We start from the raw sequence: 72,089 nt of genomic DNA on the forward strand, positions 1-72,089 counted from the left end.
ATGAACCAGTACAGCAAAACTCACATAAAAACATATTGCAAGCATTATAAGACTCTACACTGTCTTCCTTGTTGTTCAAACACCTTTACCAGAAAATATCTAGACCTTAGAGAGACCGATCATGCAAACCAAATTTTAGCAAGCTCTATGTATTTCTTCACTAATAGGTACAAAGTATATGATGCAAGAGCTTAAACATGATCTATATGAGCACAACAATTGCCAAGTATCAAGTTATTCAAGACATCATACCAATTACCACATGTAGCATTTTCTGTTTCGAACCATATAACAATTAACGAAGCAGTTCAACCTTCGCCATGAACATTATGAGTAAAGCCTAAGGACATATTTGTCCATATGCAACAGCGGAGCGTGTCTCTCTCCCACACAATGAATTCTAGGATCCATCTTTATTCAAACAAAACAAAACAAAAACATACAGACGCTCCAAGTAAAGCACATAAGATGTGATGGAATAAAAATATAGTTTCACCAGAGGAACCTGATAATGTTGTCGATGAAGAAGGGGATGCCTTGGGCATCCCCAAGCTTAGATGCTTGAGTCTTCTTGAAATATGCAGGGATGAACCACCGGGGCATCCCCAAGCTTAGAGCTTTCACTCTCCTTGATCATATTGTATCATCCTCCTCTCTTGATCCTTGAAAACTTCCTCCACACCAAACTCAAAACAACTCATTAGAGGGTTAGTGCATAATCAAAATTCACATGTTCAGAGGTGACATAATCATTCTTAACACTTCTGGACATTGCACAAAGCTACTGAAAGTTAATGGAATAAAGAAATCCATCAAGCATAACAAAACAGGCAATGTGAAATAAAAAGGCAGAATCTGTCAAAACAGAATAGTCCGTAAAGACGAATTTTTACAAGGCACCAGACTTGCTCAAATGAAAATTCTCAAATTGAATTAAAGTTGCGTACATATCTTAGGATCACTCACGTAAATTGGCAGAATTTTCTGAGTTACCTACAGAGAATTCAACCCAGATTCGTGACAGTAAGAAATCTGTTTCTGCGCAGTAATCCAAATCTAGTATGAACCTTACTATCAAAGACTTTACTTGGCACAATAATGCAACAAAATTAAGATAAGGAGAGGTTGCTACAGTAATAACAACTTCCAAGACTCAAATATAAAACAAAAGTGCTGTAGCAAAATAACACATGGGTTATCTCCCAAGAAGTGCTTTCTTTATAGCCATTAAGATGGGCTCAGTAATTTTAATGATGCACTCCCAAGAAATAAGAGTTGAAGCAAAAGAGAGCATCAAGAAGAAAATTCAAAACACATTTAAGTCTAACCCACTTCCTATGCATAGGAATCTGATACGTCTCCGACGTATCGATAATTTCTTATGTTCCATGCCACATTATTGATGTTATCTACATGTTTTATGCACACTTTATGTCATATTCGTGCATTTTCTTGAACTAACCTATTAACAAGATGCCGAAGTGCCGATTCTTTGTTTTATTGCTGTTTTTGGTTTCAGAAATCCTAGTAAGGAAATATTCTCGGAATTGGATGAAATCAACGCCCAGGGTCCTATTTTGCCACGAAGCTTCCAGAAGACCGAAGAGGAGACGAAGTGGGGCCACGAGGTGGCCAAACCACAGGGCGGCGCGGCCCAAGCCCTGGCCGCGCCGACCTATGGTGTGGGCCCCTCGTGACGCCCCTTGACCTGCCCTTCCGCCTACAAATAGCCTTCATCGCGAAACCCCCAGTACCGAGAGCCGCGATACGGAAAACCTTCCAGAGACGCCGCCGCCAATCCCATCTCGGGGGATTCAGGAGATCGCCTCCGGCACCCTGCCGGAGAGGGGAATCATCTCCCTGAGGACTCTACGCCGCCATGGTCGCCTCCGGAGTGATGTGTGAGTAGTCTACCCCTGGACTATGGGTCCATAGCAGTAGCTAGATGGTTGTCTTCTCCTCATTGTGCTTAATTGTCGGGTCTTGTGAGCTGCCGAACATGATCAAGATCATCTATCTGTAATTCTATATGTTGCGTTTGTTGGGATCCGATGAATAGAGAATACTTTTTATGTTGATTATCAATTTATATCTATGTGTTGTTTATGATCTTGCATGCTCTCCGTTACTAGTAGATGCTCTGGCCAAGTAGATGCTTGTAACTCCAAGAGGGAGTATTTATGCTCGATAGTGGGTTCATGTCTCCGTGAATCTGGGGAAGTGACAGAAATCTCTAAGATTATGGATGTGATGTTGCCACTAGGGATAAAACATTGGTGCTATGTTCGAGGATGTAGTTACTGATTACATTACGCGCAATACTTAATGCAATTGTCTGTTGTTAGCAACTTAATACTGGAGGGGGTTCGGATGATAACCTGAAGGTGGACTTTTTAGGCATAGATGCATGCTGGATAGCGGTCTATGTACTTTGTCGTAATGCCCAATTAAATCTCACAATACTCATCATAATATGTATGTGCATGGTCATGCCCTCTTTATTTGTCAATTGCCCAACTGTAATTTGTTCACCCAACATGCTGTTTATCTTATGGGAGAGACACCTCTAGTGAACTGTGGACCCCGGTCCAATTCTCTTTACTGAAATACAATCCACTGCAATACTGTTCTACTGTTTTCTGCAAACAATCATCATCCACACTATACATCTAATCCTTTGTTACAGCAAGCCGGTGAGATTGACAACCTCGCTGTTTTGTTGGGGCAAAGTACTTGGTTTGTGTTGTGCAGGTTCCACGTTGGCGCCGGAATCCCTGGTGTTGCGCCGCACTACATCTCGCCGCCATCAACCTTCAATGTGCTTCTTGACTCCTACTGGTTCGATAAACCTTGGTTTCTAACTGAGGGAAACTTACTGCTGTACGCATCACACCTTCCACTTGGGGTTCCCAACGGTCGCGTGTTGTACGCGTGTCAAGCTCTTTTTCTGGCACCGTTGCCGGGGAGATCAAGACACGCTGCAAGGGGAGTCTCCACATCCCAATCTCTTTACTTTGTTTTTGTCTTGCTTAGTTTTATTTACTACTTTGTTTGCTGCACTAAATCAAAATACAAAAAAATTAGTTGCTAGTTTTACTCTATTTACTATCTTGTTTGCTATATCAAAAACACAAAAAAAATAAGTTACTTGCATTTATTTTTTCTAGTTTGCTTTATTTACTATTGCTAAAATGAGTAATCCTGAAGTTGAAGTTCGTTCGTTTAAGCAACAAGGGGGAGAATGTTTAAGAGATGCTTGGTATAGAATTAGTAATACCCATAATAGGTGCACTAAGAAACACTCCACCACTATTTTACTCAGGAATTTTTATGTTGGTATCTCTAGCTGGAATAGGTATGTTCTTGATTGTCTCGCGGGAGGTAACTTCCTAAGTACTCCTGCATTATAAGCTAGCTGCATTATTGAGAGTCTATTTGGAATACCCCATGTTGATGAAGTTAAAATTGAAATCTCTCTTGAAGATGTTATGAAAAAATTGGAAACCATAGAGAAAATTTTTCCAAGTATGGAAACTAAATTGGAAATGTTACTTGATAAAACTGATGAACTTGATAAATCCTTAGGAGGAATGGATGAAAGAATTAGTGTCCTAGGAACTTGTGTTGTCCATGATAATCAAACCAATAGGATTGGCGAACTTGAAAAAGCTATGGGAACCTTGAGTTCAACTTTTTCTTCTCTTAAATACAAGGAGAAAGCTTATGTGGGTAAGGAGCAAAAGTTTATGTATGTCTCTAAAGTGCCTAAACCAAAGAAATATTATTATAGGCCTAAAATTGACAAAGCCCTTAGTACCACCACAGATGGGGGAGTTTGTGATAACGATGCACCATCCTTTGATAATACTTGATACACACTTTCTGCGCCTAGCTGAAAGGCGTTAAAGAAAAGCGCTTATGGGAGACAACCCATGGTTTTTACTACAGTACCTTGTTTTTATTTTGTGTCTTGGAAGTTGTTTACTACTGTAGAAACCTCTCCTTATCTTAGTTTAGTGTTTTGTTGTGCCAAGTAAAGTCGTTGATAGTAAAGTTCATACTAGATTTGGATTACTGCGCAGAAACAGATTTCTTTGCTGTCACGAATCTGGGCAAAATTCTCTGTAGGTAACTCAGAAAATTATGCCAATTTACGTGAGTGATCCTCAGATATGTACGCAACTTTTATTTAATTTGAGCATTTTCATTTGAGCAAGTATGGTGCCTCAATAAAATTCGTCAATACGAACTGTTCTGTTTTGACAGATTCTGCCTTTTATTTCGCATTGCCAGTTTTGTTATGTTCGATGGATATTTCTATTCCATTGACTTTCAGTAGCTTTGTGCAATGTCCAGAAGTGTTAAGAATGATTATGTCACCTCTGAACATGTATATTTTGATTGTGCACTAACCCTCTAATGAGTTGTTCTAAGTTTGGTGTGGAGGAAGTTTTCAAGGATCAAGAGAGGGAGATGATACAACATGATCAAGGAGAGTGAAAACTCTAAGCTTGGGGATGCCCCGGTGGTTCACCCCTGCATATATCAAGAAGACTCAAGCGTCTAAGCTTGGGGATGCCCAAGGCATCCCCTTCTTCATCGACAACATTATCAGGTTCCTCCCCTGAAACTATATTTTTATTCCATCACATCTTATGTGTTTTTCTTGGAGCGTCGGTTTGTTTTTGTTTTTTGTTTTGTTTGAATAAAATGGATCCTAGCATTCATTGTGTGGGAGAGAGACACGCTCCGCTGTTGCATATGGACAAGTATGTCCTTAGGCTTTACTCATAGTATTCATGGCGAAGTTTCTTCTTCGTTAAATTGTTATATGGTTGGAATTGGAAAATGATACATGTAGTAATTTGCTATAATGTCTTGGATAATGTGATACTTGGCAATTGTTGTGCTCATGTTTAAGCTCTTGCATCATATACTTTGCACCCATTAATGAAGAAATACATAGAGCATGCTAAAATTTGGTTTGCATATTTGGTCTCTCTAAGGTCTAGATAATTTCTAGTATTGAGTTTGAACAACAAGGAAGACGGTGTAGAGTCTTATAATGTTTTCAATATGTCTTTTATGTGAGTTTTGCTGCACCGGTTTATCCTTGTGTTTGTTTCAAATAACCTTGCTAGCCTAAACCTTGTATCGAGAGGGAACACTTCTCATGCATCCAAAATACTTGAGCCAACCACTATGCCATTTGTGTCCACCATACCTACCTACTACATGGTATTTCTCCGCCATTCCAAAGTAAATTGCTTGAGTGCGACCTTTAAATTTCCATTCTCCACCTTTACAATATATAGCTCATGGGACAAATAGCTTAAAAACTATTGTGGTATTGAATATGTACTTATGCACTTTATCTCTTATTAAGTTGCTCGTTGTGCGATAACCATGTTCCCGGGGACGCCATCAACTACTCTTTGTTGAATATCATGTGAGTTGCTATGCATGTTCGTCTTGTCTGAAGTAAGAGCAATCTACCACCTTATGGTTAGAGCATGCATATTGTTAGAGAAGAACATTGGGCCGCTAACTAAAGCCATGATCCATGGTGGAAGTTTCAGTTTTGGACAATATCCTCAATCTCATATGAGAAAATTAATTGTTGCTACATGCTTATTATGCATAAAAGAGGAGTCCATTATCTGTTGTCTATGTTGTCCCGGTATGGATGTCTAAGTTGAGAATAATCAATAGCGAGAAATCCAATGCGAGCTTTCTCCTTAGACCTTTGTACAGGCGGCATAGAGGTACCCCTTTGTGACACTTGGTTAAAACATGTGCATTGCGATGATCCCGGTAGTCCAAGCTAATTAGGACAAGGTGCGGGCACTATTAGTATACTATACATGAGGCTTGCAACTTGTAAGATATAATTTACATGATACATATGCTTTATTACTACCGTTGACAAAATTGTTTCTTGTTTTCAAAATCAAAGCTCTAGCACAAATATAGCAATCGATGCTTTCCTCTTTGAAGGACATTTCTTTTACTTTTATTGTTGAGTCAGTTCACCTATTTCTCTCCACCTCAAGAAACAAACACTTGTGTGAACTGTGCATTGATTCCTACATACTTGCATATTGCACTTGTTATATTACTCTATGTTGACAATATCCATGAGATATACATGTTACAAGTTGAAAGCAACCGCTGAAACTTAATCTTCCTTTGTGTTGCTTCAATGCTTTTACTATGAATTATTGCTTTATGAGTTAACTCTTATGCAAGACTTATTGATGCTTGTCTTGAAGTACTATTCATGAAAAGTCTTTTCTATATGATTCACTTGTTTACTCATGTCATATACATTGTTTTGATCGCTGCATTCACTACATATGCTTTACAAATAGTATGATCAAGGTTATGATGGCATGTCACTCCAGAAATTATCTTTGTTTATCGTTTACCTGCTCGGGATGAGCAGGAACTAAGCTTGGGGATGCTGATACGTCTCCGACTTATCGATAATTTCTTATGTTCCATGCCACATTATTGATGTTATCTACATGTTTTATGCACACTTTATGTCATATTCGTGCATTTTCTTGAACTAACCTATTAACAAGATGCCGAAGTGCCAGTTGCTGTTTTCTGCTGTTTTTGGTTTCAGAAATCCTAGTAAGGAAATATTCTCGGAATTGGACGAAATCAACGCCCAGGGTCCTATTTTGCCACGAAGCTTCCAGAAGACCGAAGAGGAGACGAAGTGGGGCCACGAGGTGGCCAAACCACAGGGCGGCGCGGCCCAAGCCCTGGCCGCGCCGACCTATGGTGTGGGCCCCTCGTGACGCCCCTTGACCTGCCCTTCCGCCTACAAATAGCCTTCGTCGCGAAACCCCCAGTACCGAGATCCACGATACGGAAAACCTTCCAGAGACGCGCCGCCGCCAATCCCATCTCGGGGGATTCAGGAGATCGCTTCCGGCACCCTGCCGGAGAGGGGAATCATCTCCCGGAGGACTCTACGCCGCCATGGTCGCCTCCGGAGTGATGTGTGAGTAGTCTACCCCTGGACTATGGGTCCATAGCAGTAGCTAGATGGTTGTCTTCTCCTCATTGTGCTTAATTGTCGGGTCTTGTGAGCTGCCGAACATGATCAAGATCATCTATCTGTAATTCTATATGTTGCGTTTGTTGGGATCCGATGAATAGAGAATACTTGTTATGTTGATTATCAATTTATATCTATGTGTTGTTTATGATCTTGCATGCTCTCCGTTACTAGTAGATGCTCTGGCCAAGTAGATGCTTGTAACTCCAAGAGGGAGTATTTATGCTCGATAGTGGGTTCATGTCTCCGTGAATCTGGGAAGTGAGAAATCTCTAAGATTATGGATGTGTTGTTGCCACTAGGGATAAAACATTGGTGCTATGTTCGAGGATGTAGTTACTGATTACATTACGCGCAATACTTAATGCAATTGTCTGTTGTTAGCAACTTAATACTGGAGGGGGTTCGGATGATAACACGAAGGTGGACTTTTAGGCATAGATGCATCTTTGGATAGCGGTCTATGTACTTTGTCGTAATGCCCAATTAAATCTCACAATACTCATCATAATATGTATGTGCATGGTCATGCCCTCTTTATTTGTCAATTGCCCAACTGTAATTTGTTCACCCAACATGCTGTTTATCTTATGGGAGAGACACCTCTAGTGAACTGTGGACCCCGGTCCAATTCTCTTTACTGAAATACAATCCACTGCAATACTGTTCTACTGTTTTCTGCAAACAATCATCATCCACACTATACATCTAATCCTTTGTTACAGCAAGCCGGTGAGATTGACAACCTCGTTGTTTCGTTGGGGCAAAGTACTTGGTTTGTGTTATGCAGGTTCCACGTTGGCGCCGGAATCCCTGGTGTTGCGCCGCACTACATCTCGCCGCCATCAACCTTCAACGTGCTTCTTGACTCCTACTGGTTCGATAAACCTTGGTTTCTAACTGAGGGAAACTTACTGCTGTACGCATCACACCTTCCACTTGGGGTTCCCAACGGTCGCGTGCTGTACGCGTGTTAGAATCTTGTAAATAAACAAATTCATGAAGCATAATGCAACAAGCATAGAAAGATAAAACAATTGCAGCTTCAAGATTTTCAGCAAAAAGAGAGGTGTTTTAGCAACATGAAAATTTCTACAACCATATTTTCCTCTCTCATAAAGATTTTCAGTAGCATCATGAGCAAACTCAACAATATAACTATCAAATGAAACATTCTTATTATGAGTGTCATGCATAGAATAATTACTCTCCACATAAGCATAGTCATTCTTATTAATTGTAGTGAGAGCAAATTCAACAAGGTAGCTATCATTACTATTCTCATCAAGTGTAGGAGGCATAGTATAATCATAATTAAATTATCCTCCATAGTAGGTGGCACCAAGAGACCACTATCATTATAATCATCATAAATAGGAGGCAAAGTATCACCAAAGAAAATTTTCTCCTCAATGCTTGGGGGACTAAAAATATCATGCTCATCAAAACCAGCTTCCCCAAGCTTAGAATTTTCCATATCATTAGCAACAACGGTGTTCAAAGCGTTCATACTAATATGTTCCATAGGTTTTTTAATTTTCGTATCAAACCATCCATGTCTTAACTCAGGAAATAGATTAAAAAGCTCCATGTTGCTTTCCATTATGCCTAACTAGTGAAATAAAAACAAGAAACAAAAAGATGCAATTGCATGATCTAAAGGAAATAGCTTCGAGCACTTACAACGGCAACAGAAAATAACTTAGTTACCTGGGACCAGAGTGTGAGTGCCTTTTACCTTTCCTCCCCGGCAACGGCGCCAGAAAATAGCTTGATGTCTACTCACGCTTCTTTTCCTGTAGACAGTGTTGGGCCTTCAAGAGCAGAGGTTTGTAGAACAACAGCAAGTTTTCCCTTAAGTGGATCACCCAAGGTTTATCGAACTCAGGGAGGAAGAGGTCAAAGATATCCATCTCAAGCAACCCTGCGATCACAATGCAAGAAGTCTCTTGTGTCCCCAACACACCTAATACACTTGTCAGATGTATAGGTGCACTAGTTCGGCGAAGATATAGTGAAATGCAAGTAATATGGATGAGTATGAGTGGTAATAGCAATCTGAATAAAATATGGCAGCGAGTAAACATGCAACAAAACAGTAAACAAACGGAGATTCGATGTTTGGAAACAAGGCCTAGGGATCCTGCTTTCACTAGTGGACACTCTCAACATTGATCACATAATAAAACTACTCTACACTCTCTTGTTGGATGACAAACACCATTAATTGTGTAGGGCTACAAGAGCACCTCAATGCCGGAGTTAACAAGCTCCACAATATTCGATGTTCATATTTAAGTAACCTTAGAGTGCATGATAGACCAACGCAATTACATCGAGTACTAACATAGCATGCACACCGTCACCGACAGACTATGAAAGGGGAAATAGATTGCATCAATACCACCATAGTAATAGTTAACTTCATAATCTACAAGAGATCACAATCATAGCTTATACCAAGTACTACATGATGCACACACTGTCAACATTACATCATGGAGGAGGAATAGACCACTTTAATAACATCACTAGAGTAGCATATAGATGATATTCAACTAGATCACAAAGAGAGAGAGATGAACCACATAGCTACAGCGGAGCCCTTATCCCCGGGGGTGAATTACTCCCTCCTCATCATGGAGACAGCGATGGCGGTGAAGATGGCGGTGGAGACGGCGGTGGAGATGACTCCGGGGGCAATTCCCCATCCCGGCGGCGTGCCGGAACAGAGACTTCTGTCCCCCAGATCTTGGCTTCGCGATGGCGGCGGCTCTGGAAGGTTTCTCGTACCGTGGCTTATTCGTATCGAAGATTTAGGTCAGGGACCTTTAAATAGGCGAAGAGGCGGAGTCGGAAGGCTGACGGGGTCGCCACACTATAGGGGGGCGCAGCCCCCCCCTCTGGCCGCGCCGGGCACACGTGTGGGCCCCCTGTGGCTCTCCTCTGGTGGCTCTCGGGTGTTCTGGAAGCTTCGTGGAATTATAAGATGCTAGGCGTTGATTTCGTCCAATTCCGAGAATATTTCCTTACTAGGATTTCTGAAACCAAAAACAGCAGAAAACAGGAACTGGCACTTCGGCATCTCGTCAATAGGTTAGTTCTGGAAAATGCATCAAAACGATGTAAAGTATGAACGAAACATGTAGGCATTGTCATAAAACAAGCATGGAACATCAAAAATTATAGATACGTTGGAGACGTATCATCTACATACATGTTTTGTTTCATCCAGGTGCTTTGCGTTTCTGCGTACTACTGTAGTGTATTTAGTTATCTTAGTTGAGCAGCAAGTTTCACACTGATACAACATGTTGATACTAATTATAGATAGCATGTTCGTACTAATTATAGACGGCAAACGTATTAATTTTCTTTACATTTCGATGAAATATGTACACAGGTTATTTTTTTGGTTATCCATTTGATTACTGCTATGTGCCATTAATCTGCCTATGCACTATCTATGCTTGGGCTTTATAATTAATCCATGTTCACTTCATTTTTCTGTCCTCTATATTCAAACATAGATATTGAGTTGTGAACATATGTGCACGCCGTTTGAGAATCTATGCTTCGGATTATTCGAGTTACACAATCGATGACAAACAAAAGCAAAATTAATTGTAACTTCTATTGCACTTGCTTAGGGCATGCGTTATAAGATATCTGTCAAAATCACCGAGTTTCATTTCGAAGATGGATGGTTCTACATAGGTTGCACAGCATGTTGGAAGAAATTAACACTGCAAGACGGGACATATATATGTCCTAACTGTTCTACTATTGTCCCTCTGCCAAGGTACCACCACCTATTATGTTCTTCTATTTTTTTCTTTATTCGTACTATATTATTTATTCTCTTTCTTCAATACATTTTAACACAAGTTTTTTTACTTGTGCTCACTGATGTCTACTTCCCCCTCCTTTTCCTGTAGACAGTGTTGGGCCTCCAAGAGCAGAGGTTTGTAGAACAGCAGCAAGTTTTCCCTTAAGTGGATCACCCAAGGTTTATCGAACTCAGGGAGGAAGAGGTCAAAGATATCCCTCTCATGCAACCCTGCAACCACAAAGCAAGAAGTCTCTTGTGTCCCCAACACACCAAATAGGTGCACTAGTTCGGCGAAGAGATAGTGAAATACAGGTGGTATGAATATATATGAGCAGTAGCAACGGTGCCAGAAAATAGCTTGCGGGCGTGTAGTTGATGGTGGTGGTATTGCAGCAGTAGTAACACAGTGAAACAGTAAACAAGCAGTAGTAACGCAGCAGTATTTAGGAACAAGGCCTAGGGATTACACTTTCACTAGTGGACACTCTCAACATTGATCACATAACAGAATAGATAAATGCATACTCTACACTTTTGTTGGATGATGAACGCATTGCGTAGGATTACACGAACCCTCAATGCCGGAGTTAACAAGCTCCACAATTTGTTCATATTTTAGTAACCTTATAGTGTAAGATAGATCAAAAGACTAAACCAAGTACTAACATAGCATGCACACTGTCACCTTCATGCATATGTAGGAGGAATAGATCACATCAATATTATCATAGCAATAGTTAACTTCGCAATCTACAAGAGATCATGATCATAGCATAAACCAAGTACTAACACGGTGCACACACTGTCACCTTTACACACGTGCAGGAGGAATAGAACTACTTTAATAACATTGCTAGAGTAGCACATAGATGAATAGTGATACAAAACTCATATGAATCTCAATCATGTAAAGCAGCTCATGAGATTATTGTATTGAGGTACATGGGAGAGATGAACCACATAGCTACCGGTACAGCCCCGAGCCTCGATGGAGAACTACTCCCTCCTCATGGGAGCAGCAGCGGTGATGAAGATGGCGGTGGAGATGGCAGCGGTGTCGATGGAGAAGCCTTCCGGGGGCACTTCCCCGCTCTGGCAGCGTGCCGGAACAGAGATCCTGTCCCCCAGATCTTGGCGTCGCGATGGCGGTGGCTCTGGAAGGTTTCTGTGGGTTTCGTCAAGTGTATCAGGGTTTTCGATCCAGGGGCTTTATATAGGCGAAGAGGCGGCGCAGGAGGGTCGAAGGGGCGACGACACCATAGGGCGGCGCGGCCAGGGCCTGGGCCACGCCGGCCTATGGTCTGGGGGCCCATTGCCCCCTCTGGTCCTTCCCGGGTGTTCTGGATGCTTCCGGTGAAAATAGGAACTTGGGCGTTGATTTCGTCCGATTCCGAGAATATTTCGTTACTAGGATTTCTGAAACCAAAAACAGCAGAAAACAGGAACTGGCACTTCGGCATCTTGTTAATAGGTTAGTTCCAGAAAATGCACGAATATGACATAAAGTGTGCATAAAACATGTAGATAACATCAATAATGTGACATGGAACACAAGAAATTATCGATACGTCGGAGACGTATCAGCATCCCCAAGCTTAGTTCTGCTCGTCCCGAGCAGGTAAAACGATAACACAGATAATTTCTGGAGTGACATGCCATCATAATCTTGATCATACTATTTGTAAAGCATATGTAGTGAATGCAGCGATCAAAACAATGTATATGACATGAGTAAACAAGTGAATCATATAGCAAAGACTTTTCATGAATAGCACTTCAAGACAAGCATCAATAAGTCTTGCATAAGAGTTAACTCATAAAGCAATAATTCAAAGTAAAGGCATTGAAGCAACACAAAGGAAGATGAAGTTTCAGCGGTTGCTTTCAACTTGTAACATGTATATCTCATGGATATTGTCAACATAGAGTAATATAACAAATGCAATATGCAAATATGTAGGAATCAATGCACAGTTCACACAAGTGTTTGCTTCTTGAGATGGAGAGAAATAGGTGAACTGACTCAACAATAAAAGTAAAAGAATGGTCCTCCATAGAGGAAAAGCATCGATTGCTATATTTGTGCTAGAGCTTTGATTTTGAAAACATAAAGAGAGCATGAAAATAAAGTTTTGAGAGGTGTATGTTGTTGTCAACGAATGGTAGCGGGTACTCTAACCCCCTTGCCAGGCAAACCTTCAAAGAGTGGCTCCCATTTTATTTTATTTTTGGATGGCACTCCTTCCAACCTTTCTTTCACAAACCATGGCTAACCGAATCCTCGGGTGCCTGCCAACAATCTCATACCATGAAGGAGTGCCTTTTTATTTTATTTTTATTATGATGACACTCCTCCCAACCTTTGCTTACACAAGCCATGGCTAACCGAATCCTTTGGGTGCCGTCCAACAATCACATACCATGGAGGAGTGTCTATTTTTGTTAATTAATTTGGGACTGGGAATCCCATTGCCAGCTCTTTTTGCAAAATTATTGGATAAGCGGATGAAGCCACTAGTCCATTGGTGAAAGTTGCCCAACAAGATTGAAAGATAAACACCACATACTTCCTCATGAGCTATAAAATATTGACACAAATCAGAGGTGATAAATTTTGAATTGTTTAAAGGTAGCACTCAAGCAATTTACTTTGGAATGGCAGGAAATACCATGTAGTAGGTAGGTATGGTGGACACAGATGGCATAGTGTTGTTTGGCTCAAGGATTTGGATGCATGAGAAGTATTCCCTCTCGATACAAGGTTTAGGCTAGCAAGGTTGTTTGAAGCAAACACAAGCACGAACTAATACAGCAAAACTCACATAAAATACATATTACACGCATTATAAAACTATACATCGTCTTCCTTGTTGTTCAAACATCTTACTAGAAAATATCTAGACTCTAGAGAAACCACTCATGCAAACCAAATTTTAACAAGCTCTATGTATTTCTTCACTAATAGGTGCAAAGTATATGATGCAAGAGCTTAAACAAGAGCACAACAATTGCCAAATATCAAGTTATTCAAGACATCATACCAATTACTACATGTAGCATTTTCCAATTCCAACCATATAACAATTTAACGAAGAGGAAACTTCGCCATGAATATTAAAAGCTAAGAACACATGTGTTCATATGCAACAGCGGAGCGTGTCTCTCTCCCACGCAAGCATGATGTAATCCAATTTATTCAAACACAAACAAAAATAAGAAACATACAGACGCTCCAAGTAAAGCACATAAGATGTGACCGAATAAAAATATAGTTTCAAGAGAAGGAACCTGATAATTTGTCGATGAAGAAGGGGATGCCTTGGGCATCCCCAAGCTTAGACGCTTGAGTCTTCTTGATATATGCAGGGGTGAACCACCGGGGCATCCCCAAGCTTAGACTTTTCACTCTTCTTGATCATAGTATATCATCCTCCTCTCTTGACCCTTGAAAACTTCCTTCACACCAAACTTCTCATAAACTTCATTAGAGGGGTTAGTACATAATCAAAAACTCACATGTTCAGGGGTGACACAATCATTCTTAACACTTCTGGACATTGCTCAAAGCTACTGAAAGGTAATGGAACAAAGAAATCCACCCAACACAGCGAAAGAAGCAATGCGAAATAAAAGGCAGAATCTGTCAAAACAGAACAGTCCGTAAAGACGAATTTTTAATAAATACTTCCGTTGCTCAGATCAGAAAACTCAAAACTAATGAAAGTTGCGTACATATCTGAGGAACACGCACGTAAATTGGCATATTTTTCTGATTTTTCTACAGAGAAAACAGCCCAGATTCGTGACAGATAGAAATCTGTTTCTGCGCAGAAATCCAAATCTAGTATCAACCTTCGATTAGAGGCTTCACTTGGCACAACAAAACACAAAACTAAGATAAGGAGAGGTTGCTACAGTAGTAAACAACTTCCAAGACACAAATATAAAACAAAGTACTGTAGCAAAATAACACATGGGTTATCTGCCAAGAAGTTCTTTCTTTATAGCCATTAAGATGAGCTCAGCAGTTTTAATGATGCACTCGCAAGAAATAGTATTTGAAGCAAAAGAGAGCATCAAGAGGCAAATCCAAAACACATTTAAGTCTAACATGCTTCCTATGCATAGGAATCTTGTAAGTAAACAAGTTCATGAATAGCAAAGTAACAAGCATAGGAAGATAAAACAAGTGTAGCTTCAAAAATTTCAGCACATAGAGAGGCATTTTAGTAACATGAAAATTTCTACAACCATATTTTCCTCTCTCATAATAACTTTCAGTAGCATCATGAGCAAACTCAACAATATAACTATCACATAAAGCATTCTTATCATGAGTCTCATGCATAAAATTATTACTCTCCACATAAGCATAATCAATTTTATTAGTTGTAGTGGGAGCAAATTCAACAAAGTAGCTATCATTATTATTCTCATCAAGTGTTGGAGGCATAGTATAATCACAACAAAATTTACTCTCCATAGTAGGTGGCACCAAAAGACCACTATCATTATAATCATCATATATGGGAGGCAAAGTATCATCAAAGAAAATTTTCTCCTCAATGCTTGGGGAACTAAAAAGATCATGAAAACCAGCTTCCCCAAGCTTAGAACTTTCTATATCATTATCAACAATGGTGTTCAAAGCGTTCATACTAATATTACTACCAGCATGCAAATAAGATTCCATAGGTTTTTTAATTTTCGCATCAAACAATCCATGTTTTAAATCAGGAAATAGCAATAGAAGCTCATTTTTGTCCATTATGCCAAACTAGTGTAAACAAGAAACAAAAAGATGCAATTGCAGGATCTAAAGGAAATAGCTTCGAGTACTTACAACAGCGGAAAATAGCTTGGTAGCCGAGGTCCGGAGTGTGAGTACCTTTTACCTTTCCTCCCCGGCAACGGCGCCAGAAAATAGCTTGATGTCTACTTCCCCCTCCTTTTCCTGTAGACAGTGTTGGGCCTCCAAGAGCAGAGGTTTGTAGAACAGCAGCAAGTTTTCCCTTAAGTGGATCACCCAAGGTTTATCGAACTCAGGGAGGAAGAGGTCAAAGATATCCCTCTCATGCAACCCTGCAACCACAAAGCAAGAAGTCTCTTGTGTCCCCAACACACTAAATAGGTGCACTAGTTCGGCGAAGAGATAGTGAAATACAGGTGGTATGAATATATATGAGCAGTAGCAACGGTGCCAGAAAATAGCTTGCGGGCGTGTAGTTGATGGTGGTGGTATTGCAGCAGTAGTAACACAGTGAAACAGTAAACAAGCAGTAGTAACGCAGCAGTATTTAGGAACAAGGCCTAGGGATTACACTTTCACTAGTGGACACTCTCAACATTGATCACATAACAGAATAGATAAATGCATACTCTACACTTTTGTTGGATGATGAACGCATTGCGTAGGATTACACGAACCCTCAATGCCGGAGTTAACAAGCTCCACAATTTGTTCATATTTTAGTAACCTTATAGTGTAAGATAGATCAAAAGACTAAACCAAGTACTAACATAGCATGCACACTGTCACCTTCATGCATATGTAGGAGGAATAGATCACATCAATATTATCATAGCAATAGTTAACTTCGCAATCTACAAGAGATCATGATCATAGCATAAACCAAGTACTAACACGGTGCACACACTGTCACCTTTACACACGTGCAGGAGGAATAGAACTACTTTAATAACATTGCTAGAGTAGCACATAGATGAATAGTGATACAAAACTCATATGAATCTCAATCATGTAAAGCAGCTCATGAGATTATTGTATTGAGGTACATGGGAGAGATGAACCACATAGCTACCGGTACAGCCCCGAGTCTCGATGGAGAACTACTCCCTCCTCATGGGAGCATCAGCGGTGATGAAGATGGCGGTGGAGATGGCAGCGGTGTCGATGGAGAAGCCTTCCGGGGGCACTTCCCCGCTCCGGCAGCGTGCCGGAACAGAGATCCTGTCCCCCAGATCTTGCCGTCGCGATGGCGGCGGCTCTGGAAGGTTTCTGTGGGTTTCGTCAAGCGTATCAGGGTTTTCGATCCAGGGGCTTTATATAGGCGAAGAGGCAGCGCAGGAGGGTCGAAGGGGCGACGACACCATAGGGCGGCGCGGCCAGGGCCTGGGCCGCGCCGGCCTATGGTATGGGGGCCCATTGCCCCCCCTCTGGTCCTTCCCGGGTGTTCTGGATGCTTCCGGTGAAAATAGGAACTTGGGCGTTGATTTCGTCCGATTCCGAGAATATTTCGTTACTAGTATTTCTGAAACCAAAAACAGCAGAAAACAGGAACTGGCACTTCGGCATCTTGTTAGTAGGTTAGTTCCAGAAAATGCACGAATATGACATAAAGTGTGCATAAAACATGTAGATAACATCAATAATGTGACATGGAACACAAGAAATTATCGATACGTCGGAGACGTATCACTCACCATATCTCAGACACAGATTCAGTGTGCAAGCAATTGACACTGGTGTATCTGATGTGCAATCAGTGAAATTTGCCTACCTACATTTCTTTGGTCCTAGAGGAGATGCTATTGTTGGAAAGGATGCATCAGCGCTTGTGGCAGCTACTAGAGGACAGTCCACTTCAGTCCCACCTGAGTTGCTTGCTATATTGGGAAAAGAATACGCTGTTGTCGTTACCCCCAGACGTGAATCTTTAGATTCATTATACAGTCATCTTCAGGTGCAAATTGTTGACCCTATTATTGGAGCAACTTCACCCTTGCATCTGCCCACAATCGATCCCGCATCAGACAAGGACAATCAGGCTTCCTCCTCACCTCAACTCCCAGAACAGATGGAACCTGTAGGCCAGACTTCAACTCCGCCACCTTTTGCTGATCTTACGCCTAATAAAGCTGCTTCACCGGATTGTGCGGTCGATAAGGTAACTTCGGTTTCTTACACTGCCTTTCTCTTTTCCATTCACTGTGTAGTTCTGCAAAGTAGAATGTTCTGAGCTCATTCACCTGTAAAATTTACTCTTGTGCTCACAGGTTGTTTCTACCTCATCGGCAAGAGAGAAACGTAAGAATGGAGGCGCCGCCACTGCCCCAAAGCCAAAAAAGGCACTACATTTCCTAGGAACTAACCAAAAGTGAAGTCTGCTTATCTATGCCAAAAAAACCAGCTATCAATAGCCCTATCATGCCTGCTGTTAGCTAGGTTGTTCTTAGATCATCTCTCCATCTACGTATTAAGCAGTCTACTGAGTGCACTTTGTTTCACCTGTTAAAAGTCTCTTCTCTGAGACTGTAAGCGCTGCTAGATACCTCTATCTCTATGACTATCGTATTCCTCCAAAAGTGAACTCCCGTGTGCGATTCATTTTGATCGTTGGAGGTTCCTCCTCTGGGACTTTAAGTGGTTCTAAGGTCCTCTGTAACTGCACCTCTTATGTATTTCAGACAGCTATTTAGTATGTAAAATATAACATCTGCTATGGACTCTACTTTCGTTGGTAGTCCTTTGTTGTCTTCAACTATGGTTATCTCTACACGCCTATAATATCCACATTAGTTGTACAAACCCGCTCACTAATCGGGCAGACATCATACACCGAGGCATAGCTGCAGCTAACCTACAACAGTATAGTTCCACACAACTTAATTAGTACTACAGCAGTCTGAATCAACCATATTATGCTAATTTATTGAGTCAAGTGCAGTACCTCACGTAGCAAAAAAGGCCACACACATCTATCTCTGAGACGATAGCACTTACAGGCCGTATTCACTGAAACAGAGCAGCCATACACAGCCTCTAACTTGCCAAAAGCTGGCACCATATAACTCCAAACAAACAATCAACCAGAATAACTGCACTGTTCGGCCAACATCAAAAATCGATGCAGTGCTAATACAAAACTGCTAATTAACCGCTGGTGAAAGACGAGCTTACTTAAATTATTTTTGCAAAATTTATACCACCTCTTAGTAAAGAAGTCTCGCGCCCCCCGTCGGCGACAGACAGAAAAGGGGCTTTATACCAGTACCGTCTCCCGCTGTCTGGAGATCGCACCCAAATTTCTAATTTCCTTATCACTTCGAAATTTTTTAGCATCATTCTGTACACACACAGCCCACTCAAACGTCCGGAGATCTCCGTCATTATCATCACTATCACACTTCCGTTGCCAGTGAACAGAGGGGTAGACTTAGTTCTGTTGCCGCCTCCCATCCTTCTAACGATCGTCCCCGAAGTCATCGTCATCCCGCTATGCGGCAGGGACGATGCCCTACACCATGAATACTTTTTCCATGTCTACTCACAACAACAAGTTAATGTTACGCATTTATACGAAAAGCAACGAATACAAATAGATATCTGCACGTAACAAAATAAACAGATCTTCTTCAGAGTACATAAAAAAACACATTACACCACAAACACTTTATTATTCAACTAACCATTTCCACACAAACACACCAATAAACACACATGGCCGTCTATGCGTTGACAATACATTCCAAACATACATAAAATATTTTTACCAAACAGATGAACGAACGACCTAAGAAAATAAAACATCTTAGTACTTTCCAGCGGTCTCTTCAAACTCAACTATATCATAGTTAACAGCCGCAAATGAAGAGTTAGAGATCTCTTCATATGACTGTTCAATGGTTTCAGGTTCGCAATCTTGAAGAGCTGTTGACCAAGCAAAACCGATTTCATCATGCATTCGATCAACCCGCTCCAGTGTGCGGCGCCACCCCTTTGTTAATTCATCCACTTTCATTCTCAGCTGCTGATTTTCTTCCTTCTCGCGCCTCCATCCACTGCAAGAGTTATAACTATCTCGATTGAAGCGTCTCATGTTCCACCAGTTAAGATCTTTTGTCTCAAAATTAAACGTTCTTTCAAGCGAACGAATCATGGATTCAGCGGCCTTTTCTTCTGCAGCCTGGAAAGTGTTATACTCTAATCCACTTGAGGTAAACACATGATGGATTTCCACTGGAATGTTCATGTCAGGCACAGAACCATACACATTGCTAAAAAATCCCATATATCTATAGAATGTCTCAAATCTGAGATCAATAATTGGGAGTTTTTTTGCCACCTCATCCAGTATGACTCTGTGCGAAACTTCAAGCGTTTGCACACTGCATGCAAATAAAAAACAGAATAAAAACTCAAGAACAAGGCAACAGCAACGAAAGAAGATAAAAAAAACCTACCAGCTGGAGGATACACAGGACAAGGCATGACGTCTAGGCGAGCTGCGTCTTCCTCTATGTCTGAAGCATGAAACTTGAGCAGGTCATAAATGTCCATTGATTCCTCCATGCAAGCTAGCAAGCTCATACTACTACGAAGCAAGCAAACACTCGACTGATGGTACTGCACACAAAAACAAACTGGCAAATGTTGTGCTCCTCGCAGCATGTATACATGCTTAAAATAAATAAGTTACCACGGTCAACAGCTGTATCCACGCGTCGCCGTAACTCCATGCAGCGCTACAAATGTCAAGGGCACCAACGTGTCACCATGCATGCAAAAAAAAATATTACCAGTGTTGGACCTTCTGAATAAGAGCTGTCACGTCTTTGCATGCGTGTCTCACATGCATGAACTTCTCATTACCTATATATAAGTGCTAACACTTCGCTTAGGAACATACTTAGCCACGGCCAGATTAGCATGAACTTCTCATTACCTTTATCTAGCTCCGCCACCTCATGGAAGGATTTTTTTAAGGCATACTTATTGGTTTTGCTTTTCTAATACCAAAATTTCTTATTCAATTAATTAAATTTTCTGTGCCTACTGTAATGTGTTCACCACAAACAACACTTACCTACAATCAGAAGCATTTTAAGAAGAACATAAATTACTACGGATGAAATGATCGTCTGGAAAAAAAATAGCAACAAACTATTTCATAGACAGATATATGAACCCCTTCTAATCTGATAAAAAAGATATCAAAAAATATAATTTCTACTCTTTGCACCCACGATTCCTCCCTGTGTGATTAAATGAGAATAGAAAAATAAGTAGAAATATCAAAAATAATGTTACCCTGTAAACAAAAAGTATGAGAGCAAGCGCAACATAATTCCCAACTTTTTTTTGAACGGATAGCCAATCATTTTTTTTAGCCAAAATATTATCAACTCATCTACAACGATTGATTAGCATAAGAGGCATAGAAATCTTCCGGCTGCTATCATCGTATGGTTTAGTCATCTTCGAAATTCCGAAACCTTCATTTCTTGTATACAATTCAGATTTAGACTACTTATATATATTTTGTGGAATAGAATTTACTATATTATCCTTCGTTGCCAATATAGTCTCCCTTTCTTTTTTTTCCTTACAGATCTTTTACAGATGTGTACAAACTGTTCTCTGCGCTAACTTTTAGTTTTGAACTTTGCTTTTTCACCATGCAATATATGGTGCAACATATAGAAAGAGCACACATCGATTTTATTTCATTTACTGCATACTGCCTCACTCACTAATCGCCCTAGCAACGCATGCACAGCCATAGCCATATTTCACCTACATCGGTATCGTTGCGCAGAGCTGAATCAATACCCCCCATCCCCACTATAAAATAATTGTACACCCTGTCAGCAGACTGAATCAACCATATAATACCAACTTATTGAGTCAGGTACACACTACCTCACGTACCAAAAAAACCATACACCTATCTCTGAGACGATGGACCTAAAAGCCCTATTCAATGAAACAATGCAACCATGCACGGCCCAGTCTACAACCTGCCAAAGGCTGACAACACATAGCTCCAAACAAGCAATCAACTAAGACTAGCTTACCACCACACCACTCAGCCAAGATGAAAACTCGATTCACTCAGACACAAGTAGGCAAGTAACCCCAAATAGTAATAATAGAGAGCTGCTAATTAACCAGTGGTGAAAAGCGCAACTACTTAAGTTTCTTGATCGAAATTTACACCATCTCTTAGCATACAAAATGTTATTTTTTATTTCCTTATCAATCGGAACATTTTGACACCATTCTATATATATAAAGTTCACTTACCTAAATTTCTTGATCGAAATTTGTACCATCTCTTAACATAGAAAAAGTTCTTTCTAATTTCTTTATCGATCGGAAAATTACCAACCAAGCACACACTCAAATGATCATGATGCACACAAAAACAAACCACCTAACGCTCTGCTCCTCGGAATCTGCATGCTTAAAATAGATAGATCACCACACTCGACTGTTGCATCCACGCGTCTCCGCAACTACATGCAAAGCCACAGATGGCAAAGCCACCAACACGTCACCATGCATGTATAACCACCCGCTGTACCTTTCCAATAAGAGCTGCCACGTTTTTGCGTGCGTGTCTCACATGCATAAACTCCTCATTACCTATATATAAATGCTAACGATCCGCTTGACAACATACTCAGCCACGACCGGATCAACGCTATCACACCCACATTACATTCACAATGAATACTGATCAGTTGGTATAATACTAACCATTGCACCTTCTTCTTCAATTTATAGACAGCTATATTCAAAACACTCAGCATGTTTACTGATGAAAATTTATTTTTCTTCCCAACAGCTCATCACCTTGAACCGCAGGAGGATTATACAAGACATGTCCGAGGGAGCCAACATAACCATCCACTCCCAAGGATCAGCTACACCAACCCCAGGGAGGCATACCGCATGGATCAATCTTGACATACCGATCCCGGGATAGCATTCTCAAGTAGCACCAACAATGATCACCGCCGAATCATTCACAAGTGAAGAAGACGCGCTTGAAAGAGCGGCGGACAGAGCCATCAGGGTACTTACAAAAGGCGGAAATATTGTTGTCTATGATTCCATGCACACCAACAGAACAAGGCTTCGTTGTTCAGGTTTAACTGCATGCCAAAGCAACCAACAGCTCGCTAAAACGGCCTGTGAAAATACACAGCTCCGCCGTGCCAAAGATGAACTTCTTACATACTTAGCTTATGCTTGCACCAACTTTGACGATGTCTTACCTATAGAAGTTGTCCAACCACCAACCAACCCAGCAGATCTTTCCACCGGAGTGCTCAAATACACTGGTTCCACACCACCAACAACACGTCTAGAACAGTTAGCTTCCTTTATTCTCCACAACATCGTTGGCCCAGAGTATACAAAGATAAAACCAAGACCTGGAATGGACGAACTGGACTAAAACATGCACCCAAATAGCTGCAGCACGGTATGTATATACAATATATATTTTCTATGCTAATAACAGCCTATATACTATGCTGTGCTTACATATTCTGTTACCTGCTGCAGGCATATTTTACGAATTCAATAAATCTAAGCATCGCGTCCAACTGGTAAACCAAAAGATACAGTTGAAGCAGCCACTGGACAATCTACCCCTATGATTTACTTTGCTTCGTGTATCGTTTTTTTTATGTACTGCACTCACGCCTGTGCCACTTGTTGTATTAATAAATAAACTTGCCGTGTCTCCCATCATGCATTACATACTATCGCCGTTCAGTTAGGGTCATCCGAAAATCCTGAAATAATAACATATAATTAATTCTCTTAATACAAATTTAGTTGTATCTTTAATTTCAATTTTACTTGACGGTCGACATATCGACACCACACAACAGAACTGACCGCACCTCTTACCAATTTTCCTCTTCAAAGATTGGTGCTGCATACCTCAAAACTATTATTTCCAAAAAAGGACAACAGCACTATGATAATTAGATAATAAGTATTTCACAAAGATACCCAGCCTACAGCTCAGTATTTTATCAAAATAAGAAATTCAGATTTATACCAGATTTTTCCGCACCCTTCAGTTTATTAGTTCGACCAAAAGAAAAAATAACAGGCAAAATTGGAAATAGAAATGATATACCAACATTTCAGTTTGGAAAAGGATACTCCCACCCCAGATGAACAACTCGCCTCAGATAAATCACTAAGTATATGGACTACTCTTTGTTTCTCGCTACAAAACTACAATGTGTCTTTTTAAATTAAGATCTTTTTTTCCTTTGCCGTACACTGCAAATCCATCTTACTTTTTCTCTAGACCCCTTCTATTTGGGCATAAATTAGGTCCCACCCTATCATCTATAACGTGAAAAAACGCTCACAACGCTCAAAATCGATTTGGACCATAAGCTAGGCCATTATATCATAATATTTTAACGCAACAACGCTTGCTAATCAGTATGGCAACGCATCTGCAAGTAAATCAACTCACAGAGGGGAGATGCAAAATAGAGAGAAACTACTTACTTCTTTTCCTTATGACTTGCTCATACCAATAAGACCGACTTTAAAAATTATTCTTTTACAACCGACTCCATTTCGAGAGTGACTACACATACGACGATGCCTTTCTAGACAGTAGTTATCTACTCAACTACTGCACCCATGGCAAGCAACAAACCGATTCAGGTAAGCAAGCAAAAAAACAACCAAGTATAGCAACACACATAGCCAAACCTCTTGCATCCAGTCAGCTCGCCCATAAAGAGTACTTTAAAGAACCACTCACATCCAAAGTTTGCGATTTCTGCTAGAACATGCACACAACCCGCATCTTTACTACTCCACATACATGTTACCTCTCCAACAGCCATATGAAAAAAAAATCAGTTTCTCACCAGTCCACCACCTTCACATATCGACCTATATAAACACATCCACAGCCAGTTTCAGTCTATCCAATCTCTATGCATCCACTGATCATTTTTACCAATCTTGCTTCCTATAGTCTCATCCAAAAAAAATTCAATAGCCAAGACCTCCGACCATTTTTTTCCTCTACACAGTTCTGTAGCTACAACTCAAAACATATCCGATGGAATCAGGACGTCTTGACGCAGCTACTGTTTTCCTTGGTGATGTCCAACATTCAACTAGGTTATGTGCACCTCTACACTGCTGCTTTGTTCTCGAACCACTTCCCCCGTTTGATCGTCGATCCATTTCTATGGTTGTTGATGCTGTCAGAGATAGGTTTAGTCCTACGTCACATGTCACCATCCACCCATCCACAGAGGAGAAAATCATTGTCTCTTTTGAAAATCACCAATCAGCTATGCCAGCCATCAGAATCGCCAACGAACAAAGAAATGTGTATGTTGATGGAATTCCATATGATTTCCAGCTTGACCATACTATTTACCACCTCTACACAACACTTTCTGACAGACGTGCCATCCTGACAATAAAAATGCTACCTCTGCACCTACGATCACACCCCGTCGTAGAACAAATCCTATGCCAGTTTTGTGTCTTAGATTATGTACCATCTCAAACAGATTCGATGGAAGACGAATCTTTCTTCACATGCTATGTTCGCTCCCAGTGAGACATACCCTTTCCAACAGAAATAATTATCTGGGTTGAAGAGCCAACTGCCAATGTTTCTCCTTCCACAAATCATGAGCCTGCAATTTTCCTAAATTCCTACACCGTGACCTTAATCACCGAGGAGTACAGTTCTCAGCACGGTGATATAACCTATGACGTGCCAGCTTCAAACCACTACAACCAGGTCTCAGAAAGTTACATTCCTTACTCTCTCCTAGATAAACCTCTCATGCAATCTTTATCAGGTTCCGTCATGTTGTTCCCCCGGCAAGGATCCTCACTCACAAAAATTGAGAACATACATGCCCTATTCTTAGACAATCCTTTCAGCCGTATCGACGTGCAAAAAATGTACAACGAAGCGTTCCTCCTTTCCGTTTATCGAGAATTAGATTCTTCTTCCCTATTTAACATACTTGACACTTTTCTTAGACGCAAGGTCCAGTCTGGTGCCATTACCCTACAACCTTGGACACCTTCATATGGCTCGACAGGGAGCGCTATATCAACCACGTCTAACATCCGTGTAACAGGGCTACCTTGCAACCTCTTTACTCCGCCCGTCATACAACATCTGCTCAGTCCTTTTTGCATGGTAAAAAAACATGCCCACTGTATTGCTGAAGCAGAGAACAGCGTCGGCAATACTGTGTCCTCCTACAAGTGCTCCGTGTGGTGCCGAGACCCACGCAAAATTCCTCAGCGTATCCAAGCGAAGCTTCTACCGTTAACTTTCTGCAACCCATCATCGATGACTGTAACAGACCACATATTTCTTAGGAAGATAGAGATTAGTGTCGGTATGCAAATCAACTAGCCTTTTTAATGTTTCCCTCTACATTTTACCTATGTACTTTCATTAGTTCCCATGTTATGAATAAATCACCAAATTTGGATGCCTTCATTCCAATCTTTTTTTTTCTGCCTGTGTATTGACATTCTGTTCAGCTTCTCAACTACATTACCCATCTCCATGCTTTCACACTGACGTGTAGAACAACAAAGAGACTTATAAAAACAACAACTGTTCTCCCAATGCAATACCCACCGTGTGCTTACCGTCTGCTAAATTCATATATCCCAGCTCACCTGCTATTGTTACGGCTCTATACATACGATTCTATATATAATACTCTCTAGCAGCAAAGGAAAATTAAGCTTCACCTGGCTAGCCTTACTTATTTATCATATATCCCAACTCACCAGCAATTCCATCAAATTTTGTGTACGAATCTATATATAATACTCTCTAACAATAATCGAAAATTAAACTGCACTTCCTAAGTTAGAATCCAGCTAATTTCACTATCAACTTCTTCTAGGTTTTTTCTAACTTCAGTCTCATATCTACTTAACACTCGACGTACCAACATCCAGCTCTCAGTACACTTTAATCTTAGTGAGAGAAAAAACGAAGATACCTAACGAAAGAAGCTACAGCTGCACGCATGCAACAAACCAATAGTTCATGTAAACACTGTGTGACACAAATGACGCAATTACCTGCGTCAATTAGGACGCATAAACTACTCCGGCTGTACTGACGTCGACACATAGACTAGATCATCACAGAAAGCCAGCTCATGCAGAGGGTCTGACCCCTGCTCGCCTCCCCCTCTGTCCACCCCTGCCCTCATCAGAATACAATAACTATCCAACAAAGCTAGCACCAGACTAAGCAAGAGCTGTATCAATCCACGTAACAACGAAGGGCACACAGCTCAATACAGAACCACTCCCAGCCCTCAACTAAAATCACACAACGACAATACTGCCACATCAGAGGACACGCGTACCACATACTACAGAAACAGCCAACGCAAATGCATGTATAAAAACCCATGCAGCCCAAACCAAGAAAACAAACCTCATCACAAACCACATACACAAGGACCTGCAAGAAAAACAACAACACCAACGGCCGATCATCCAAAGGTTTGCTCTTGCACAGACCGCTTCTCGCCAGCGAATTTTTAGCACTCTCTTACCATATTTTTCCTTCGTACATAAATATTGCAGGTACCATGACGTCACGGCCACGCGTAAAAGATATATTCTTCAGCAATATCTAACAAAACTCTAGACAATGTGCACCACTACACTGTGCATACATAATTAGACCCCTCTCTCCACTCTAAATAGTAGCCGCAGATGACGTTGTAGCCCAGCTAACAAATAGACTCAATATCCGCAAAGCCATGCAAGTACACACAAGCACAAACGAAGGAATCATGGTTTCCTTCGCGCACCATAGAGAAGCACTCCGAGCCCTAGAACTATCCAGGGAGAACACAGTACTAAATATCCATGGCTGCCCATACCAATTTATTCAAAGTGACTCCTTAGTTCACTTTAGAAAATGCAGTGTCGACCAACGAGTCTACATCACTCTAAAAGAGATGCCCTTGCACATGTGGACACCAACAGTTGCTGAAGAACTATTAGCTCCATATTCTGCGTTAGAATACATAGATTTGGAAACAAGAACACAGGAAGACCCATCTGGATTCAAGTGCTTGGTACGCGCACAAAGGCTACTCCACATACCAGATATCATCATAATCAAAACACCAGCTTCTCTGCTCCTAGACACATATAGAGTTCACATCGATAAAACAGAAGACCTGCACGGCATAACAAGAACATATGAATACGACAGTGCACCAACCACAAACACATCCCACATCGTCTACCCTCACCAGTGCTACATATCTCCCAAACTTCACGACATAGCTGCCATCGAAAAATATTCAGCAACAGTCGTTATACACGCTGAACCAGACAACCACTTTGCAACTATGAGCAACCTATGCGACTACCTTCGCGGATACATACATCCCCGAATCAGAATCAAACTGCTAAAAGAAGGCACATACATCATATACTTCGACCAACACCAAGAAACAACTTCCCTTCACAGTCTTCTAGAAAATCACCTGCGCTATTGGATAAACCGAGGCGGACTATACCTAACACAATGGACACCATCTAACGGCTCCATCCCAGAAACAATCTCTGAAAAAGTTCATCTAAAGATAAGAGGAATACCATGCAACTTGAACGTGCCACCAGTGATCGAGTACACCATGAGCCCATTTGCATACGTCGATGCGCATTTCACTGAGACAGGCGACAGCTACACAAGTCTCGGAAAAAAACTATCACCCTCTATGAGTGTTCAGCATGGTGTTCCCAGAGCAACAGAATACCAGCTACCATCAGAATCAAAGTGATTCCAGAGCATATCACTGATTTAACACATGTCTCACATGATGAAACCTTCCGCTGTCCAGAAGTACAGATATCAGTGCTACCAAAGACCATCGCTGAAGAATAAGAGCGTGTTTCTCGCAAAATAAGTTGTATTTTTCTTTTTTACTTAGTCCTCTCTCCCAAATAATGTTGCAATTTTATTGCGTGTCTCACTGTAATAACCCCCAATGTATCTTCCTCTACAAGCTCCGTTTGTACGCACGTTGCATATCAAAATAAAACCAGATATGCACATTTCCCATCACCTTATCTCTTCCTACAATTCATACAGTAAAAGAAACACACCTCCATTTTATTCAATCCGCCATACAACCATCACAGACAACAAACCACACAATAACACGAGCCTGAGACACCTCCACCCATCACATTAACAACTAAAGCAACCAACCAAAACGCCATCAACGGACAAAACGAATAACTGGAACAAACAATGATGCACGAGCATCATACAACATGCTCGGATCCACCTTCGCACAACAGAGAATAGTATTGCCCACCCAAACTGCCCTGCCATGCAAATCAAACGCATCGCGACGATTCCAAAGCCGTCCGAAAACACATCCACGAGCAGCCATGATTACCTAACACAAGAACAGATAAAGAATGGCAACCAATAAATAGAGGCAGCCACCTCCTAGAACCACGCTAAAAAACAGACCCATCCCACCTACCACTAACTCACAACACTGATCGATTCTCTTACAAAAAACAACAACATTGCGCAATGTATTCCTATTAAAATTGTACCAGCTACAATACACAACAGCACCAGGCTTATTTATCCCTTGTTTTCCTACACCTCTGCATGCACACAGACACGTGAGCTAGGTTTGAACACATGCCACTATTATGCTATTTTATGTAACTCCATCGGCTCCAGCTAAACACTTTGCTTTATTATTAGTACATACAACAAATATGATACGACTGTCATTCTAAGTTAAACACTTTACCATTCTTTTGAAAATAAAAACAGGCACCTATTTCGTTCACAAGCTGTATTGGCCTATTTGCAATTCAGTGGTTTAACACCGCTAACCTACTCACTATCGCAGCCCGAGGTTCCCAGCAAACAAACATGGACTTCCGTTTCATCTCATTTCTACTTCATAAAGATGAAAAACATCAATAAGAAATACCACTTGCCTCACTATTACCAAACTCCAGCGCGGCGTGCCGCCGCGCCTCAGTTTGCTAGTATATATATATATACCATAGGTCAACAAAAATGTTTTGATATGACTAGCTTTCTTTAGGGGATTAATTTATTGTTCTTATCAAAATTTATTTATTTTCAATGCTAGTGTAAGATGGTGTGAAATCACCTATTGATCTGTGGAAATAACATTATAATTAGGTCAACCATTTTATATTTTATCGAAACACATCGATAGTTTTGAAGACCAAAAATAAACGCCCATGTGTCACTCTCGGCACGGTGACATATGTGGCTCCTAAAACCCACGCTGCCGGAGTCCCCTCAATTCATCGCCCCCTCGCTACTGCTGGAGGAGGTCGTCGGGTAAAGCCCACATAAAGGACGAAGACATGGGGGTTCTCTCTATTCTTTTTCGTTGTGGTTGGAGGTGAAGTTCCACATGGCTATGGTTGTTTGCGGGGCATGCCATGGACGGGAGGTGTGGCTTGGCAGCATGGCCTATTGAGCGTAGTGGTGCCTATGGGAGCTCCCCTGGTGCACTTGGCACAATGTTAGGCGATAGGCTCCACGAGCAGTCCACAGTACGGGCAGGCTCAACGTGTGGGGCTCGGCTCGGCACGTGCACATGCATAAGCTCCATGTCACTTGGAGAGTTGCAAGGAGGTAGGTGGCAGACATCCAGGTGCACGCAGCGGGCCACTGGATCTGGGCTTGGTGGGCATTTGGCGATGCTCATCTCTCTATATCTGCCGTAGGAGCCATGTGGTGGATGCGGGTTAAAACATAGCTACGATTCTTATAGAATTACCGATGTCTGCATCCTAGAACGTTTTCTTCTTCATAGAAGCGTTGATGTGCAATACCCATGCCTCTTCCACCCCACAATTGTGGTTCTCGAAATGGAAATCTTAGATCTGCTTCGACGTCATCCCTACTTAGAGGCATCATCTTGGGGACCACAACTGGGGTAAGAGGATAGCCGTCCATCTGGCAGTGTTGGGAAAGGAAGCTGTCATTGTTTTCTTGGTGTTCGGAAAGATATAGATATGCCTTCTATGGCATGAGGATCTAGCTTTTTTCTCTTCAGCATGGTGCTCTGATGGAGCTTTGCTTTGCCGGTGCGGCTTTTTGGTCCGGCGATGCTCTGAGCATAGGTTTCTATGAATCTTTCTCGGAGCTCTTACATGGTTTTGCTTGAATAAACTCCTTTTTTTAAGGTTCTCGATTAGCTTACCTCATAGACTGGGTCAATCTCCTCCTCTCAAATGAATTGGAGGTGCACCTTGTCCTCTCTTGATGCATTCCATCAAAACATAACCCAACAAAACTATTATGACTAAAAGTCTGCCGATTGTGATTTTATTTTGCCTACCTTTAAGTTGAGAGTGACTCATCCTTTCTTTCTAATGGACCACAGTGAGCATGTCATGGGTTCTGTTTATAATTGTATATAACTAGCACCTTAAGCATCAACACTTAATATACGATGCAAGAAATATTGTTCCAACCTATGCTCAATGTTTTTTACAACAATTTACACTCAATCTTATTCAGTAGGTTTGTCACAAAATTCATCCCAAAAGAACAATTTGTCCATCATCACCTCCCATTTTCCCCATATGGATCAATCAATGAACCATGCGTTGTGAAACTGAAAATTCTGTACTCCTACTGTTGAGACAGCTTATAAACTCGTATACAATAATGGCCCATTAGAATAGGGAAAATTCCTACCAAAATCGTACCTTTCGTACAGAGAAACCACCTGCAGTTAATTAAACCGACACGAAGATCTGCGGGAGGCAAAGCCCTCCAATGGCGAAACCGAAGAAGTCCCAAAGCCCCGCCCCAGATCCGCCCGCCGCCGCCCAGCTCCCATGGCGCCCCCCAGCGCCGCCGCTCGCCACCGCCCTCCTTATCTCCTTCGCCGCCCTCCTCGTCCGCGCGCTTGTCTCCGTCGGCCCCTACTCTGGCCAGGGTACGGCGCCCAAATTCGGCGACTACGAGGCTCAGCGGCACTGGATGGAGCTCACCCTCCACCTCCCCTCCTCCGACTGGTACCGCAACACCTCCGCCAACGACCTCGCCTACTGGGGGCTCGACTACCCTCCCCTCTCCGCCTACCAGAGCTGGATCCACGCCCGCCTCATCAACGCCTCCCTTCCCGACGCCGTTGCTCTCCGGTCCTCTCGCGGGTTCGAGTCTCATGAATCGTACGCTCCAACTGGTCTAACATTTACTAGTACATTTTAATGTGCAGAATTGTGTGCTTGTTTTAAGTATTTGCGGTATGTTTCGTATAGGAAGTTGCTTATGCGGTGGACGGTGCTCTCGTCGGATCTGATGGTGTTCTTCCCCGCGGCGCTATGGTTCGTGTGGACATACATGAAGGATGGGCTTGGCGATGGGGTGAGGCGAGATGGATGGATGTGGCTGCTCGCCATGGTTCTTATCAACCCGTGTTTAGTATTAATCGACCACGGCCATTTTCAGGTGGGGATTATAATAGTGGTTTATGTGCATTGGAGCAGGGAAATAGCGCTAACTGCATTGTTCATTGCCTGATATATACTTTTGTTTCAGTATAACTGCATCAGCCTTGGGCTGACACTCGGAGCAATCGCTGGTGTCTTGTCGAGGAACGAGCTTGTTGCTGCTGCTCTCTTTAGTCTTGCCATCAACCATAAGCAGGTTCTCCCTTGTCCGGCATATATATACTTTTTGATTTCCAGGGAGGTGAAACTGTCTTGACTCGAAAATTATTCCGTACTCTTAAGCTTTGTCAACAAACATGTTGTAAATTCATACATAGTAGACATGCTTCGCCTTTTCGAATCCACAAATTCCTGAGGTGTATTAGTGGATGCTTAGTTAGCCTAAGCAACTGCTAAGATAAATGTCTAAGCCAGCGCTCATTGTCCAAGTGGCAATTGCATCAACAGTCAACAAAATTGTCAATTTATCACTGTTGTATGGGATGCTCGGGTCCCGTAGTTGCAGACCTGAGAGAGATACACAATACCAAAATTAATGCAATAGGGTAGGCTATCATCAGGTGTGCACCTATCGCTGGTGCAGTATTAGTACTTAAGTTTTGATGGTTACGGGTTTAATTTCCAACTAGCCCAAGCTGGCGGTAGAATGGGTTGCTAGAAACAGAAGTTGGGAAGGAATTCATTGATCGCGCGACTTTCATTGATGGGAAATAGAGTAAAATCCGTTGAGTCAGTTACAAATCTTGGATAAATTTTAACCTGCGGCAACTTCTTGCTCTACTTCCATAAACAAATATGCACCATTTTCATCCTATTTATGTATGGAGCTTTTCAAATATAATGTGATTCTATAAATTAATGGGCCATATTTGATATCTTGCAGATGAGCATGTACTTTGCACCGGCTTTTTTCGGGCATCTTCTTGGGAAATGCATGAAGCGAAAGTATCCAATTGTTGAGATCATGAAACTTGGTTTTGTTGTACTGGGAACTTTTGCTATTGTTTGGTGGCCATATTTGCAGTCTTATGAGGCTGCCATACAGGTAATGAATACACATAATGTCTGGTTATTTACTGTTCAAGCAACCATAATCTATATTGAAGAAATGTTGTTATTTGTCAATCTTTGCTAAACGTGTGAAATCTACTGTCAGGTAATCTCTCGATTAGCTCCATTTGAGAGAGGCATATATGAGGATTATGTTGCAAATTTCTGGTGTAGCACCTCAGTTCTTATCAAGTGGAAGAGATTGTTTGCAATAAAGCCGCTGAAACTCATGAGTCTTTCTGCTACCATCATGGCTTTCTTACCTTCATTTATTCAGCAAGTCAAGTCACCGAGCAATCTTGGCTTCCTATATTCTCTGTTGAACAGTTCATTCTCTTTCTATCTATTCTCGTACCAAGGTATGTTCAACTGCTAAGTTGATTTCTTTTTGCAAGTTTATGCAATGCTTCTTCGATTTCATGTTTGCTTTTTTCTATTTGCAGTGCACGAGAAATCAATTTTGCTTCCTCTGTTACCTGCAAGCCTTTTAGCATTACATGAACCTCATCTGTATGGATGGCTCACATACTATGCACTTTTTTCGATGTACCCACTTATCTGCCGTGATCAGCTTCTTCTACAATATATAGCTGTTCTTGGCTTATTCTTTCTTATTTACTACTCACCCGGTGCAAGTTATGGAAAGGAGGTGAAAATTTCATCTAGAACAAAGGCAGTTCTGAGCCTGCCATTGTTATGCTCGATCTTACTTCACATTGTATACCTGCAAATAGAGCCTCCAAAGAGGTATCCCTTCCTCTTTGATGCACTGATAATGTTCATCTGTTTCTCTCAATTTGTTATTTTGAGCCTGTACACAAATTATAAGCAATGGATGTTGGACGTCCAACCTAGATCAGTAGGTAGGAAGAAGGACCTATGATTGGAAATTTTGACAGCTAATTTTATAGAAAATAGTCATTGTACCATTGTAACCTTGAGTGTGTTCCCCTGTAACGAAAATGGTTCATTTTTTATGAAATGGATGAAATCTTTCCATGTGGAGCAGATGCAATAAATTTCTGTATGATCAGAAACTTTTTTTTAAGAATTTTCTTGTGTTCTGTAATTCTGGTGTATGATAACTTGAAACTAAAATGTAAGCTCTGTGGGCTCGGTATCATTCTTTGCACCAAATATGACAGTATTAGCCGTCAGGAGATACAGCATAGATAAATGTCTTGCTATCTTACTGCTTGAAATTACATATGCTGGTGGCTGGTTTAAATTCTTGTATTGCCAATTATCAGGGGAAGAACTAGGGGTTGCTAGTTGGATACTAAATTCATAACATTGGGTTGGACTACTGTTGAAACATGAAAATTGTGCGGCTGCAACATCATTTCTGTTAATTCCAACATAGAAACTGTTGTGTATCACTGGTGTGATGGAAACATTCTTTTTGTGTGATAGAAACATGTTAGGGCGCAATTAGCTAGTCCTGCCAAAAGTTATGATCAAACTACCCATAAATAACTTTTTCTAACACATCATCAGCGGAAGTAGCCAAAACTGTTTGTTTTGGTTGTGCCTCAGCGGTGCAGGCGTAAATAACAACAGTTAGTAGAGACACTGGAGTATGGAGTTAGTTTGGTTTGTTCTCCCTATTTGCCGTATCGCAACGAGAATTGACATTGTTCTTGTTCCCTTGATGCTTCTTCTAGCCATACATTAGAACATCGCCATACAAAATCACTAAGGGAATGCTAGTGGTAAATCACATAGAATAAAAGTTGTTCACAATCTCTACATATTCAGCAAGCTGCTACTTGCTCAGGAGGAAGAAATGGCCCAACCAAAATAGAATCCTGATCCACAAATCAGCTACTTTGGTTCGACCTTTGACTGGAAGGAATATCCTCCGCTGTAGTCGTCGAATGAGTCCGTGCTCATCTCCTTGTCCTTCTTCGGAAGAGGGTCGTCATAAGGGTGGCGGGGAGGAGCGCCTTTAGTGACGCCAAAATCCGTCGCTGACGTGGAGGCGGACGTCGAGGCACTGCTGAGCCCCTCGCTCTGCAGCATCATCTCGATCTCCTTGACCACATCGCTCATCGATGGTCGGGCCGCAGCGCCCTCCTCTGCACACCGGAGGGCCAGCTGCACGAACTTGGTGAATGCAGCGAGATGGTTGGTGTTCATGATCCTGGGGTCTATCATGGCCCTGAGCCCGCAGAACTCGGGGTCGGTTGCGTCGAAAACCCTCTTCGCCTCCCGAACAATGTACTTCCCCTTCTCGATCGGCTGCCTCGCGATGATCAGCTCGAGCATGACAACGCCGAAGCTGTAGACATCGCTCTTCTCCGTCAGTTGCTGAGACATGTAATACTCAGGATCCAGATAACCCTGCAGGTGAAGAACACAAACACCAAGCCACATAAATGGAAGGGTCATCTGCAGCAGGACATTATTCAGTGTGCGAGCCTTACCAGCGTCCCTTTCACTTGGGTGCTGACGTGCCCCCTCTCGCTGTCGGACACTAATTTCGAGAGGCCGAAGTCGGCGACCTTAGCGGTGAGGTGCTCGTCCATGAGGATGTTGCTGGACTTGACGTCCCGGTGGATGATGGGCGGGTCAGCGAGCTCGTGCAGGTAGGCAAGCCCACGCGCGGCGCCCAGCGCCACCCGGAGCCGCTTCTTCCAGTCGAGGTGCAGGCCGCTCTTGCCGGCGAGGCTGTCGCGCAGCGTGCCGGCAGACATGTACTCGTAGACGAGCATCTGCTCGCCCTGCTCGAAGCAGAAGCCGACGAGGCCGACGAGGTTCTTGTGGTGCACCCGGGAGAGCAGCTCGATCTCGGTCTTGAACTCCTGCCCGCCCTGCATGGACCCCTGCTGCGCCCTCTTGATGGCGATGAACTGTCCGTTGGGGAGCATGCCCCTGTACACCTTGCCGTACCCTCCGTAGCCCAGCTCGTTCGCCTCCGCGAAGTTGTTGGTGCTCCGCTTGAGCTCCTCGTGGGAGAACCACCTCGCCCCTTTCAGCCGCGGCGCGCCGCCCTTCTCCTCGCTCCGAGCCCACGACGCTGCAGCAGCAGTTTCAGGTCTCTCACTCGTCAGGCCGTGGCATTGCCAGGTGCACATGGAAACTGTTCTGTTTTCTGAGAGAGATTGCGTACCGAATGGCCCGCCCAGCTCTTCTGTGGCCTTCTGCGCGCGCCGCCTCTGCACCAGCGCGTAGACGGCCGCTCCGACAAGCGCGATGACCAGGACGCCGCAGCCAACCGCGATCCCGATGATGGCGCCCTTGCTCCTCGACACCGGTCCGTTTCGATCTGCAGCCATCCATCCCACATAGTATCTCAGAAGAGTCAAGAACAATGTAAATTCTCGTTGCAATATGAGAAATAGGGAGAACATCGGCACTTCAGTGACAAGTAATTCCGTTTTTGAGGCAAGACCTGGGAAGGGATATGGGGATGCGATGAAGTAGTAGGGACCGAACTCCTTGGGGGGCTTGAAGGTCTGGTTGCTGAGGTCGAAGCCGATGCGCATAACCTCGGAGCGGTTGAAGTAGGGGCCGCCGGAGGGGAAGAGCTTCACCTGGACCTGCATGTAGGAGTCGCTGTTGAAGAAGGGGTCCTGCAGGGCGACGGAGCCCGGCGTGAGGTCCAGCTTCGTCCACAGCTTGCTCTCAAGCTCCTGGAACGCCGTGCCGTTGCCCACGTCGCCGAACAAGGGCGCGCGGAAGTACATCACTCCCTGGTACGGGTAGGCGCACCCGCAGCTCTGCGGGCTCATGCTCTGCTCCGGCGGGCACGACCCCGAGAAACATTTCAGGAGGCTCGTCGTGTACGCCGGCGACGGCTCGTGCTGCGTCAAGTTGCAGTACGCCGTGTTCGGCAGGTGGTCGCACACCGGGTTCCCCGCCAGCCTGAATAATGCCATTGAGTAAGATCAAAACAGTGTACGAAGCAGCACTACCATTGTTTGTAAACTGGAATTGGGCACTACTCACGTGAGGGTGCCGTTGTAGCTGGAGGTCACAGTGACGGAGGAGAAGTCGTTGTCCTTGAAGCTCACCATGCTCAGCTCGCTGCTGATGCTCCTTCCCAGGTCGAGGGTGCCATTGAACGCGTTACCGTCGAGGATTCTGCAAAGAAGCATTGTCAGATCTGCTACTGCACTTTAAAGATCATCAGTTTCATCAGATTTTGGTGAGATTCAAAAAACGGATGGCGTGTGAGCTTACACTTGCTGCAGCTGCGGGCTACTGAACAGCCTCGTCGGCACCGTGCCGTAGAGTCTTCCGGACTGTATGATCCTTGATTTGGCATCACAAGACAATGTCAGATCTAGCTATCCGAGAGCATATGTACTCTGAAGTTGCAAAGGTTTTCAGTGTTAACTTACAAGGCTGAGAGCTGTGGCAACTTCCAAAACCACTGTGGGCTCGGTGAAGGATCAAACGTGTTGTTGCTCAGATCACTGTGGTGTAAGTAGACCAGAAGATCAAATTGATCAGATCAAGCATTGCACTTGTGGCGGTTGAACAATTTACAGCATAAATCTTGTGGTGCGAATTGCTTGGTGCTTACACATAATTGAGAAGAGTCATCCCAGATAGATCGGGCAACCGTCCGGTAAGCTGGTTGTTGGCTAAGTTGCTGAAACATATGACAACAATGTGCTTACAATGGCTATTGATTTGTACTTGCACAGTGTATTCAGCAGCTCTTGAACAACTTACAGCTCGTTTACGTTGGTGAGGTTATTCAGGTTCGCTGGAACTGGGCCGGAGAGGGAATTTCTGTCCAGCCGGCTGTCCAGACATAGCATATAGAATGTGACCAATGATTCATATATTGATCTGAGCAGAGTTTCATCTGAAAAGGACACTTACACAACTTCAAGTGTAGCAACAAACCCAAGAGAGTCCGGGATATCCCCGGTGAATTTATTTCCATCGAAAAGCCTGCACCAAATATCTCAAGTGTCAGTACATCTTGCCAGAAAAGATTGTTTTTATTCTAGTAACAGGGCTTGAAGAACTCACAGATGAATCAATGTCATCTCAGGGCTGAAGAGAGCATCTGGGATTGGACCGGACAGCTGGTTCTTGTTGAAGTGGCTGCATAGAACCAGAAAAAAGTATGGCTATAGATACATTCTGGTTTTATATTTCTGCTTCAGGAATGGTGATGGATAAATTTTGTACTAGAACGCATACAAATGTTTTGTTTTGGTAAGCTTGTCTAGACCCATTCCGCCGTTTGATGAGATTGGTAAGGAACCGGTCAGCTGATTGTCGGCGATGTCAAACCAATAGAGGCTGGAGAGATTGCCCAGAGAAGCTGGTATTTTTCCCGAGAACTGATTTGAGTTCAGAGCCCTGAAAAAGAGTTAGATGTCATCTTAATTTATCTGCAGACTGTACTACAGAGGCGCAAATGCGCAGTAGTATCATCTTAGCCGATGGTTGATTCCTTACATGTAAGACAGTTTGGGAAGGCTCCCCAGCTCATCTGGGATGTTGCCATGAAAGCTGCAACCGGCTAAGATCCTTCAAAGCAAGCGGTGCAAGACGTGAGCATAGTGACATCTGTGGAGGCGGAAACTTAACACGGATCACATTCAGAAAACTTACAAAGTGGTGAGCTGCTTTAAGTTGCCGATGGTTGGAGTGAGCACACCACCAAGGTCTTTATTGAACGAAAGGTCCCTGCAGAGGCAACATAACTGCTGGTTCAGCGATGCAAAGCAGAGCTTCAAGAACAGAGATGGTTGAGAAAAGATTTAGCTTGGCACTAGCTGTAGCGCTGTGCTGCGACGTACAGTGATTGCAGGTCGGTCAGCTGCCCGATGTCTGCAGGTAGAACTCCTTTGATGCCCATGGTTGACACTTTGCTGAAGGGCATGGTTGCATAATAATGGTAAGTAGAGTGTGCAGTGAAGATTTTGTTGATCGAGCTCTGCGGACACTTACATGGAGATCACTTTGTTGTTGCTGCATGTCACTCCGTCCCACGGCGTATCGCCGCAGGGATCATCAGACTGCCCCCACGTCGGCGGCGCGTTCTGCCACTGATCCATCAACGCCCGTAGAACAGAAGCTGCAATTAATCAACTCCACGGTTCATTTCTTACTTCATCACGTAGTGAAGTTATGGAGCAAAGAGAGCATGGTACTAGGTACTCACTGTCCTGGCTATCTGTCACGCCATGGCTTCCTCGCACCCACACCGTGAGCACCAAGGCCACAAGGAGGAGCACCTCTCTCAGTGTCGCCATCCTGGCAGAGCGTGATCCAGGCGCTGCAGCCTCCTCCATGCTTAACTGAACTGCGTCGAGCTCTCAGGTGTGGTGAGGTGCGGTTTTAGGTCGCTGAGCCAGTGGGCAAAAGCTCGTGAGCGCGAGGCAACCACCGGCACCACAACCGCAGGCCCATGATGCGCCTCATGATGGGACGTGCATTCGCCAAACCAAAATGATACTCCTACTAGTAGAATTGGAAGTTTTGGAGAGAAAGATACAGGCATACAGTGGGAGGGAGAGGAGAGGGGGTGGTGCCAACGACTTGACTTGAAAGCAAGCCAAGCTAGCGAAGCTCGCTCGAGAGCTCTCACTGTCCCACTCCCAGAAAAATCCCTCCGTGGATTGCTGTAGCTGAGCACGCCTAGCTAAGTGGCCGTACGTCTCGCTGCCCGCGGAAGGCACCGCGCGAGTGGTCAAAAGGGTGGATGGATATACGACGATACGGCCTCATGAACATACATGCCCCTCGCTCTACGGCAACTCCTCCCGTCCTCAGCATCGAGTTTAGTCGGTAGTAGTGCACCGGTGTGCTGGTGTTTCATGTCATGGTGCTTCTTAATTAAAAGTTTGATTGCATGGGGTATAAAAGGGAGATGATAGAGGAGATTAGTGATGATTAGGGGTGCGATTCAAGGCACGTAAAGAGGGAAATTTGGTGGGGATTAAACAAATGATGCCTATGATTGGCCTTCTTTTTTCAGGAACTTTTCCACGGAAGATTTTTTTCAGGAACTTTTTGCACCGGAAGAAATTTTCTTTGAGTTTGTACTCTCTCGGTCTCTCCGCTCCAAAATAAGCGCCACGGGTTTATTTTAATACGGATGTACACAAATCTAGACAAAACTATTACACTTATTTTGAAACAGTGGCAGAACCTAGTCCGCGTTCATCAAAGTCCGCGTTCATCAAAGGCCGACACATTCACGAGGGAATCGTCTCACTTGAGGAGATCATCCATGAGACAAAATTCAAGAAACTTAGGGGAGTCTTCTTAAAACTTGACTTCGAGAAAACATATGATCGAGTCAATTGGGCCTCTCTCCGGGAGGTGCTCCTCCGGAAAGGTTTCGACCCAGGGTGGGTCCACCGGGTGATCAGTTTGGTCTCGGGGGGGGCCAAACGGCGGTTACCATTAACGGTGAGGTGGGAAACTACTTTAGGAACGGGAGGGTGTGCGACAAGGGGATCCACTCTCCCCCCTCCTGTTTGACTTCGTGGGTGAAGCTCTAGTTGCGATCTTGGACAAAGCACAGGTGGCGGGACACATTGAGGGTGTGATCCCGCACATTATCCTAGGAGGGGTATCCCATCTGCAATATGCAGACGACACAATCATCATGATCCAACCCGAGGATCTGGAAATTGCCAACTTGAAGTTCCTCCTCCTGTGCTTTGAAAACATGTCGGGACTTCGCATTAACTTCCACAAGAGCGAGGTCATGGTCATGGGGACCTCCGACTTGGAAAAACAGCGGATCGCCAACATGCTTAATTGTAAACTGGGATCCTTCCCATTCACATATTTAGGCCTCCCTATTTCTGACCACGCCATCACGGCAGCGGATTGGGGTTCGTTGACAACCAAAGTGGCTAAACGGGCAGACCCGTAAATTTATGTCCTCCGCAGCAAGGCTCATCTTGGTAAACGTGTACCCGTCCAACCTCCCACTGCATGCCATGGGGGTATGCATGCTAGGGGATGGCGTCCATAACACCCTACGCAAACATCGAGCGAGATTCTTCTGGGAGGAAAATGGCCCGAGGAAGAAATATCACTGGGTCAGGTGGGAGGCGGTCCGTATGCCTAGGTCCATGGGGGGACTAGGACTCATGGACCCCAAAATCATGAACACATGTTGAATGTACAAGGATGTCGCCTAGAGGGGGGTGAATAGGCGGGTTGTAAAAACTTCCAATTGAGGGCTTAACAAGGCGGAATAAAACTACTAAGGTTTACTTGTTAAGCACAAAGCCTATCAACTAGGGTTTGCCTATGTGCATCAATAACCTATGCTAAGCATGATGAGCAACAAGGTGATAGCAAACTAGATATAGAACATCAAGCACGAAGGCTATCACAATGTAAAGCGCATAGGTAAAGGAGCTCGGGTTAAGAAGTAACCGGTGCACGAGGAGACGATAATGTATCCCGAAGTTCACACCCTTGGGTGCTACGTCTCCGTTGGAGCGGTGTGGAGGCACGAGGCACTCCAATGAGTCGCTAGGGCCACCGTATTCTCCTCGAGCCTTTCCACCAAAGGGAAAGCCTCGATCCACTAACGGACCCTTGCGAGTGGTCACCGAACCCGTACAAGCTTGGGGCAAACACCCAAGTATCAAGCTTGAGGCAAACTCCACAACATGGAGGCTCTCAAGTACAAGGCCACGAAGACTACAAAACGCCACACACGGCAACAAGGCCACGAAGGCTCCAACACGCCACAACCGGCTCCAAAACCACAAAGGCTACCACACTCCACAGAGGCAACAACGCCACAAAGGCAACACGATCACAAAGGCAAGAAGGCCACAAAGGCTACCACGTCACAAAGGCGAAAAGGCCATGAAGGCAACAACACCACTAAGGTCAACAAGCCCTCTAGGGTTCCAAGAAACCCTAGAGGGAACTCACATGAACTCACACGAGACCGAAACCCCGGAGAGAACCCAAACTGATGCACCTAATGCAATTTCTAAGAACACCACTAAGATGCCCAAGTTCTTCTCTCCCAAATTCCAACAAAGCTACAAAAGCTATTGGGGGAATAAGGGAGGAAGAACAAAATAGGAGGAGGAACACCAAATTACTCCAAGATCTAGATCTAGCAAGATCCCCTCACTAGGAAGGGGATTCACTTGGTGGAGCACTAGATCTAGATCTCCTCTCTCATTTTCCCTAAAAATATGCAAGAAATAGTAGGAGGATCAAGAGGAGGATCAAGCTCTTCAAAGTCAACAATGGAGGAGAGAGAATGGATGGGAAGAACTTTCTTGGATGAAGGTGGGAGAGAGGTATAAATAGGGGCCCAAAAATATGACTGTTGGGGCTGGAAAACGGTTAGATTCGCGACCCAAACCGGTACTACCGTTTGTCAAAGCGATACTACCGCTTGCGTCAAAACTGTGCAGAAAATAGGCAGAAAACGACCCAAACCGGTACTACATCTTGTGAAAGCGGTACTACCTCTCGAACCGGTACTACCGGGTAGGTACCGGCCCAATACCAGTCCGGATCCAGTGGCTCACAGAGACCAAGCCGGTACTAGACCGTTAGGTACTACCGCACTTTTTCTTTTTCCCTCTAAACCGCGATACGTAAAAGGCAATAACTCGAGCTAGGAAAATCCGATTAAGGTGAAACCAATTTTGCCGGAAAGAGGATGACGAGAGCTACCTCCACACATGGTGGAAATATGGAAAATAGTGGAGGATGATTTCCTTATGAATTTAGAGGTGTAACCTCTCAATGCGGTAAACCGGGAAAATCATCCAACTCGAACACGCAACATGAGATGCATCTGGAATCCGTTTCCGATGAGCTAGAGCTTCTCATGAGAATGAACACAAGCTCTAGAACATCTCATGGATTAAGAACCAACAACAACCAAGAAACACGATGCAATGCATGTAAGGTTTGAGCTCTCTCCGATGATGCGACCATCTATCCTACCTAGCACAAACCTTGTCCTTGCGCATTCCACTCGAGTCGGCAAGCTCCGTCTTCATCCCTCTTCAACCTTGTACATGCCACCATCTTCATCCAACATACTGTAGGGATTCGTTACATAGAAAACAAAAAATTTCCTACCGCGAGAACGCAATCCAAGCCAAGATGCAATCTAGAAGACGGGAGCAACGAGGGGATGACCGAGACTCACCCTTGAAGATTTCCAAAGCCTACAAGATGAGGCTCTTGTTGCTGCGGTAGACGATCAGTTGCCGCTTTCAAAAGCGCGTAGAAGATCTTGACGGTGCCACAATCGGGCAACACCTCCGTACTCGGTCACACGTTCGGTGTTGATGAAGACGACGTCCTTCTCCCCGTTCCAGCGGGCAGCGGAAGTAGTAGCTCCTCCTTGAATCCGGCAGCACGACGGCGTGGTGGCGGTGGCGATGGAGATCTCCGGCAGAGCTTCGCTAAGCGTATGCGGGAGAGGTGGAGGAGGTGGGGCGGCTAGGGTTTGGGAGAGGGGGTGGTGGCCGGCCACTATGAGGGGTGCGGCCAGCTATGGCTTTGGTGTGGCCGGCCCCCTCCCCTTGGCCCTCATTATATAGGTGGAACCCCCAAGTGTTGGACTACAAGTCTTCGAATAAGACTCCAACCCAAAACTTCCATGTTGTAGGGAAACCTACTCAAGGTGGGATTCCCACCTCAGGCCTTGTTTACTTCTAGAGTATTTTAGGGGATCGGAGGGGATTATCCCCAATCCCGAAATCTCCCAAGTAGCATGTTTACTTCTCCAGGTTTGGGGAGGATAATCCCCACATATCCCCACAATTCCCCTCATTTTTGCCTAGATTTAAAACTCTACCTCATACTAGTGTATTTTTGGGGAGGGGTATTTGAGGGGATGGTAGGGGATTGGGTGAACACCAAATCCCCTCTTATCCCCAAACTTTTGGGGGTGAAAATACAAGAGAAGTAAATAAGGCCTCAAGTGGGACTCCCACCCTTTCCATGAGGGGGTGGCCGGCCACCCTTGGTGGAGTCCACCTGGGACTCCACCCCTCTAGGGTTGGCCGGCCATGGGAGGTGGAGTCCCTTCGGGACTCTGCCTTCCAAAGTGATTTCTTCCGGACTTTTCTAGAACCTTCTAGAACCTTCCATAAATACACCGGATCATTTCCAAACTTGGAATATGACTTCCTATATATGAATCTTATTCTCCGGACCATTCCGGAACTCCTCGTGATGTCCGGGATCCCATCCGAGACTCCGAACAAAAATTTGAACTCCATTCCATATTCAAGTTCTACTAAGACAACATCAAACCTTAAGTGTGTCACCCTACGGTTCGCGAACTATGTAGACATGGTTGAGAACTCTCTCCGACCAATAACCAATAGCGGGATCTGGAGATCCATAATGGCTCCCACATATTCAACAATGACTTTAGTGATCGAATGAACCATTCACATACGATACCAGTTCCTTTTGTCACGCGATATTTTACTTGTCCGAGGTTTGATCATCGGTATCTCTCTATACCTTGTTCAACCTCGTCTCCTGACAAGTACTCTTTACTCGTACCTGGTATGTGGTCTCTTATGAACTATTCATGTGCTTGCAAGCTATTTAGACGACATTCCACCGAGAGGGCCCAGAGTATATCTATCCGTCATCGGGATGGACAATTCCCACTGTTGATCCAAATGCCTCAACTCATACTTTCCGGATACTTAATCCCACCTTTATAACCACCCATTTACGCAGTGGCGTTTGATGTAATCAAAGTACCTTTCCGGTATAAGTGATTTACATGATCTCATGGTCGAAAGGACTAGGTAACTATGTATCGAAAGCTTATAGCAAATAACTTAATGACGTGATCTTATGCTACGCTTAATTGGGTGTGTCCATTACATAATTCATATAATGACATAACCTTGTTATTAATAACATCCAATGTTCATGATCATGAAACAATGATCATCTATTAATCAACAAGCTAGTTAAGAGGCTTACTAGGGACTCATTGTTGTTTACATAACACACATGTATCAATGTTTCGGTTAATACAATTATAGCATGATATATAAACATTTATCATAAACACAAAGATATATAATAACCACTTTTATTATTGCCTCTTGGGCATATCTCCAACAGTCTCCCACTTGCACTAGAGTCAATAATCTAGATTAAATTGTAAGGTACCTAACACCCATGGCATTCTGGTGTTGGTCATGCTTTGCCCAAGGGAGAGCTTTAGTCAACGGATCTGCTACATTCAGATCAGTGTGTACTTTGAAAATCTTTACTTCTCCATCTTCGATGTACTCGTGAATCGAATGATAACGCAGCTTGATATGCTTCAGCCTCTTGTGTGACCTTGGTTCTTGTGCATTGGCGATGGCACCCATGTTGTCACAGTAGATGACTAGTGGGTCCAATGCACTAGGAACCACACCGAGCTCTACAATGAACCTCTTCATCCATACCGCTTCTGATGAAGCCTCTGAAGCCGCTATGTACTCCGATTCTGTTGAAGACTTCGCCACCGTGCACTGCTTCGAGCTTGCCCAACTTACTGCAGCACCATTCAATATAAACACGTACCCAAACTGAGACTTAGAGTCATCAGGATCAGTGTTCCAACTTGCATCGGTGTAACTGGTTACAACGAGCTCTTGGTCACCTCCATAACAAAGAAACATATCCTTAGTTCTTTTCAAGTACTTCAGGACATTCTTGACCGCTGTCCAGTGTTCCATTCCTGGATCACTTTGATATCTGCTAGTCAAACTAACATCATGTGCTATATCCGGTCTAGTACATAGCATGGCATACATAATAGAGCCTACTGCCGAGGCATAGGTGATCTGACTCATCCTTTCTCTTTCTTCTGCCGTAGCCGGACCTTGAGTCTTACTCAAGACCTTACCTGGTAACATAGGTAAGAACCCTTTCTTACTTTCGTCCATTCTAAACTTCTTTAGAATCTTGTCCAGGTATGTACTCTGTGATAGCCCTATTAGACGTCTTGATCTATCTCTATAAATCTTGATGCCTAATATATACGATGCTTCACCAAGGTCTTTCATTGAAAAACTATTATTCAAATAACCTTTTACATTGCTTAATAGTTATATATCATTCCCAATCAATAATATGTCATCTACATATAATATCAGGAATGCTACAGAGCTCCCACTCACTTTCTTGTAAATACAGGTCTCTCCATGACACTGTATAAACCCGAAGTCTTTGATCACCTTATCAAAGCGTCGGTTCCAACTTCTTGATGCTTGCTTCAGTCCATAAATTGAACGCTGAAGTTTGCATACCTTGTCAGCATTTTTAGGATCGACAAAACCTTTGGGTTGTACCATATACAACTCTTCCTCAATGTCTCCATTAAGGAACGCCGTTTTGACATCCATCTGCCAAATCTCATAATCGAAAAATGCAGCTATTGCTACAAAATCCTCACAGATTTTAACTTCGCTACAGGTGAGAAAGTCACATCGTAGTCAACACCTTGAATTTGTCGGAAACCCTTTGCGACAAGTCGAGCTTTATAGACAGTAATATTACCATCATCATCTGTTTTTCTTTTGAAGATCCATTTATTCTCGACAGCCTTGCGGCTATCAGGTAAGTCTACCAAAGTCCACACTTTGTTATCATACATGGATCCCATTTCGGATTTCATGGCTTCTTGCCATTTGTTGGAATCTGGGCTCATCATCGCTTCTTCATATGTCGCAGGGTCTTCATCATTGTTGTCCACAATCGTGACATTTAGACAAGGATCATACCAATCGGGAGTGGCACGTTCCCTTGTTGATCTGCGAGGTTCAGTAGCTATCTCATTTGAAGTTTCATGATCATTATCATTAGCTTCCTCTGTTACCGGTGCAGGCGGCACAGGAACAACTTCTGGTACTGCGTTACTCTGATCAATTAGTGAAGATTCAGTAATCTCGTCGAGTTCTACTTTTCTTCGAGTCACTTCTTTAGTGCGAAATTCTTTCTCAAGAAAGGTTCCGTTCTTAGCAACAAAGATTTTGCCTTCGGATCTGTGATAGAAAGTGTACCCTATAGTTTCCTTAGGGTATCCTATGAAGACGCATTTCTCCGCTTTGGGTTCTAACTTGTCCGGTTGTAACGTTTTTACATAGGCTTCGCAACCCCAAACTTTAAGGAACGACAGCTTAGGTTTCTTATTAAACCATAATTCATACGCTATCGTTTCAACGGATTTTGATGGTGCTCTATTTAAAGTGAATGCGGCTGTCTCTAATGCATAACTCCAAAATGATAACGGCAAATCAGTAAGAGACATCATAGAATGAACCATATCTAAGAGAGTTCGATTACGACGTTCAGACACACTGTTTCATTGTGGTGTTCCCGGCGGTGTCAATTGTGAAAGTATTCCGCATTTCTTTAAATGCATGCTAAACTCATAACTCAGATATTCACCTCCGCGATCAGATCGTAGAAATTTAATCTTCTTGTTACGTTGATTTTCTACTTCGCTTTGGAATTCCTTAAACTTCTCGAAAGTTTCGGATTTATGTTTCATGAAATAGATATACCCATATCTACTCAGATCATCTGTGAAGGTTAGAACATAACGATAACCACCGCGCGATGCTACACTCATTGGTCCGCATACATCGGTATGTATGATTTCCAATAAGTCTGTAGCTCGCTCCATCATACCAGAGAATGGAGTCTTAGTCATTTTTCCCATTAGACATGCTTCGCATTTATCAAGTGACTCAAGTAATCCATCGGTATGGAGTTTCTTCATGCGTTTCACTCCAATATGACCAAGACGACAGTGCCACATATAAGTAGAATTATCATTCAATCTAATTCGCTTAGCATCAATGTTATGAATATGTGTATCACTACTATCGAGATCTAACAGAAATAAACCATTCTTTTCAGGTGCTCGACCATAAAAGATATTATTCATAAAAATAGAACAACAATTATTCTCAGACTTGAATGAATAACCGTCTTGCATTAAACAAGATCCAGATATAATGTTCATGCTCAACGCGGGTACAAAATAACAATTATTGAGGTTAAAAACTAATCCCGAAGGTAGATGTAGAGGAAGTGTGCCGACAGCGATCACATCGACTTTGGATCCATTTCCAACGCGCATCGTCACTTCATCCTTCAATAGTCTTCGTTTATTCTTTAGTTCCTGTTTTGAGTTACAAATATGAGCAACCGAACCAGTATCAAATACCCACGTACTAGTACAAGAACCAGTGAGATAAACATCTATAACATGTATATCAGATATACCTTCTTTCTTCTTCTTGACAAGGCCGCTCTTCAGATCCGCCAAATACTTGGAGCAATTACGCTTCCAGTGTTCCTTCTCCTTGCAGTAATAGCACTCAGCATCAGGTTTAGGGCCAGTCTTAGGTTTCATAGGAGACGTGGCAGCTTTCTTGCCACCCTTCTTGAATTTGCCTTTGGACTTGCCCTGTTTCTTGAAACTGGTGGTCTTGTTGACCATCAACACTTGGTGCTCTTTCTTGATCTCAATCTCAGCAGATTTTAGCATGGCGAAGAGTTCACGTAACTCTTTGTTCATGTTCTGCATATTGTAGTTCATCACAAAGTTCTTGTAACTAGGTGGCAGTGATTGAAGGACACGATTAATCCCCAGTCTGTTAGGAATCACTATTCCCAAGTCACTGAGTTTCTTCGCATGCCCGGTCATGGCGAGCATGTGCTCACTAACGGAGCTGCCTTCTTCCATCATGCAACTGAAGAAGTGTTTCGATGCTTCATAGCATTCCACCGCCGCATGAGTTTCAAAGATAGCTTTCAGCTCATTGACCAACTCATGAGGATCGTGGTGCTCAAAACGTTTTTGAAGATCGGCTTCCAGACTGCACATGATGGCACACTGAACTTGAGAGTACCGAGTTTTCCGAGTCTCATAAACATTCTTTACTTCATCGGTTTCAGTTTCTGCAGGAGGGTCACCTAGCGGTGCATCAAGCACATATTGCAGATTTCCGCCAGCGAGGAAAATCCTCACATGACGGAACCAGTCGGTGAAGTTGCTACCGTTGCTCTTAAGCTTTTCTTTCTCTAGGAACTGGTTAAAATTGATTGGGGACGCCATATCTACAACATATATTTGCAATAGTTTAGACTAAGTTTATGACAAATTGAGTTCAAATTTTAATTCAAAAAAATTAAAAACTAAGTGAACTCCCACTCAAAACAATACCCCTCGAATTGTGTTAGTGATCACACGAACCAAATCCACCACACCAAGTCCGATCATCACGAGACAAGATGTAATTTCAATGGCGAACACTCAAAGTGTTCATCATATCAATCATATGATTCATGCTCTACCTTTCGGTATCACGTGTTCCGAGACCATGTCTGTACATGCTAGGCTCGTCAAGGAAACCTTAGTATCCACATGTGCAAAACTGGCTTGCACCCGTTGTATGCACTTGTTGATTCTATCACACCTGATCATCACGAGATGCTTCGAAACGACAAGTCTTGGCAACGGTGCTACTAAGGGTGAACACTTTATTATCTTGATATTTTAGTGAGAGGGATCATCTTATAATGCTACTGTCGCGATCTAAGCAAAATAAGATGCATAAAAGGATTAACATCACATGCAGTTCATATGTGATATGATATGGCCCCTTTGTCTTTGCGCCTTTGATCTTCATCTCCAAAGCACGGACATGATCTTCATCATCAACGGGCATGATCTCCATCATCGTCGGCGTAGCGTCAAGGTCAATGGCGTCGTCTTCATGATTGTTCCCCCATGTAGCAACTATTACAACTTCTTTGAAATACTACTCAACATGAAATTTAAAGACAACCATAAGGCTCCTGCCGGTTGCCACAATACAATAATGATCATCTCATACATATTCATCATCACATTATGGCCATATCACATCACCAAACCCTGCAAAAACAAGTTAGACGTCTCTAATTTGGTTTGCATATTTTACGTGGTTTAGGGTTTTCGAGTGAGATTTAATCTACCTACGAACATGAACCAGAATGGTGATACTAGTGTTGTCAATAGAAGAGTAAATTGAATCTTCACTATAGTAGGAGAGACAGACACCCGCAAAGCCACTTATGCAATACAAGTTGCATGTCGAGCGTGGAGCAAATCTCATGAACGCGGTCATGTAAAGTTAGCCCGAGCCGCTTCATCCCACTATGCCACAAAGATGCAAAGTACTCAAACTAAAGACAACATAAGCATCAACGCCCACAAAACCATTATGTTCTACTCGTGCAACCATCTATGCATAGACACGGCTCTGATACCACTGTAGGGATTCGTTGCATAGAAAACAAAAAATTTCCTACCGCGAGAACGCAATCCAAGCCAAGATGCAATCTAGAAGACGGGAGCAACAAGGGGATGACCGAGACTCACCCTTGAAGATTTCCAAAGCCTACAAGATGAGGCTCTTGTTGCTGCGGTAGACGATCAGTTGCCGCTTTCAAAAGCGCGTAGAAGATCTTGACGGTGCCACAATCGGACAGCACCTCCGTAGTCGGTCACACGTTCGGTGTTGATGAAGACGACGTCCTTCTCCCCGTTCCAGCGGGCAGCGGAAGTAGTAGCTCGTCCTTGAATCCAGCAGCACGACGGCGTGGTGGCGGTGGCGATGGAGATCTCCGGCAGAGCTTCGCTAAGCGTATGCGGGAGAGGTGGAGGAGGTGGGACGGCTAGGGTTTGTGAGAGGGGGTGGTGGCCGGTCACTATGAGGGGTGCGGCCAGCTATGGCTTTGGTGTGGCTGGCCCCCTCCCCTTGGCCCTCATTATATAGGTGGAACCCCCAAGTGTTGGACTACAAGTCTTCGAATAAGACCCCAACCGAAAACTTCCATGTTGTAGGGAAACCTACTCAAGGTGGGATTCCCACCTCAAGTGGGACTCCCACCCTTTCCATGAGGGGGTGGCCGGCCACCCTTGGTGGAGTCCACCTGGGACTCCACGCCTCTAGGGTTGGCCGGCCATGGGAGGTGGAGTCCCTTCGGGCCTCTGCCTTCCAAAGTGATTTCTTCCGGACTTTTCTAGAACCTTCTAGAACCTTCCATAAATACACCGGATCATTTCCAAACTTGGAATATGACTTCCTATATATGAATCTTATTCTCCGGACCATTCCGGAACTCCTCGTGATGTCCGGGATCCCATCCGAGACTCCAAACAAAACTTCGAACTCCATTCCATATTCAAGTTCTACTAATACAACATCAAACCTTAAGTGTGTCACCCTACGGTTCGCGAACTATGTAGACATGGTTGAGAATTCTCTCCGACCAATAACCAATAGCGGGATCTGGAGATCCATAATGGCTCCCACATATTCAACGATGACTTTAGTGATCGAATGAACCATTCACATACGATACCAATTCCTTTTGTCACGCGATATTTTACTTGTCCGAGGTTTGATCATCGGTATCTCTCTATACCTTGTTCAACCTCGTCTCCTGACAAGTACTCTTTACTCGTACCGTGGTATGTGGTCTCTTATGAACTATTCATATGCTTGCAAGATATTTAGACGACATTCCACTGAGAGGGCCCAGAGTATATCTATCTGTCATCGGGATGGACAATTCCCACTGTTGATCCAAATGCCTCAACTCATACTTTCCGGATACTTAATCCCACCTTTATAACCACCCATTTACGCGGTGACGTTTGATGTAATCAAAGTACCTTTCCGGTATAAGTGATTTACATGATCTCATGGTCGAAAGGACTAGGTAACTATGTATCGAAAGCTTATAGCAAATAACTTAATGACGTGATCTTATGCTACGCTTAATTGGGTGTGTCCATTACATCATTCATATAATGACATAACCTTGTTATTAATAACATCCAATGTTCATGATCATGAAACAATGATCATCTATTAATCAACAAGCTAGTTAAGAGGCTTACTAGGGACTCATTGTTGTTTACATAACACACATGTATCAATGTTTCGGTTAATACAATTATAGCATGGTATATAAACATTTATCATAAACACAAAGATATATAATAACCACTTTTATTATTGCCTCTTGGGCATATCTCCAACACATACACGCCACCGTCTTCATCCATCTTCTACGCACGCCACCGTATTCATCTCTTCTTCACGGTCTTCGTCCATGTTCATCTTCTACACCGTCTTCTTCATTTTACTCGATCTTATTCATCTTGCAACCTTGAGACCAACATATGGCTCAAGTATTGCCTATGGCCGCGACCTAAGAGAGAATCTTAATGCAACCATTAGTCCATAGGGATTGTCATCAATTACCAAAATCAAACAGGGGGGCTCCATGTCCTTTCACCTATCTCATGGCGAAATGGATCTGGAGGATCATGAATGGTGCGCAGGGCCTTTGGGCGGATATCATCCGTAATAAGTACCTGGTCAGCAGAGATGTCTTGGTGGATTCGCACCCAGGAGGATCACAATTCTGGAACATGCTCCAGAAGATCAAAAGTGTGCTTTGCTTGGGGGAAAGACACCAGGTCCACAGCGGGACTTCTACCCGGTTCTGGCACGATTGGTGGCTAGGTCCGAGACCCTTTAGGGACAGATTCCCAGCTTTGTTTGCTATCACGACGAGCCCGGAGGCCTCTGTGGCCCATGCCGGGTCTAGTGGGCTTTGGGAGTTACCCTTCCGCAGGGATCTTGGAGTACGGGAGCGCACAGAACTTGCAGATATCCGTAGGGAATTCCAGATGGTGCGTCTGAGGACGGGTCAGGATACCCTCTTGTGGTCTCTCGAACCTTCCGAGAAATTCTCGGTTCACTCCTCTATCTCAAGCTTTGCCACGGTACACCGCGAAAACACTTTGGGTGCTTTGGAGGATCGATGTTCCCCTCAAGATCAGGATCTTTCTTTGGCAACTCCTGCTCAAACGTCTACCCTCGAATGACAACATTCGTAGGAGACAGGGCCCATCTTCAGGGAGATGTGCCCTGTGTGGAGAGGTGGAGGACACAAACCACATCTTCTTCACATGTGCCTTAGCCAGATTTATGTGGAGCGCAGGTAGGGAAATGTTGCAATGCACCTGGAACCCCTCATGTCTTGCAGCCATATACAGGTTGCTCCAACATTGCAATGGCCAAACAAAACGTTTACTTTGGATTAGTTGTGTGGCGCTTTGCTGGACTCTTTGAAATATACGCAACAAATTTTCCATCGAAGGGTGCTTCCCCTCCCAGCCTGCTGATTGCATATACAAAATGTCCTTATACCTGCAGGTGTGGAAGCCAGTGGCTAGGAGACAAGACCGTGAGGCGGTGGAGCTGACGATTGGCAGAGTACGCGAGCTCCATGCTTCTTCCAGGGTGCAGCCATAGATTTCCTTACTGCGAGTTATCTATCTATGTGTATCTGTTGTGTTAGGCATGTGTTGGGGCACAGGGTCTTGGTGGACTCTTGACATTTTATGTTTGGTCAGTTCTGTTGGGTGGTGTGAGTTGTATCATAACTGGTCCGTTGTATGGTTGTGGCTTCATTAATTTAAAGCCGGGCTTTGCTCGAGCCTTCCGTCTAAAAAAGCTAAAGCAAGGTTAATGGCATTGATAAAACGGCTTTCACAAGAGACATGTTTAGGGAGAAAAATGCCACTACAATTCTTAGCCAAGGTACTTGGACCGTGACTCGGTGTTGTTACTGTGTGTCCACAGTGAAGTGAAAGCGAAACCATAGCTTACGGCAAGGCAGTGCAAGATTGAACAAACCTCACAGGATGGAGAAGATCAACAGAGCTTGATCTGACATGTTTTTTCATGATCTTTTTTGCGATGAAGTAAGGTACTTAACTCTCGCTAGTGGCTTCTTCGTTAACACTGAAAATATAATTTACACTTACTGTAGGTGCAGTAAAAATTTAGAAGGCAAGTCCTCTTTCTTATCGACTAGCTTGTTCTTAGAGCCATGATGGTGATTTCTGTCGCTGATGATGAAAGGCTGTGAACCATGCATGGTAGCAGTATAATCGGTCTGGACCAGAGTAAATTTCATGGCATGATTGGATTTTATTGCAGGAACACTAAGATTACAGCTACGAAACTAGACCAAGTTGTTAGCCTTGTTTAGACTTTGGAAAATAGCTTGTTACCTGGTGATGGGAGTGTCCGGAAGAACCAAAACACAATCACGAGATCTGTACACGGTACAACGCGTGCTTATGAGAGATGATGCCAGTGTTGAAACAACGTTATTAACCACACCTTGGCCAGTCACCAGAGCAGGCAATGTCCTTTCTATGATCCTGCTAGCTATGCAGAGGCCAGATCTGGACACGTTGCTTGTACCACTTTGATGTGAACTTTTGATTTAATACAAATCACCCTTTGTCGACAAAAAAGGAGGTGTTTTGTCTCACGAAAGCATATGCTCCCGAATGAACAGTGCATTCGTAAAACAAATAAAAAATAAAAAATGAATTATTTATTTTGATGGATGTAATTAGTATGTTCAAGATATTAATACATTTCCTTTATCCAAAAAAAGATAATAAAGTAACCCACATAAGCTAGAGACAACCAAGACTCAACGCCTTAAAGTTATCGCTAGATCCCTAACCAAACTCTTTGTCGTCGAAAAAGCATATAAACACATAATAGAAGAGTAGGCGTGCTCCGCGTTGAAAAGTGCTTTTGGCTCCCGAGCTCCAGTGCTCTCGCCATTTAAAAAAAATAAAAAAAATCCGCCTAATGAACAAGTATCACAGGTGAACTCGTTAGCCGGTTCATCTCCTTCCTAAGGACCATGTATCACTCCTACGGCCAGGCGTGGACCTTGGGCCAATTCTTTGGGGGGGGGGGGGGGGTGGGAGAGAGAATTGGGCTGGGGCGAAATAGGCTTGCTTTCATCATTATCTGGGCCACATACTGGAATATCCTTTGGTATTTTTTCCTGGGCTGGGGGGCGACGGCCCATTTTGCCCCCTCCGCCAATGCCTCCAACCATGCACAAGCATAGGAGAAGAAGATGGTGGAGAGGTTGCAGCATCTTCTGATGAGAGCTGGCACCATCATCGAGGAGGCGGACACACGGTACCTAACCAACTTTGGGATGATGATGCAGCTCAGGACACTATCAGAGGCCATGTACCGTGGACATCGTGCGCATGACACCTTGAGGTACCGATCCGCCCTGCAAGACGGTGCAGATTTCGACGAGGTTAGCAGCAACAACTCATCTAGCAGCTTGTATTTAGCCATCCCCCACAAGCGCCCTCGAAAATTAACTAACAAAGAGGAGGATCTCGAGCCACGCGGTGCCTTGGAAAGCTTAGAAAAGGCTGTTGCTAACATGGCCAAATTTGTTGTGCTTCTGGGTGGATGCGAGCCGGTGGCGACGCCATGATTAAATGCTCGGGTATTCATTGGGTATTCAGTTTGCCAAATCCTTGTAATTTTTGCTAAAAAAAATATCTATTTTATCAAAAATTTCATTGTTTTGTCAAAATTTTGGGTATTCCCGGGAATACAGGGCCATACCCCTGGCGCCGCCAGTGATGCGAGCGCATATCTCGTAGACCTTACGATGTATATCTTTACACTGAGAATTTCATGTTCGGCCGACATTTTGAGAAGCAAATGATCTTGAGCTTCTTGTTGCAGCACAACGACTCTCATGGTGATTATGCACGGGCCGTTCTTCCAGTCATAGGTGGCACTGCAGTTGGGAAGAAGACTTTGGTTGCTCATGCATGTGCAGATGAAAGGGTTCGCTCACGGTTCTCCTCTATTTTGCATTTGAATGAAGACAACCTTATGAGGATTGACCAGGGAAGGACCATGTTTGGGATGATGTTGGTAGTTATTGAGTTTGCTTCTGATGTAGGTGATGATGAGTGAAAACAATTTCAGTCATTTGTTATGAGAATGGGCAGAGGAAGCAAGATCATCATCATAAGTAGGCTTCAACGGTTAGCCCGATTCGATCGGTGAAACCGGTTTTCCTAAGCATTTTGACTTACGACGAGTTGAGGTACCTTTTCAAGACGCTGGTATTCAGAAGTGTAGACCCTGCAGGACATCCTCGCCTAGAACAAACAGCAGATGAATTTACCAAGGTGTTGCACACTATACAAGGTTCACTTGTCGCAACAAATATCTTCGCGGATCTGTTGAGAATGAACCTCGATGTTCAGTTTTGGCGTTCCATATTGGAAAAAGGGTTAAGAATGGTTAAAAGGAACATCTTGATGTATGGTGCAAACCCAACCATGCTTGAACAACAAGGGCAACCAGTAGATATAACAGACTTTGCTTTGAATCCACTTAGCATGACACGTTATCCAATTAAGGCTTCAATCAAGGAGGATTTGCCAAGTGTTACACTTAGGGAACTTGTACCAGATCCTAGTGTTAGACCTAAAGAATATTTCATTCTAGTTTTATGGGAATCAAGGATACCCCCTCACAATTCATTTTCGGCGATTTTGACAAAAATAACCTTTTTGTGAAAGAAAAGCACAGACCGACCCTCTGGCCAAACTGTTTCACTCATCTAACCCTTTTGTGTGGCGCCCCTCCCATCGGCGCTACACATCACTGTGTGGCGCCCATGCGAGCGGCGCCACTCGCCCATCCAATGTGGCGCGGTCGACGCTGATGTGTGCTCGACTCTGACGTGGCAGGATGTGTGGCGCCGCTCGGAAGGGCGCCACACATCCACTTATGTGTGGCGCCGCTCCCATCGGCGCCACACAATGAAACTGTGGCGCCGCTCGGAAGGGCGCCACACATCCACTTATGTGTGGCGCCCGCGCCCGCCCCAGCCCGAGCTCTCCTCTCTTCTCCTCTCTGTTCCGGCGCAAGAAGAAGGCGGCCCGGCGGTTCCTCCTCCTCCTCCCCACCATCTCCCCCCACCAAATCGACCATCAATTTGTCAGATCTGTCCGGGCAGGTGATGATTTGCTATCTGTACTATTCTTCTATAGTAGCCTGCTAGACAAAGTACTAACCAAATGTCTTATGTACGCAGTTGGACGAAGCTTATCGCAGGACTGGGAGCGGCGGTATTGGGGGATGCTTGCTCCTATTTTCCGTATGGAGTTGGGACCGTCTATCAGTTGGGCGGCCCAGGATACTCAACGAGAGGCCATGGCCTCATTACCGGAACAACCCTGATCGGGAGCCCACTTGGGCATACCTTTGGGACAATGTCTCGGAGATGACGAGCGATCCAATGGTCATGTACATTCACTACACTGAGGAGTTGGACACTCTTACCTCTGAGCAGGTAACCGATTTTAAGCCATCACTCTTTTGGTTAGTACTGCAGGTGTTGCTGTGTTGTAAGTTTCATTGTCGTGTTGTAAATTTGGAAATATTTGTATGCTACAGGTGGATTGGGAGTCATATGGTACCTTTTACCATATTGGCGCAGCGATGACTGACCTCAACCCCAAGTGCTTGGAGGAGGCGTGTTTCTGGCGTATGCGGTGCCCACTCATATGCATGTGGCTTGTTGAATACCACCAGCCGCACAGAGTGATGAGACAGTTTGGTTTGTTTCAGGAGACCCCACCTCAGTGGCAAGACACTGACCACGCGCTCCATGGGTAAACTTCTTGAATCATGTGATGCGAACTTGTTGATCATAGGAAGCGATAGAATCTAAGTTTATCCAGTGTGCTCAATATCTTGCAGGCTTGATAGGCAGCGGCAGAGGAATATCACGAATTGGCATGTCCATCATAAGATTCACGTGACAGCGTTCCAACACTGTTTGGAAGCAATACAGAATGACGGACATGTCGAGATTGTCCCTCACGACTTGGCCGCCTTCAACAACTATCTCCAATGGTTTCATGAAAGCACGCGTATCGAGTTAGTGAACCACGCGTATGATGACGACATCTTGGACGACCCCATCACATTCGATGAGGATGCGCAAAGCCAGTACGACAGGACTGCTAGACAAGGGGGATCGACTTTTATTGCTTCCTCTCTGAACTTCGTGGTAATATATTCTCCCATTAGCTAGTACATCATCTATATTGGCATGTGCTCGCTCAAATTGTGTATAATATGTTTGTCACAACGGTCCGAGATCCAAAAAACAGCTACAGAGTGTGAGGTTGTTTGGGATCAGAGTGATACGGGGTGGCCCGATCTTCTCAGTAAGCGACGGTGGTGATGATGATCACGGGGTGATAGCAGCGGAGGAACACGACGATGAAGTGGATGATAACTTGTATGACGCAACGAGATCTCTCGATTGGTCCCTGTCGCCAATGCAACAGCTCTCAACCCTGCAAGATATTCGCAACTCCACACACTTGCGCACGTAGCCGCCGACCACGAAGCGGTAAGTTGCAACCGTCTAATTCCCAATGGAACAGCAGATCACACAAGACTTTTTCAGGATCTACACAATATCAAGCAATATGGTGTAGGGATTCAATAGTTTTGCATAAGCAAACAACTAAGAACTAGGGTTTATCTTAAACATGGTCTAAAGCAGCTAGGGGGGGGTCCTGGGCACTTATATAGGCGTCCGGGACAAGTTCTGGTCGAAAAGATACAAAGAAAACCGACCCAGAATAGATCTGGTCGAGACAGACTCGGACGCGTCCGGTCTGGAATCCGGTCGACCGGCCTGTGGACCGGGCGGGCCGGTCTGTGGTCCGGTCAACCGGGCGGCAACCGGGTTGGCCGGTCTGGGGTCCGGTCAACCGGACGGAAACCGGATATTTGCGAGAATTTCTGGTCTTCGTCCGGTACGATAAACGGCGGCAGTTGGCGCCGGTCGGCCGGGCTGTGGACCGGGTCGGCCGGTCTGGCGGCCGGTCGGACCGGGTTCTGGACCGGCCTGGACGTCTTCTTCTCCTCTCGCGCATGCCTCCCGCTCCTCCCTCGCGCGTTCATGAGATATCTTCATGTCCAGCTCCATGTCCAGCTTGACGTCCGTCTTCATGTCCAGCTGCTCCTCTTCTCCTCGTGCGATGCTCGTCTCTTCTTGATACCTGATGATACATAAGTAATAGGACTTAGGCAGTATAAAGTTCTCATCAATCAAAGTACCGTTTAGAAACAAGTTCACCTGTTGTTTAAGTAGCTTGGCACGAGCCCTTGTAATTGGTCCAATCCGAACTTCATTGGACTTGAGCTTCACAGCAGGTTCATCTTCAGCTTGCAATGACGGAGGTAGTAGTGAGGTAGGGATGTCCTCATCATCTCCCCCCCTTCAAAAGGCGTCGACCCCGACGCTCCAAGGTCTTCTCCGTCATATGGTGTCAAATCAGCAACATTGAAAGAATTACTGACACCAAACTCATCAACTGGAAGATCTATTGAGTATGCATTATCATTGATCTTGGCAAGCACTTTGTAAGGACCAGCACCACGAGGCTTCAACTTAGACTTCCGTAGCTTCGGGAACCTATCCTTGCGAAAATGTACCCAGACCATATCACCAGGCTTGAACAACATCTCTTTGCGCTTCTTGTTCATCCTTGCAGCATTGCTCTTGCCTTTCTTCTCTATCAACTCTTTAGTCTTCACATGGATCTTACGCACAAAATCTGCCCTCTTGGATGCCTCCATATTAACTCTCTCATGTATGGGCAAAGGCAACAAGTCAAGTGGAGTAATGGGTTTGAAACCATACACCACTTCAAAAGGACACAGCTCCGTGGTAGAATGTACCGCTCTGTTATAAGCAAACTCCACATGCGGCAAACAATCTTCCCACTCCTTCAGGTTCTTCTTTATCATGGATCTCAATAGTTGTGACAATGTTCTATTCACCACTTCAGTTTGTCCATCAGTTTGAGGATGACAAGTAGTGCTGAAAAGCAGCTTTGTCCCCAGCTTTCTCCACAGCGTCTTCCAGAAGTAGCTCATAAACTTCACGTCACGATCAGAAACAATTGTCTTCGGGACTCCATGTAGTCGCACAACCTCCCTGAAAAACAGGTTAGCAATATGCGACGCATCGTCGCTTTTGTGGCAGGCAATAAAGTGTGACATTTTAGAAAATCTGTCCACTACCACAAATATAGAATCAAGGCCTCTTTTAGTACGCGGCAAACCCAACACAAAATCCATACTAATATCTTCCCAAGGTGTAGTAGGTGCCGGTAATGGAGTATACAAGCCGTGAGGCTTCAGCTTGGACTTGGACTTGTTGCAAGTAATGCACCTCTTTACATACCTGTCCACGTCCCGCCTCATCTTTGGCCAATAAAAATTGTCAGCTAGCATGAGTAGCGTCTTCTCACGCCCAAAGTGACCCATCAAACCTCCAGCATGTGATTCCTGCAATAAGAGCAAACGTACAGACGATTCTGGAACACATAGTTTGTTAGCTCTAAACAAGAATCCATCGTGTATGTGATATTTGTCCCATGCTTTACCAAGAGCACATAAGCGATATGGTTCAGCAAAATCATGATCAGTAGCATATAAATCACATAGCACTTCTAATCCAGGAATTTTAACATCAAGTTGAGTTAATAGCTGTTGTCGTCAGAAACCCACCGGCGGGCAGCGACGGGCAACACAGTAGAGCCGGGAACAACTTAGGGCTGCGGCTGGCCCTGGTCCCTCCGAGCGACGGCCCGCAAAGCCTTCTGGTCACACGTCCGATGCTGATGCAAGGGCGTGCCACCTGACCTATACCTGGTCAGGAAGGTGATGGAGATGCCTCGCTTAGTTTCCTGCATGGCATACACGTAAACATTAAATACGAGCCTCGATCGGCTCTCAGGTTATCCTGTGAATCGGCTCATGGGAGCCGATCCACCCATGATTCGTACGAGGTGCACGAATATATGGTGGTCCTGCTTGATCAAGATAAAGCTAATGAGATCTACGACGATTTAGGGTTTTCACCGCATAATCGGATCATCCTACTCAGGATTGGGCCTCGCGGCCACGCACGGTGATCGTAAGCCGATCCTAGACAAGGCCTAAAAACCAACACGAAGTTGATCCCCGGAACATCCTGTCTAGGACTAGCAAACGACACCCTACGTGCCGCTGGATCCTCCAGCCCCTTGTAAGGCCTAACTATTGCAGATATTAAACTAATCCTTGATGAACAAGGAGCAACCGTAACGGATCATATCTACTAAATAATGATCAAGCGGGGTGCCGCCCCTACACCTAAGATAGGTGTAAGGGCGGCTAGACATGCAAGGGTTGCACTACGATAGCATGTTACACGAAGAACTATGCTAACCCTAACACATCTATGATAACTACGTTGCTCGCCATCAACAAGGCTTCAGTACGAGCAACGCATGAACAACGTGGAGCTTGTGCTGCCTAGATCGCAAGATGCGATCTAGGCAGCATGTTGCTTACCGATAGAAACCCTCGAGACGAAGGAGTTGGCGATGCGCCGAGATTGATTTGTTGGTTGAACGTTGGTTGTTGTTTATTCCATAAACCCTAGATACATATTTATAGTCCGTAGACTTTCTAATCGTGGGAATAGTCCCAACCAGGCACGGGCCAAACTCTAACTAAACACAAACGTATCCTACTATGTTACAGATACACGGGCAAACTAGCCCAAACTTGCTATTCAAGGCCGATTCACGTATATTCTTCAATGTATAATCTTCAAGCCCATCTTGATCGCGGCCCACCTCTGATCCGGTCAAATTCTGGTGATAACAATAGCATATTCTTCCTAGATAGAGCATCAGCAACAATATTATCTTTTCCCTTCTTATGCTTAATAATGTATGGAAAAGACTCAATGAACTCAACCCACTTAGCAAGACGCTTATGCAAAGTAGACTGAGCTTTCAGGTATTTCAAAGCTTCATGATCAGAATGTATGATAAATTCTTTTGGCCACAAATAATGTTGCCAAACCTCAAGAACTCTAATTAAAGCATACAATTCTTTATCATAGATAGGATAGTTCAACTTAGCACCAGACAGTTTCTCAGAAAAATATGCAATTGGACGACCCTCTTGCATCAACACACCACCAATTCAAATACCACTAGCATCACATTCAATCTCAAATTGTTTATTGAAATCAGGAAGTGCAAGCAACGGTGCAGAAGTTAACAATCGTTTCAGTTCATCAAACGCATGATCTTGGGCAACACCCCACTCAAAGACAACACCCTTTTTAGTCAATTCATTCAAAGGTGCAGCAATAGTAGAAAAATTGGGCACAAAACGGCGATAAAACCCAGCTAGACCATGAAAACTTCGTACTTGACTCACATTCATGGGAGTAGGCCAATTTTGAATAGCTTCAATCTTAGACACATCTACTTCTACTCCATGCTTAGAGACAACATAACCCAGAAATATGACCTTATCTTTGCAAAATGTGCACTTCTCAAGATTACCATAGAGTTTGTTATCACGCAACACTTGCAAAACATGTCGAATATGTATAGTATGATCAGATTCATTGCGGCTGTAGATTAATATGTCATCAAAGTACACAACCACAAACTTGCCAATAAATTCACGCAAAACATGGTTCATCAGTCTCATGAAAGTGCTAGGTGCATTAGTTAGACCAAAAGGCATGACTAACCACTCATATAAACCAAATTTTGTTTTAAAGGCTGTTTTCCACTCATCCCCTTCTTTCATCCTAATTTGATGATAACCGCTACGCAAATCAATTTTAGAGAACACAGCAGCACCACTCAATTCATCTAGCATATCCTCTAAACGGGGAATAGGATGACGATATCGAATAGTGATATTGTTTATAGCTCTACAATCTACGCACATACGCCAAGTACCATCTTTCTTAGGAACAAGAATAACAGGAACAGCACAAGGACTAAGGCTTATGCGGATATAACCTTTGTCGAGTAGCGCTTGTACTTGCTTCTGTATCTCCTTCGTTTCTTCGGGGTTCGTTCTATATGGTGCCCGATTGGGTAGCGAAGCTCCGGGAATCAAGTCGATTTGATGCTCAATACCTCGCAATGGTGGAAGTCCTGCGGGTACCTCATCCGGAAACACGTCGCCAAATTCCTGCAAAACATTAGAAACACCAAGAGGAAGAGGGGTCATGTCGTTAGAAACCAAAACCGTACCCCTGTACAAGAGCACAAGAGGCATGGCTGTCGGATCCTCACTAAATTCTCTCATGTCTTCTTTGGTGGCTAATGAAACTAAGGAATTCACTCTCTCACTTTTCGTTATATCACTCACAACATTACAATTCTCTCGCCTATCTAAAGAAGCATCCTCCAAATTCACTTCAACTTTCTGACGAGACTCATTGACAATTTGCTGTGGTGTCATAGGCTGTAAGTTAATTTTCTTGCCCTTGAACTCCAAGTGATATGTATTAGCACGGCCATTGTGTTGCACAGAACGATCATAAAGCCAAGGCCGTCCCAATAGCAGGTGACACGCCGTCATAGGAACGACATCAAAGTCAATGCAGTCCTTATACGGGCCAATAGCAAATTCAACACGCACCATGTGGTTTACCTTCATCTCACCATTGTCGCTCAACCACTGAATATAGTATGGATGCGGGTGCGGTAGATACTTCAACTTCAGCTTGGTACACAACTCCTTGCTTGCTAAATTGCGGGAACTCCCGCCATCAATAATGACCTTGCAAGCCTTGTCAGGACCAACTAAAGCTTTTGTTTGGAACAAGTTGCAGCGCTGAGTAGATGCACTAGGCAACACATTAAGAGCACGCTGCGACACAACAATAGTGCGAGCATCAGACGGGTATGCATCTTCACCATCAGTGTCATAGTCATCATCTTCTGGAGCATTAGGATCAACATCATCTCCAGTCTCATACTCATTGTCCTCATTGATAATCATGACTTTACGGTTAGGACAATCTCTCTTGAAGTGACCCTTGCCACCACATGTATGACAAGCCATATCATGGTTACGCGCAGTAGATACATTAGAGCCACTCGTACTTGCAGCAGATTCGGACTTCTTTGTGTTAGACACATTGGAGACCGGCTTACTAGGCTGAGTAGAGTAAGGGGCGGAGCGCGTCGAAGGCGCCGGCGCCGTAGATGGGGCCGCGCGGGGTGTGTAACGCCCAGCTCCTGTAGCTCGTCCTTTGATCTTTGCTTCGTCAGCCAACTGTGATTCCGCTTCTCGTGCATGATGTAACAATTGATTCATATTGGTGTAACTGTAGTGACGAACAATGCCTTTGATATCATACTTCAAACCATTCAGAAAACGCTGCATTGTCATCTCAAGAGATTCACGGACACGGCCACGCTGCATTAGCATCTCCATCTCCATGTAGTATTCATCGACAGTCTTCACACCTTGTCTCAATAGAGTCAGCTTATCATATATATTCCGCAAGTAATTTGTAGGCACAAAGCGAGAAGTCATCGCCTCCTTCATGGCACGCCATGTACGTATAGGTTGCTCACCATCCTCGTCTCGGTTACGAACAAAAGCATCCCACCAACGCAATGCATAGCCATCAAATTCAGAAGAAGCAAGCTTGATCTTTCTATCTTCAGTGTAGTGCGGATGTAGATTCCACAACTTCTCAATCTTGAGCTCCCAAGTGAGGTATTCTTCAACATCAGCTCCTCCTTCAAACTTGGGTATAGAAAACTTGGGCTTACCCAATCCATCTTCCTCATCTTGTCCACGACCATTGCGGCCAAGTGGAGCCCAACCGCGAGGATGATAACCACGAGGCGCACCACGAGCATTGTGTGCGTCATCTTGAAACTCAGGATCATCATCATCGTCTTGCTGTTGTTGCGCGGTCAAATTCTCAACAGCCAAGCGCAAATCAGCAAGAGTACGCTGTACATCCGTCATTTGATCTTGCATTGTAGTGACGGTCACATGTGTAGCATCCAACTTTTGGGAGATCTCTTGGACCGTCCCCTTAAGCTCATCATCCTGAGCGCGGAATTCACGTCGCATCTCATTACGAAGAGCCTCATACTCTCTCCATGTGATAATATCTGCAGCACTCTTGTTTTCCTGGTTCACAAGTTTATGATCACTAGCAGACATTGTTAGTAGATTAGTGCACTAAATCAAAAATATTTGGTGGTACTCTCACAACTCACTCAAAAATGATAAGAAAAGGAGATCTTACCGTTCCAAAGTAAATTAGTGTTGCTTACCACTTGTAGTAACAACTAGTGCACGGATGTAGCGAAGCGAATATCAAGGGTATAAGATCAAATCACACGGCAAAGCAGGATATATGTGGGGCTGTAGGTAGGCTACCTATTTGCACCAATAACAAGCTCTAGCGCTGATCGTAGACAACCAATGATACTCACCCAAGGCGATATAATGGGGCAATGCAACTATATGTGGGAAAAGTTGCAAAGCACACGAGAGACGCTAGCAAAGCTCAACGAGACAGGCACAAGATTGCTCAACTACGGGTGCAGTAAAGTAAACTTAGGCCTTCAATTGATTCAACTAGCACTTCACTTCTTTTTTTGATTTTTCTTTTTGTATAACACACGCAGCTATGTAGCTCTTTTTGCTTATTTTCAATTTTTTGTGTTTTTTTTTATGACTCAACTCCTTGATAACACGGCCAACAAAATATGCAACACACCAAACCCTAATGAGCAGCCTGACGAGCGGTAAAACTAGTCTCTTCTGGGGAAGTTCCTAATCACGTATATCGATAGGCTGTGGCTATGGTTGGGAAAAGCACACTGTACGCTATGTGGACTCGGAGTAACAAAAACTGACACCACTTGATAATGGAAAACACACGATGATAGAGTAAAATCAAACCCTAAAAACTAGATGGAAGACAAAGATACGCAAAAACAACTACGAAAAGCAACTAAAACTCGAAATTAGTGCAATCTAAGGCTATGGCAAACCCTAACCCTAATTTTTTTTTTGGCTTTTTCTGGATAGGAAAACACTCACAACTCAACTATGGGGTGGATTGTGGATGGCTTACCGAGGAAAACTGGAAATCTGATACCAAGATGATACGGGGTGGCCCGATCTTCTCAGTAAGCGACGGTGGTGATGATGATCACGGGGTGATAGCAGCGGAGGAACACGACGATGAAGTGGATGATAACTTGTATGACGCAACGAGATCTCTCGATTGGTCCCTGTTGCCAATGCAACAGCTCTCAACCCTGCAAGATATTCGCAACTCCACACACTTGCGCACGTAGCCGCCGACCACGAAGCGGTAAGTTGCAACCGTCTAATTCCCAATGGAACAGCAGATCACACAAGACTTTTTCAGGATCTACACAATATCAAGCAATATGGTGTAGGGATTCAATAGTTTTGCATAAGCAAACAACTAAGAACTAGGGTTTATCTTAAACGTGGTCTAAAGCAGCTAGGGGGGCGTCCTGGGCACTTATATAGGCGTCCGGGACAAGTTCTGGTCGAAAAGATACAAAGAAAACCGACCCAGAATAGATCTGGTCGAGACAGACTCGGACGCGTCCGGTCTGGAATCCGGTCAACCGGCCTGTGGACCGGGCGGGCCAGTCTGTGGTCCAGTCAACCGAGCGGCAACCGGGTTGGCCGGTCTGGGGTCCGGTCAACCGGGCGGAAACCGGATATTTGCGAGAATTTCCGGTCTTCGTCCGGTACGATAAACGGCGGCCGGTTGGCGCCCGGTCGACCGGGCCAGGGACCGGGTCGGCCGGTCTGGCGGGCGGTCGGACCGGGTGCTGGACCGGCCTGGACGTCTTCTTCTCCTCTCGCGCATGCCTCCCGCTCCTCCCTCGCGCGTTCATGAGATATCTTCATGTCCAGCTCCATGTCCAGCTTGACGTCCGTCTTCATGTCCAGCTGCTCCTCTTCTCCTCGTGCGATGCTCGTCTCTTCTTGATACCTGATGATACATAAGTAATAGGACTTAGGCAGTATAAAGTTCTCATCAATCAAAGTACCGTTTAGAAACAAGTTCACCTGTTGTTTAAGTAGCTTGGCACGAGCCCTTGTAATTGGTCCAATCCGAACTTCATTGGACTTGAGCTTCACAGCAGGTTCATCTTCAGCTTGCAATGACGGAGGTAGTAGTGAGGTAGGGATGTCCTCATCACAGAGCCATAGAGATGAAAAGCCTATCGGACCGGTGCGACATTTCATTAAGGTATGGTCACCAACTTTGAATGTAAGCTATTGTGTTTGGCGGCTTTGTAACCATGACTTCCATGACGCAGAACACTGGACGAAAGTTGCGGCGGTTAGCCAACTTGCTAGGTTGTCGCGAAGGCGAAATTGCGGCTACATCCTCTTATGAAGAGGCGGAGGTATGGACTATGATACGGGGTGGCCTTTGGACACCGCCGCCTCAAGACCGACAAGCTCTCCTCGTGGCCCAATGACACAAGCTCGAGCCCAAACTCTACACCAAGAGGTGAATTCGCTCCTCTCCACGTATGCATTTGATACCCCCTTGGATGGCATGCTACTTCATGCAAATACCCTATGTTCAATCAGGTACATCGACCAAGAAGCAAGCCATGGAGACCACGCCAATGGAAAGGGAGCTGGAAATGAAGAAGATGGAGTCCCAGCAGCCCAGCCGGAACTTCCGCCCTCCAGGACCGGAACTTCCGGCCAGATGCCTCAAAGATGCCTCAAAGATGCCTCAAAGATGCTCTCCAGCGCCCAGGAATCAGCCTCCAGCCGGAACTTCCGCCCCGAGGGACCGGAACTTCCGCCCACCGGAACTTCCGCCCAAGTTCCGGAAACGCGCCAAATACATCCCGGGAACATACTGCAAGGAAATTGGCCATTTCCGGAACTAGGCCGGAACTTGGCCGGAACTTCCGGCCCGACCGGAACTTCCGGCCCTCAGGACCGGAACTTCCGCCCCTGACCGGAACTTCCGCCCCTCGGGACCGGAACTTCCGCCCATGCGCGTTTCAGCACAAACAGCACTTTTCAGCATGTAACTTACCCCTTCGCCCCACCTAGTATAAATAGCCATGTTGGCTCAGATCTGAGATTCAGACTGGATGATGAATTAAACCTGAGCTTTGCTCACCCTTGTGGGAAACTACCTAGATCTTAGATCTTGTACCTACCACCCGGGCTCCTTGTTGACTCGTGAAGATCTCTTTGGCGACTTCTATCGATTGTTGATCTTTTGCTTGCACTTCTACCTATTTGGTCTTTTGCTTGCACTTCTATCAACCTTCTGGTCTTTTCGCCCTTCTAGATCTCTCGGGATTCGACTTGTCGATCTCTTTGCGGGACTTCTACCGGAAGGTCTTTTCTCGCAACCTCTATCGAGTTGGTGGTTCGGGCCAACGAGGGAAAACCGATTTGTGTGTGTGTGTGTGTTGTATCCCGCGCTTCCACCCCGTGTTCATCGCGTTCATCCTCCTCCCCCACGAATTCCACCCAAATCCGTGAAGATCGGGCCATCCCTAGGGCTTAGCCCACATCATATGGTATCAGGAGCTCTTTGGTTGCCACGGATTTGACCTCCACCCCGCCCAATTCCACCAATTTCGCCCAAAAATTTTACAAAAATTTTTCCCAAAAAATAGCCCCAAATTGGCCTTGGATCGATCTCTCGATTTGTTGAGTTATTTGTGGTTTTGCTCCAATAGAAACTTGTCTTTGGTGTTGATCTGCAACTCCCCCACCTTCCCACAGCTTCTAGTGCCAAATTTTCCTCGAATTCGAATGATTTCGGCCCGGATTTCCGCCCAAATCGAAGAACAGCCCGCAGATCTGATTGCGACCGGAACTTCCGCCCGGCAGAACCGGAACTTCCGCCCGGGACCGGAACTTCCGCCCCTCAGGACCGGAACTTCCGGCCGGCCGAAATTTTCACAGCTTCCTTCGTTTTTCGTTTTGGTGCTAACCCCTTGTGTTTGGACTTCGGTTTGTGTGCCCTTTCAGTTACCACTAAGCTTCCGCAACATCAACAACGACGACGGCACCCCGAGGATCCAAGCGGTTCATTTGACACCTCCACCATAGCAAGTTCATCGTCGTCGACCACCATCATCAAGTGGTATAACTTGCCCCCTAACTTGTAGCCGTAGCCTCTTTTGCGTACCTTTCCTATCGAGAGTGGCTTTCTAGTGTTGCGAAGCATTGCGCAAGCGTCCCGACCGTGAGGGTGTGCGTGTGTTGAGCAAAGCTACGAAGCAAGCTCGTGTGAAAAGAAAAGCAAAAGAAGTGTGACATACTTACATAGATAGTAGTATCCTTACATAGTGAGAAAAAGAAAGAAAAATACAAAAAGAGAAAAAAGAGTGTGAGTAATACAAAAGAGTCCAAAGCTTATAAGCAAAAGAGAGAAAAGAGAAGAGAGGCGTCTTGCGCAAATCTTGTTGCTTCTCAATTTTGCAACCAAGCCACGGTCTCTCTTGTGTTAGCGTGACACCGAGCTAGTAGTCTTCGCTAGGACCAATTTTGTTCGTGCTCATTTTCCAAGTCGCGCTAACCCCATTTTGCCCCACGTGTGTGTTCCCCCTTGTGTATGCCTTTTGTGATCACCACTTTTGACTTGTGCCTTTTGGATCTTACCCACTTTTGACAATAGACTTTTCGTTTGGTTCTTCCATTTGGCTTTCCACATCCATACCTAACACCATATAGAGTTTTGTTTTTGTGTGTGTGCATACATATCGGTTGTCCTTCGCCTTGAAACACCTTTTCGATTTTGGTTCGCAAGTTTTGACTTTCTTGGTAGTTTCTCCTAACCACCCACCACATAGTTCTTGTTTTAGTTGTAACCATGTCTAGTGGAGAAGGGAACCAACTACCGATGACACGGCACCAACATTGGATAGCTACTCAAGCCGTCCACGCCAAACTCAATCAATTTGAAGCCATGCTCAAGGATACCAATGTCCGCTATGAAGAAAGAGCTCAAGTGCAAAGGAATGACCTCAACAATCAAGTTCAAGACCTCAATGAGAAGATTGAGACTCAAGGCAATGAGTTGAAGGCAACACTTGCCATACAAGGTCAAGAGACAAGGGAAATGAAGGCGGCGTTGGACAATATCCTCCATACAATCAACCGTCATGAAGAGAGAAGACACCACTCAAGGTCTTCGCGCTCTCATAGATCAAGGTCAAGAGCTCCTACACCGTCTCACCATGACTCAAATGAAGACCCACGCCACCATAATGTGGATGTTCAAGCGCTTCAACAACAAGCTCAAGAAGCGGAGCAAGCTCGACTTCGAATCTTCCAAGAACGACAACGCCTTGAAGAAGAGCGTCTTCGGCAAGAGGATCTCAATGTTCAATTCCAACAAGAACAAGAACGCCTTCGACATGATCAAGAGCTAGTTCGTGCAAGGGAACAAGAGCGCATTCGCAATGAACAACAAGCACTTGAAGAACAAGAGCGGCAACTACAAGTACAAGAAGCTCAAGCTAGAAGGCAACGCCTTAATGAAGAAGAAGAAAGGCATGCGCATCAAGAGCGCCAACTCATCAATGTTGTGCAACCTCAACATCATGGTGCACCCCGCCCTCGTGGTCGAGACAACCGTCGCCATCATGATGATCGCCCTCATGGAAGAAGACCACCTCCTAGGGAAAGAAATGAGGAATCAAATAATCAAGCATCAAGTGAAGAAAGTGTGATGCCTCGACAACGACACAACAATGATGACCAAGATGAAGATCATGGAAGACTACCTCCTCAACAACATCAAAACAACAATAGAGATGCTCAAGGTCCACAACCTCGCCCCCCACAACCTCGCAACCATAATGAGGATGAAGATGATGCAAGACCGCCTCCTAGACGCAATGACCGCAATGAGAAAGAAATCTTTGGGAAGCTCAAGTTCACCATGCCCAAGTTCCAAGGAGAAGAAGACCCCGATGCATACTTATCTTGGGTACTCAAGGTTGACAAGATCTTCAGCATACACAACTTCTCCGAAGCAAAGAAGGTGGCTATGGCATCACTTGAGTTTGAGGGATATGCGAATGTTTGGTGGGAAGAAGTGAACAAGAAGCATGCTAAGGAAGAATTGGAACCCATTGGCACATGGGAAGAGATGCAACAAGTAATGCACAAACGCTTCGTGCCCAACCACCACAAGCGTGACCTCTTCAACAAGCTCACTCAACTCAAGCAAAGCTTCAAGTCCGTCGAGGAATACTACAAGGAGATGCACATGACAATGATGAGTGCAAATGTGGACGAGCGAGAAGAGCAAACAATGGCAAGATTCTTGAATGGATTGAACATTCCCATCAAGAGGATAGTGGAATTCTTGCCTTACACCAACATGGTTGAGTTACTTCATCAAGCTACAAGAGCCGAGCGCCAAGTGCAAGAAGACATTGCAAGTGCCAAGTCCAAAGCCTTCTTCGCTGCAAGAAATACCATCAATGACTCCGCAAGCACCAAGAACACAAGTGATAGTTCCTCCAAGGACCCCACCAAGCAAACAAGAAGTGCCATCAAGACTACAAGCTTCAAGCCGGAGCAACCCACTATGTCATCCAAAGCTTCCACGCGATCTAGTAACATCACTTGCTTCAAGTGTGGTGCTCAAGGACATAAATCCTTTGAATGCAAGAACAAAGAGTTATGATAACTCGGGATGATGGAGATGTGGAGTACTTGAGTGAAGGTGAGTATGAAGCCTTGGTACAAGCCGCAACAAATCATGAAGATGATGGCTTGGAAGGCCAAGAGAAAGTCCTATGTGTGCATGATGCAAGCCCCTCACTTGTGGTGACCAAAGTGTTGACAACCCACACACTCCCCAATGAAGACCAAAGGTGCAACATCTTCCAAACAAGAGCCGGAATCAATGGCAAGTCCATAAAGGTTATCATCGATGGAGGGAGTGACCACAACCTTGCAAGCACCGAACTATGTTCCAAGCTCAACCTTCCACTCCGGAAACATCCCCATCCTTACCATGTGCAATGG

General features: G+C 44.3%; 2 protein-coding genes and 1 pseudogene across 2 annotated transcripts; 2 read left to right on the forward strand and 1 right to left on the reverse strand.

Moving 5' to 3' along the window:
• Positions 1 to 31,450: 31,450 nt before the first annotated feature.
• On the forward strand, positions 31,451 to 34,274 carry LOC127295432 (probable dolichyl pyrophosphate Man9GlcNAc2 alpha-1,3-glucosyltransferase). The gene is made up of 6 exons (XM_051325382.2): positions 31,451 to 31,923; positions 32,014 to 32,203; positions 32,294 to 32,401; positions 33,089 to 33,250; positions 33,362 to 33,614; positions 33,699 to 34,274. Exons 1-6 carry the CDS (start codon positions 31,526 to 31,528, stop codon positions 34,136 to 34,138), a joined length of 1,551 nt encoding a protein of 516 aa, XP_051181342.1. The 5' UTR covers positions 31,451 to 31,525; the 3' UTR covers positions 34,139 to 34,274.
• A 673-nt stretch (positions 34,275 to 34,947) lies between these two features.
• Positions 34,948 to 39,829, reverse strand: LOC127295433 (leucine-rich repeat receptor protein kinase HPCA1). Its single transcript, XM_051325383.2, has 17 exons — positions 39,389 to 39,829; positions 39,175 to 39,301; positions 39,024 to 39,095; positions 38,836 to 38,910; positions 38,680 to 38,751; positions 38,419 to 38,580; positions 38,245 to 38,319; positions 38,092 to 38,163; positions 37,939 to 38,010; positions 37,787 to 37,855; positions 37,602 to 37,676; positions 37,441 to 37,512; positions 37,207 to 37,341; positions 36,650 to 37,122; positions 36,368 to 36,523; positions 35,682 to 36,274; positions 34,948 to 35,598 (listed from the first exon to the last, which is right to left on the reverse strand). The coding sequence occupies exons 1-17, from the start codon at positions 39,516 to 39,518 to the stop codon at positions 35,080 to 35,082; spliced, it is 2,949 nt and encodes a 982-aa protein (XP_051181343.1). The 5' UTR covers positions 39,519 to 39,829; the 3' UTR covers positions 34,948 to 35,079.
• Positions 39,830 to 52,573: 12,744 nt separating this feature from the next.
• Positions 52,574 to 61,505, forward strand: LOC139830150 (uncharacterized; annotated as a pseudogene).
• Positions 61,506 to 72,089: the final 10,584 nt, after the last annotated feature.

The sequence above is a fragment of the Lolium perenne genome, chromosome 4 (assembly GCF_019359855.2).
Source record: "Lolium perenne isolate Kyuss_39 chromosome 4, Kyuss_2.0, whole genome shotgun sequence".
In the NCBI taxonomy this organism is placed as follows: domain Eukaryota; kingdom Viridiplantae; phylum Streptophyta; class Magnoliopsida; order Poales; family Poaceae; genus Lolium; species Lolium perenne.

Coding starts and splice junctions, on each gene's coding strand:
- LOC127295432 (XM_051325382.2), top strand. CDS start 31,526: ATGGCGAAACCGAAGAAGTCCCAAAGCCCCGCCCCAGATCCGCCCGCC. Junction 32,402..33,088: donor TTGCCATCAACCATAAGCAG/GTTCTCCCTTGT, acceptor GATATCTTGCAG/ATGAGCATGTACTTTGCACC. Junction 33,615..33,698: donor CTATCTATTCTCGTACCAAG/GTATGTTCAACT, acceptor TTCTATTTGCAG/TGCACGAGAAATCAATTTTG.
- LOC127295433 (XM_051325383.2), bottom strand. CDS start 39,518: ATGGAGGAGGCTGCAGCGCCTGGATCACGCTCTGCCAGGATGGCGACA. Junction 38,320..38,418: donor CTTACCAAAACAAAACATTT/GTATGCGTTCTA, acceptor GGTTCTATGCAG/CCACTTCAACAAGAACCAGC. Junction 36,524..36,649: donor ATCCCCATATCCCTTCCCAG/GTCTTGCCTCAA, acceptor GGATGGCTGCAG/ATCGAAACGGACCGGTGTCG.